The 63,321-nt window shown below is 40.5% G+C and overlaps 1 protein-coding gene across 1 annotated transcript; it reads left to right on the plus strand.

The window, feature by feature from the left end:
* Positions 1-4,309: 4,309 nt before the first annotated feature.
* LOC149288934 (protein mono-ADP-ribosyltransferase PARP4-like) lies at positions 4,310-52,724 on the plus strand. Its single transcript, XM_089491191.1, has 40 exons — positions 4,310-4,362; positions 7,060-7,192; positions 7,714-7,865; positions 10,073-10,151; positions 11,431-11,529; positions 11,913-12,062; positions 12,257-12,394; positions 13,012-13,185; positions 13,811-13,971; positions 14,677-14,814; positions 15,123-15,221; positions 15,403-15,586; positions 15,979-16,150; positions 16,917-17,041; positions 17,123-17,254; positions 17,328-17,414; positions 17,582-17,746; positions 18,847-18,893; positions 19,661-19,742; positions 20,382-20,519; positions 25,014-25,194; positions 25,380-25,447; positions 25,983-26,170; positions 26,538-26,637; positions 28,139-28,309; positions 29,774-29,854; positions 30,498-30,578; positions 31,425-31,520; positions 31,913-32,029; positions 33,395-33,415; positions 38,629-38,778; positions 42,471-42,710; positions 43,822-44,556; positions 44,743-45,275; positions 47,779-47,944; positions 48,565-48,801; positions 49,885-49,953; positions 51,376-51,478; positions 52,002-52,134; positions 52,550-52,724. Exons 1-40 carry the CDS (start codon positions 4,310-4,312, stop codon positions 52,722-52,724), a joined length of 6,153 nt encoding a protein of 2,050 aa, XP_089347317.1.
* Positions 52,725-63,321: the final 10,597 nt, after the last annotated feature.

Below are 63,321 nucleotides of genomic sequence, written 5' to 3' on the forward strand. Positions count from 1 at the left end.
GACTCCTCCCAGGGTCCTGAACATATTAGAGCCCATTGATGTAGAAATCTCTTCAGCCTGCCCCCTACCGCAATGCTTCTGGTATCATGTTTTCTTGGAGTCCCTGTTCTCCTATTTAGAGGAGGATGGTCTGCCTCTACCGTGGAAAGGCCGAAATCTGGAATATGAAGGTCTATCTCGGAATGGGGTCTGAAATCCTGACCTCTGGATGACTTAACTGGGTTTGGACAAAAACGTGGCAGTGGTTTGCATTTCGGCAAAAAGTACTGGTCACCAGTAACTTTTTCCAAGAGAACTTCTATTTCCTTCCCGGACAAATCTTTCACAGAGGAGGGGATCCCACACAAATGGTGCTTGGAATCTGAGTCTGCTGACCAGGATTTGAGCCATGGAGCTCTTGAGACCACCAACAAGGCAGAGGCCCTAGCAGCCATGCGGACGGATTCCATACGCGGGTTACAGCTCTTACGGACAAGGCAATCCCCCTTTACGCCAGAATGTTATCTTCTCCACCATATGCCTATCTCAATCTAATGGTATGCGTCGCCTACTTACTGCGGCGAAGCCATTGATTCCTTTGCACTGGGGCAAGCCGAACCCTCCCTGGTGGAACGGACATGGATCTTGGAGGAGTTGGTCCACTCGGCCAATAGACTGTCACCATAGAATTTGGTTCCACTGGCTGAAATTTCTCTCTGGCTCTCGATCTGAGCCCTTGTCGGAGTAGCAGTGGGTGGTAACTTTTTGGCCTACCCCGCTTTTTCCTTTGTTTTTTTTTCTCCTTTCACCCCTCCCTTTTTTTTTTGTGGGTGTGTGACCTGACACCATGCCTTACCCCTCCCTTTCGATTCCTCCACCCTCATGTCATTTTATCCCTATCCCATCCCTCTCCCTTCCTGGTATCGAGGATGGTTTTCTCCTCGTAACAGAGGCATGGTTTCTATTACTGCACTATAATGGTGCCGAATACTGCTGTGTTGGGCTTGCATTTCTGCTATGTCAGTTTTCATACCCCTCTGGGGTTATTATTATTATTATTATTATATTTTATGCTTTGAGGCTTATCACCTTCCTTTGTATTGTTTGATCATTTCCCCCCTGCTTTCTCTTTCTTCTGTATCCTGTTTATGAAAAAAATCAATAAATATTGATTCCCCCCCCCCCAAAAAAAAATTGGGAACTAGGGCCAGGAGGCCCGTAGATCACTGCAACACAAGTAGCAATTGGGGAGAAGAGACGGACAGTGTACTTTGAAAGAAGAGAAGGAATTTGTGGCAGACATTAAAAGGTGCAACAGGGGGAGAGGAGAATGCAAACACCCCCTCCCTGTCTCCCTCAATGTCTAGGGGTGTGGCTGGAGCAAAGACCACTGTAACAGCAAGAGAGGTAGTGGGTGCAAGGAGTGGTGGTTAGAGATGAAAAAGTCAACAGTGAGTATTGCAGAGGGTGCAGGAGAAAGGTGTGTTAGGGTCATTTGGGATTGCAGTAGTTTGTGTTATTATGGAAGGTGTCGTGGCGCATGTGGGTCCCGGGTTAGACTTAATGTCACCTGAGCACAGAAGGATACAGACAGAAATGGGTTTGTGATTTGTGGAGATGGGATGCCTTTACCTGTGAGTAGTTAGTGGTGGGGAGGGTATGAAGAAAAAAGAGAATGGTATTCCAGTGTAGTAAATCACTGCTCGTCTTTAATCTAATGTAGTGGTATTACTACATCAGCATGTGATCCAGGATTACAAATTTTAGAATGCTGTTTCGGTTCAGTGTGTTACGTTTTTGTGCCATTTTCTAAAATCATATTTCCAAGGGAAAAGGTAGAACCTGTAATGGCTGTAAATCTCCAAGTCGCCTATAGGTGGAGGCAAAACCTGTGTAATCCAGATGAAGATACACTATACAGTTTAACCATTGAAACTGCATATTAAATGTTCTGATTTTGTTTTCTGAATAAGAGGTTGTTTCCCTCCTCTTGCAAAAAGGTGGGCTCAGTTATGTATTAAATATATTTTGTGCTGCAATTCACCTATAAATGCAGCTTGGATTTTGTTACCTACATGAATTACAACATGTAATCAAGACATAACACAAGTTTACTCACTGAAGGGACAGTTAAGGAGAGAGGTATGTTTCAGCTTCACTGTACATTATGAAGGTCCAAACCCAGTGAGCGTCTGTTGCAGGAACATCTTGGGTGTCTCCTGTATAATGTATATTTAAATCAGAGAGACTCCTCACTCAACTGGATACTGCATTATACAGGGCCATCTCAGCCTTTCTTGCTGGAGAAACTTGGCGGTGTTTACCGTTTACATGAATTCTGATTCATGTCAAGTCCAAATTTACCTTATTGTAGTGCTACAATTAAAAGGTGTTTTTTCACTTTGCTTTTGAACACTTTGCTTTTGCAAAAGTGAATGAGCAACAAGAACTCACAGTTGTATAAAGTTCTGGAGCATAGAAACAGAAATCTAGTCTGCCCATTTTTCCTGATGTAAGGACTCAAACCCTAATTAAACCTTGGTCTGCTCCTATAGGATAGCTTTATCCCTATCCCATGCATGTTTAAATTACATAACTCTTTTTAACATTTAACAAACGCTTTATTGCATTGTCTATTTTTAATTCATTGGAAACAAATTTGAAATCCCTCTCCTCCATTGTTGCTTACAAAACAGTGCCTCCAATGCTATAGTCTACTGCTACACTGTCCATTCTACTAACTTAAATCGTTTGCCGTTTGACTTGTTCCACCCGAAAGCCCTACCCTGTTGCAGACCTTTATATCCAATGCAAAATGACATAAAATGTTGAAAAAAATAATGATTGATATTAATCCAATCTTGAACATATTATTGCTGTATACAGCTTTAAAAGCAAGGGAGGGTGTAGACTTTGTGCCTCCTCCTCTCCAGGAAGAAGTCTGCTGTAACCTACTACACATTAAGCCAGGGGCAGAGGGGCTCACAGCTACACGTTCGCTCTGGGCACCCTATACAGCTATCTGGACATTAAGTCAGCTGTGATCGGCTGGACAGAAGAAAGTTGAAAGGTGAGGAAAAAGCAATGCTCTGGTTTAAAAAGTACTTGGCACTGAAGGTGTTATGTATATGAAACAAACTATGAATGGCAGTCCCATAATTGATTACAGTACATAGGTCAAAAAACAGTTCCCTAAACTGTAAATAAACCGCACAAGATGTGACAATTGATTTCTGTTGAAAATAGAATATAATACGTCACACAGAAAAGGACAGATTTGCAGGCAAAGTGAAAACACCTTATGGTTTGAGGCAGACTAATGGCTCATATTCTGTTATTATTAGGATATCCTTGGTTTAATTTTGATACCACTAAGTGTAGAAGGATGCAATACTGAACATGATACACAAGGTTGTATGTCAATCACCTCTGCTTTGTTTCTCCAGGACTCTAAAACAAAAGAAATATGCTTTTCTTCAGCAATTAGACAAATCAGGGAGTGGCGTGAAGCATTTACAGAGCAGACAGCCTAGCGGGAGAGATTTCCTTGTGAACAGGGACACACAACATACTTCTTCCTAACTTTCTACCCATGTATAGCAATCTGAACTTTATAGGGCCTTAATGACCATACCTTTAATTAATATTAACAGTATAGAAATTAGCCTTACACTTAATGGTTTGATGCATAGTGTTAACAAAAGAAGTATTGAAACTCTTGTGAGACTATGGGCCCTCAAGAACCAAATTCAATAGTTCTGGGTGTGTGGTTGTTAAACAGCTTGTGGTTAAATGTTAAAAGAATTTGCTGGTAGACCCACCCTGTTCTTTGGAGGCATGTCCAGCCAATAGCTATCCTAACAGGTGCAATCTATTGACAGGAGGAAACTGGTGGCAAATTGAAGTACATTAACTATTTACGTTCACTGCATCAGTGTTAACTATTTATATTCTTTTGCCGTCTCATTCTGCCTTTTCTTCTGTGCTAGAATGTAGTAATGTACACTATTTTCAGTTTTGCATATTGTCCTTTATGTTATTGTTAATTTCCATTTTACAGAATCTGCTGGCGCTTTGTCAATAAATGTAACACTCTTTTTGTTCTCTCCAGGGGCATTCCTAGAGTATTTGGAACCCGGGGTGGGTTTTGTAGGTGCCCCCCACACACACACACTTTCAAATTGAAAGACAACCACCAAAAAAAATGTTGGCGAATATTTATTTTTAACACGTTTTGTAAACTGTATGTCAACTTAAAAAAAAAAAAAATTCTGAAAAAATAACCTTTATAATAAAATAAAGTTTAACCCCTTAACAACAATCCACGTACATGTACAGGTTCACGAAGCAATGTGTTAGTGACAATGCCCGTACACGTACATGGTAGTGTTGTTTGCGGTTTGGAAGCTATCCAAAAAATGTTTTTCTGACCTTCCGATTGCCATGAATCACCGCGATTGGCGGTTTAAACAGACCAGTGATGCAAATCACCCATTTGTTAAACACACCCACAAAGCCTGCAATGCCTCAGAGGGCGCTTCACAACCTCCTGATCGGTGGGTTAAACGACAGACCAGTGATTCAAATAGTAAAATAAATAAATATAAATATATTTGAAAAAAATATGGTAACATGTAAAAATAATTCTCCACTGTCACCAGAAAAGTGCAAATATATAGTTTTTAATGAGCAAGTCCTACAATTAGCACTATATCCACAAAAAGTCCTGCATGGAAAGAGTTAAAGTATTGGCATTATAAATGCCCATAGGGTGCGTAGTTTAAAAAAAAAAAAATTATGATTTGATGGGGTAAATTGAATTGGCCGGCTTCAAAGATGTCCCAAATATGGGATGTGGGAACAGACGGACCAGATGCCTAAATTGCAAAAAAAATACACACCTCATTTTGTGGTCTTTTACCTCCCAAATAACCCAACAAACCCATATGTGGGGTATCACTGCGCTCAGTGGTGTTTGGCCACTGAACGGGACTGAACATATACCAGGAACGGTAAATTTATACCTGGATTACAACGTGTGTGGAAAAAATACAACATTTTTTACTACCATAAAGTTTGACAAAGGCTGGTGGTAGAATAAGTGCATGGAAAAGGTTAAAATGCCAGCATTTGAAATACCTTGGGGTGTCTAGTTTTCAAAAATATATGGTTTGATGGGGTAAATTGCATTGGCTGGTTTCAGAGATAGCACATGAGGCAGAATCACCAAATTTGGGGAAAAATTGTTTTGAAATCGCAAAACGCTACTGGTACTTGCCCATAAGGCGCAGAAAAAAGCAAAAAAAAAACATTGGGCATTTCTGAACTCAGGACAAATAGTAAAATCTATTTAGCAGGTTTTTTCATTAGTTTTTGCAGATCAGTAAAAGATTTTTTATTTAAAAGTAAGTTGTTTTTTTTTTTTGTTTTTTTTTTTTAACAAAAAAATCACCATTGTTTATAGTAAATTAGATGATAAAAATATTGGTATCTAAAGAAAGCCCTGCTTGTCCTGAAAAAAACAATATACTGTATAATGTATGGGTGCACATTAAGAAGAAAATTAAAGCTACAGCAACACTGAAAAATGTTAAGAGCCTTTGTCCCAAAATGTACTATGAGAAAGAAACAGTCTTGTCATTAAGGGGTTAAAAAATAATATAATAAAGTTTAAATAAATAGCATTTCTTGAACATATATGCTACAACAAAACTCCTATCGCTAAATACTGAGTCAGACATTGATAGTGATACAACGTAACCCCCATCCTTATACACTGAGCCAGACACTGACAGTAGTGCAGCATAACCCCCATCGCTATATATTAAGCCAGACATTAACGGGGTAGGCCTCTGCCCCTGAAGCAGGCAGCCTGTACCCCCTCTGCCCCTGAAACAGGCAACCTCTGCCCCTGAAGCAGCCTGCCTGTGCCACCTATGTCCCTAAACGCTTTTTTAACATTCATTCATTCATTCACCTTAACTGCAGATTTCCCTGGTATAGGGGCCGGCCGTGCAGCCCTGGGGCCCCACAGATGTCTAGGTGGCCCAACGGCCACTTAACGCAGGCCCGCAGCTTACCACCATGGTGCCCAAACACTGTGTGAGAAAACTCTTTTCCTGTCCGTTCGTTTTCCTGATGAGTGGGACTCGGGGCTGACCCTTGAAAAGCCAGGGATGTTTTATGCTTCAGGACCAGAGAATTTTTTGTGTTTTTGCTATGCCATTCTTTGTTTATTTCTCTAATTTAATGAACCGACACAAATTCTTTTTTTTCAGGACAAGCAAGTCTTTGTTTTTTTTGTTTTTAACCATATTGATTTTTTGATATTTTATTTAAAAAAAACATTTATTGTTTATTCACAGTTTTACAGGGTATATAAATTATGCATAGCTAAATATGGGGGAAAAATACTGAAAATATATTAGTTAAGCTGCCTTAGTTTGGAAACCACCCTATGTGTCTATATTATTAATTTTCTATATATTTTTTAGAAAACCCCCTACCGAATCCAAACCCTAGCTGACTAATTCTGCAGTAACTAACCCTCCAAATACTAACTACAAAATATAAACCTAGACCCATATACCGTATTTGCTTGATTATAAGACAATGTTTTTTCCAGAGCAAATCCTCTGAAAAATACCCCTCGTCTTATAATCGGGGGTCGTCTTATAATCAGACCTCAAATAGGTCTGACTATGAGACTGAGATCCAGATCCCCCGCAGCGATGCAGGGGACCTGGATCCTCCTGTGTTATGCCGCCCCCCAATTTACCGGTGCTTCTGAGTCCCCGGTGCTTAGTCCGGGCAGCGTGTAGAGCTCTCCGCGATTCGCGTACACAACTTCCGCTGCAGTCGGGAGGAGGTGCGTTTAGCAGCGGGGGACCTTCCCCGGCTGTCAGAGATCAGAGTTCCCCGCACCGGGGCGGCCGGGGAACTCTGACAGTGAATAGTTAATGAGATCCTGATTTCTTCAGAAACATTGTATCTTGTTTGTGGCTTGTATCCAGTTTGTAACCATTAGTACCTATTTGCTCGATTATTAAAAATCTGATGCTTAATCTTTTTGAATTTTAGGATGACTGCAGGCATTTTTGCAGATTGTGTCTTCTTCATCAAAGTCAACCTCTCATCCTTTAAAGAAAAGAAAAGACTAAAAAACATAATCTCTTCAAATGGTGGGAGTTTTTCCTATGTGCTGAATGAGAAGGTAGGGTTGCATGTGTGTGTAGATAAATGCAAGTACCGCCATTTATTGAAATGGTAAAAGTAAATGTGCCCACACACCTTGCTTTCAAACAATTATAGTCTCTGTTTGGCTTTGAGTTACCTCTGTGGTCCTGTACATATATTAGTTTTTAAGACTGATGTCAGAGGTAAGAGTGAAATACGTCTTTTAAAAGTTGACGTAGACTGCACGGTTATATCCAACATTACCTAATTTATAAAGTTGATGTGAACGTGTGGCCCGTGGGTGAAACATAGAAAGTATTGCTCACATTATCAATGACTTTGTGAAGACATGATACAGAGTTATCTGCAACCTCATCTATTCTGATTCCTGCACCTTTGCCATTATGCTCTAAGGCACCTTATGGGAAGTCTTGCATCCCCGTGGTGGTCTAGGCTCTGTTTCGTCAAATTATTTTCCGTGGAACAAGATGAATTCTGGTAGCTGTGTCAATTAAATTTTGTTACTTTTCAATCTATTACATGTTTTGTTTATTATAGTGCACACACATCATTGCGTATAATGTCAGCGATCTGAGAGGTTCCCATTTGAAAAAGATTCAGAAACATCAGATTTCAGTTGTTGACCCTGATTTCATATGGAAATGCATAGAAGAGAAACAACTTATTGAGAAAGCTGATAACAAATCCGTGTATGTTGTTCCAGAAAAAAAAGTCAAAAACATACAAAGTAAGGTTATTTTTTATTTTTTTAGTCAGTTATTCATTTCGGTTGACCATATTTCAAACAAATATGGCCTTGGCCTTAGTATTAGATTTAAGAGCAGGAAAGTATACCTAAAAAAAAAACAAAAAAAACTTTGTTTTGTCAAGAAAGTTTGAATTTCTTGAGAGGGTGTTGGATAAACGGTACAACCTCTCATCAGTGGTGGTAGAGGCTAATATAGGGTTAGGCATAAAGTCTTGCATCAGGAAAAATGGGCAGACCAGATGGGTCAAATGGTTCTTATTTGTCATCAAATTCTGTTTCTATTATCTATGTAATTTTTTTTAATATGTATCTTTTTTGCCTTTTTTCTTAAGTGAAAAAAATAATTTTCTCTGAAGCAGCGGGGGGGCAGATGGGGGATCTGATTTGTCGAATGCCGCTGCAGAGTAAATTTGTTTTTCATGTAAATTAACTGTCTAGTTACAGTGGGGATTTTAGCTGACCTACTAAAAGTGCTGTAAAACCAAGGAAACACAAGATTATCTTCTTAAAATGCCTTTTCAAACAAGATAAGCCATTTTTTAAAAAATATTTAAAAATAGTTTTATATTGAAAGGTGCCTTCAGGTGTCTGATAAATAGAACTCTGGAGGAAAATAGATTGCCAGCTTTGCTACCAATTGATTAAGTCAGCAACCCAGGGATAACACTTTCATGCAGCTCAGGTAGAGTTATTTATATGTTTTAAGCAGCCTCCATTACTGCTATATCTCTTAGCTGTGTTCTATTGCATTCAGAATTTGGTGTAGAAGACGTGAACATTCAAAAATGTTTTAAAATGACTTGTGGTTGCATTAAGCTTGTGAACTACAAACAGAAGTTATGTTTATAAATTGAGGAAATTCTGTATTGAAAATCAGTTGTATTACATATTGTGTATATTATGTAATGTATATTGTTTTTTTTGTTTTTTTTTTAAATAAACAATTATTTTTAGCGGAACACTATAAAATCCTATCAATTTCTTGTGCTGCTTGCTACTAGCATCTACTACATTGTGAACACATTCAGCCTGCAATAGGAAGAGATATTGTCAGCATATGTTTCAACCAAAACCCCTAAGGTCCTTGTCAGTGTTTAAACCACAAGGCAAATAATTCAAATAAGCCTGTATTCTGTCTTTGTACTGTCCCATATGTGATTTATGCCCTAATGATATGTATTTCAGTCGAAACATACGCTTTTAATGCATTGGTCATCCAAATGTGCAATCCATGCCCATTTGTTCCTTTAATGGTCCACAGGCATGGTACTGTCCTCCAGGATTTTTAATGGCCCTTGAGTTTCTGGAAAAAGAATTGGTTATATTACCTTAGAACAGTAATTAAATGGTCTGACAAATTCAGACAATAGCCCAATACAACTCAGCTGTAGTAAGTTTCAATTTGTTCCAAGCAATCTCCTTGAAAAAAAAAAAATTCAATGAAGACCATATTGTGGGCTGTACCTGACATGAGACCCTTGTTGGTAAAATGCACACAGCATTGCATACACCACCTAAAACGTGTCGTCTTCACATCTAGGGAAGGCAGGGTGTAAGATGTACGTGATACGTAAAAAATCTTGACCAGGATATAGAAAATGTTCTTATCAATATTTTTATATGATTCCGGCAGATTATCAGAAAACTCAATCATATGCTAGAGATGAAGAAAAGAACAAGGAAGACATTCACGTCTGGTATTTATGTGCTTCGTTGACATCAGTCTCCTGAAATATAACCAGACTCTCTGGTGTGGCAAATTCAGAGCTTTGCTTCTTGATAAGATATAAAATATATTAAATGTGCATATCTTGGTTAACCAAGCCTATGTCACCAGTGGGTAGTGAGAACGTCGTATTACTGTTTGATCTATGCATTATGCAGCCTCAGCCCTTCTTCTAGAGAAAGCTGGTCAGGGTTGTCTGTTCAGATTTTGTAGTAAAGGGAGTGAGATGAAATGCTTAATTTACCATTCAAACTTTGGTTTTCTGTGTACACTTCTTTATGTCTGAATTATCTGTGATGCCCTGTATTGGGGCCAGACCTTTTTAACCTTTATATTACTTGGGAACATCTCAGAATCAGCATGATGATCTAATGATGATGCTTCATGACATATCAATAATATATTGTCATTTCTCACTGTAGGGATAACGGTGATCCTATGGAGGATAAATCCTGGTCTCCAAAAGATTTTGAAGTGGCAAAATACAGTTTTCTTCAAAAAGTGTGTGTCCTCTGTGAATGTTTTGGGGTTTTTTTTCTTAACTTTTGAAACATTTTATTTAGATATATACCTATATGTAATGATCTTTTAATGTGAGATTAGACAACTTGATATTGAATTTAGTAGCCAGGTTATTTTATGAATAAGACATTAGAAATAACATATATAATTAGTCTATTTCTGCCAACTCGTCCAACCATCGTTCTGAATATATAATAAAATCAAAAAAGGTACGACCTTAGCATGTGCTCTCCCAGCTCATTTCTGAAAATGTACACAAAATGCATGTGTCAATGGAACAACATATTTATTTGTTTTCACAAATGTCCACACAAAAATTGAAACAATTTAATTTACTTAATAACAATCTACCGTTTCCATGTAGTCCATGGGTGTGAGCTCCTGTACTTGGGTTGGCTTAATTTTTCCTGGTGATTGACAGTGAATTGACTGAAACCTTTTGCATTAAATCTACGTATGCCGTATATTACGGAGCCTATTTATATCACACTCCCTTTCAATGATGAGAACCAACATTTCTCTATCACAGCGTTCTACGTAGAAGTAGCAGCAATCTGATCCCTGTTTTAGCCCAAATGGTAAGGTAAGATATTTCCCATCGACCAGCAAACATCGCTTCATCTGTTTTGAATGGGAGATTCTTTTGTTCCCACTATTTGACCCCTTGCTTCCACAGGGAAGCCATACAGACTTCCCTGTCAGGATAAATCACCATTTTTGCTGGCATCCCCAGGACCAAAAAAATAATCAAGTTCTAAAATATCACATGTACTGAAGTTGCAATGACACATTTAAATGTTTGTAATTGAAAAGGCATTATCACTTGTCACTGCACATGAAGTGTGGCATGCTTTTAGAGGACACCGTAAAACAGGCAAGAATTCTCCCTTTTACTTTTGTCGTTTTTTGTTTTTTTCTTGCATGGTAGCTCCACAGAGATGACCCTGCTCCATATCCGTTGGCTCTTCCAAAAGATTATGGTGTTGCTTCGTTTTATCTTTGGTCAATATTGTTTTGGGGGTCACTTGCCACACAAGCTGATAACTGCTTCCAGTTGTAACATATTGAATGGGCAATAATAACTACCCGCATCAAAGTGGCACCAAAACTTCTGGTGGTAGAACGCCAAAGTTGGTAGAGCACATGCTAAAGTGGCACCTAAAAAATCCCAGTCAGCTTACTATTTCACAATGTACATATTCATATATTAGAGCGACTCAAAGCACAAGTAATTGTTTTCCCTCAATTGCTTATTTAGGACTCAGAAGTGGCAGTTGTGGAGCTACTCAGCCTTAAAGATGAATGCTTGCTTCCATATAAAATATCTACAAGGACTGGCCTTCTAAATGGATCTAAAGTAAGAACTATGGTATACCTGCAAAACTTTTTTTTTTAATGTATAAAAAATTTATAAAATTGTATTAACTCAGTAAGTATAACAGTGTATGTGAATTAAGGCACATATAGTTGTTGTTTAATGCTGCAAAGACTCAGGTGATTTCTTGGTAGTGCTCATTCTACCTACTACACTTTGTCGTTGTTCACCTGTACAACCGGATTGTAAAATACATGAAAAGAGTAATGAATGTGCATCCTCACAATTTTATCATGTTTATATATAAATGTATTTTTTTTTTAACACTTTTACAATTGAATAGTACGTAACTTGATTATTTACGTAGCCCGCTGTGTAATATAATTTATTTATTTTTCATTCACTGAATTTGTTGTTCTTTGCAGCAAGAATACACATATTTTCTGGCAGAAAACTCCATGAAGGCCTGTGAGAGATATGAGCTACGTGTCAAAGAACTGAAAAACAAAGGCTTCCTTCAAAAAGATATTATTCCCCCTGAGGCAATGATCTTTATGTCAGAGCCAGTGCAGGAGGTAATGTGTTTTTTTTATAATATGCTTTAATAAAGTTAAAACTACATTTATCCTTAGTGGATCCTTTGTGTTCCTTTTCAGAGGGCTGATTGTATGTAGGCAGTAACTATAGGTACACTTTGTTTTTTGAACAATGGGCATTTCTTAATTATGTAGCCTACAATGTAATACGTTTTCTTTGTTTACCTCAACAGGTGCTACTGAAAGAGGCTATAAACACTACTAAACTGTCCCGGGAGGTTGGCTGTTTTGTAGAATCCATCTGGTATGATGCCTTTGGTCATCTGTTTGATATACTGTCCTCGCACATAGAGAGCATCAGTCTCAATGATGTAAGTCAGTGAATAAACTAAATATTGGTTGACTTTTGTGTTGTTCTGCCACATTTCCCCTCTTATCTTCTTTTACGTGGGAAATGTCTTGACCTGGCAGAAGGTGGTGTGTTGTACACAGATGGTGGTGTCCTGCTTGGTGTTCCTGCTGTCGGACCCAAGACCAGATGCTGCATGCTTGGAAGAAGACCAGGCAGCCTACAATATTTAAAATATTTTCAAACGTCAACAAAAAATACTGTGATAGTCAGTGACCACATTCAAAAAATACTCCAGATTCAGTCACCACAGCCAAAAAGAATCCAAACATGGTCACCAGCCAAAGATTCACCAGATATGGAGGTTGATTTATTGGAGATACTTTGTGCAGGTAGTTTATCCAAAAACAAGGGAACCTGCAGTTTTTTTCTATATTGACCAGGACTGAAAACAGATTTAGTTATAAAATGTATGTGTCCTACAATTTTTTATTATCTTTGTCAAAATATGAGCATTTTACTCTTCTTGAAGCAAGTAATGTTATTGCTTATTAAATGTACCCGACACCAATCCGTTTCCTGGTTTGTATATACTGTGAATTCTTTAGTTATTCAGTTTGTTCTTCACTTGATTTAAAGGTAAGCAAAGCCGAGGGGATTTTGCTGCAACTGAAAGGTGGTCTAACCACAGCGGCCACGCCAGGAGAGTTGCAGAATTTAATGGCTGAGTTTTACCGGCTTATCCCTCATAATGTTAACTCATTTCAGCCGATTACAAAAAAAATGATATCGGAGAAGCAAGAATTGTGCCAGGTAAGTTTACATAAATATGACAGGGAAAAGATTGATTCTGTGTGATGTACTCGGGGTCCAAGGATGGGTAGGTTACTTAATTATGATGAAAAACAATGTGAACGTTCTGGAGAAATGCTTCCGGTAATTGATTATGTACCTGGGAGTCGTGGGTGGAATTTCCATGTTTTTTGGAGTCAGTAGCAAGTTAATCCATGTTGGGTGGGAGATGTATATTTGTGATAATGATGTATGAACAGCTTTGACTGGAATTTAGGGTCTCAGTTGTGGATATACTTTCATTCTTGTCTTCCTTAATCAAAATATCTAATGTTTTACCCTCCCCAAGCCTCAAAAATTAACATTAATCCTTGGCTGAAGATAGCGGAGTTAGTAATAGTAGGTGGAGAAATCCATGAGCTATGTCCTTTTGGAACCCATTAGCTGAAAATGTTGTGGTCAGCTAGATAAGTGCAATGAATCATGGTAAATACAGCTCTGGATCTTCTGTTAACTAATACTGTATACAGAAAATTATTATTTAGGTAAATATGTCTGTTCAGGTGTGTTCTGAAATGTAATTATATTACATGTATTGTAAATTGAAAAAGAGCCCATCGTTGTTTTTTCTTGTTATTATATTTAGCTTATTAGAGACTTTCTTAATACTTGTGAGACTACCAAAGCATGGCACATGTATAGTACTTTTGCTAAATACCAAGCTCTGAGATGCAAAATAGAATATGTGGATCCCAACACTGAAGAATTCCTTCAAGTGGCCAATCAAGTCTTGGAGAAGAACTACAGGTAAGACTCAGAGTATCATATCCACTAAATGTTCTCTCAGGACCCAGTTCTCCACTATCTTTTTTTGGACATGAAAAAACTGCAATACGGCACATTTACTGCAGTTTTACTGCATTTGTACTTCACTGTACTGCAGTATTACTGCACATTTACTGCAGTTTTTTTTTCATATTGCCAACCTACAGTTGTACTTCAATGTACGGCAGCTTTATTGCATTTGTACTTCCGTACAAAAATAACTGCAGTAAAACTGCAGTACAGTGAAGTACAAATGCAGTAAATGTGCAGTAATACTGCAGTAAAAGTGCAGTATCGCAGTTTTTTCATGTCCAAAAAACTGCAGTATTGCTTCAGAAAAACTGCAGTAATTTTTTCGTAAGGGTTATCCTTCCCACTCTTAAATGCCAGTTACAAAACTTATCAAAGAGAATCGTATTATATATGAATTTGTATACAGACAAAGCAGAAGAATTACTAAGTAATTATGTAACAGAATTATATTATCTTATAGATATATTGTATTTCAATGACACTTTTTTTGGTGAAATTTTGGTTATAGTCAGATCTTGTGGGTGGTTGGAGTCTCTGTTTTTTTTTTTTTTTACTGTACTAGACAGAGATATGATGAAGATCCAACGTGCTTTATGTATGATTATTATATAACATTATAATGAAATGCCATGTTATTTTATGTCGTCTACACAGTAATGAGTCCTTTGAGGTTTTAGAAGTATACAGAATTGGGAGACTGAGCGAAACCTCCAGTTTTCAGAGCAAGATGGGAAACATTAGGTCCTTACTCCATTCCTCCTCCGCAAGCAATTTTCTTGGAATCCTTTCTCGGTAAGATTGCGTAGAGGAGATTTGGATACTGTTTGTTATATAGGATAAATATCAAATGATGTAAATAATGTAAGAAGAACGGTCAAATACAAGTTTTACTATGCATATGAAATATGAAGGGTATGTCTGAATGATTTGTTGTATCACTTTCCCAACGCCATATCATCTTCATCCGTTCTCCCAGTTTTTGGTCGAATGTAGTACCATGTAACCTATTACAGTGGATTTGTGTGTTCAAGCGAATTAGGTCTTTCTTTCATTGTAAGCAATGCACACATCATATAAATTACTTTGACATTTTTATCTAGCGGGTTACTGTTGCCAAAGACGGTCGTGGAAGAATTTGGTTTGGAAAGGACAGATATTGGAAACCTTGGAAGTGGCATTTATTTCACTGATTCGATAAGGTGTGTATGTAATTACATTAATTGCCTACAACACCACACATTGTCCTTCCCTATTAAATCATTTTTTAAGTGCTGAGGAGTGAAAGATACATCATCACTTGCAAAGAATATTGTAACTTTATTTAGAATCCTTTGAGTTGAATGTATCGATTCAAGAGCATGTTTGCCTATTCCTTTGCAGTGCTTGCGTTAAGTACTCAAAACCCAGTGACACCAGTGGCGCAAGACTTTTGGTGCTTTGTGATGTGGCCCTAGGCAACCCACAAGACACCTACAGGATGGACTTCTCATTAACAGAGCCACCCGGTGGCTTACACAGTGTACATGGGGTACGGAGAACTGCAGGGGTAAATTCGGACTTTGAGGTAAGTGGCAACATGGGCATATGTGTAAACTTGGCACTTACTGCAGCAGGTGAAATTGCAATTTATGATGGTTTGCTTTATTTTAGCATGGGGTGTATTGATTTGTATAGCACCATAATGGCATTTACAATGATTGGCAGATCTTAAAAACTGCCTGTTTTTTATGTTAAAATGTTCATAATTATTTGGACTTTTTAGTAAAATGCTACACAACATATTTCAGCCACAAAACAATATCCATATATATCATCTGCATACGTTTGATTACATTCAACCTTGTACAGGGATATAAATATTCCTCCTGGTGTATTTTAGTACACTGCCGGATCAGGTATTTCTAATGTTTAATACAAAAACCCTGTTAAGCATCCGATCTACTTCTTTTTTGCCAGGATGATGAGTTTGTGGTATATAACAGGAACCAAGTAAAAATGAGGTATGCTGTACGGTTTAGTGTGAGTAATGACAAAGTGGATCTGAAACCTGAGTTTCTTTTCAATGAGAATGAGCTTGAGCTTGAGCAAACTCCGAAAGATGTCCTAATGGTGCCAACACAGTCAGAAGGTTAGAAACTTTAGTATGATGTTCATTCTCGTATGATGATTTGTACTTGCATGTATCCCCATGCCTCATCTGACATTTGTACGAATTTGAGAGAAACTAGTCCTAAATTCTAAAAAGCTGCCAATCCAACAGCAGTCTTCCTCTGTTATGCAACTCTTTAGGGTTTAACATTTAAAGAGAGAGTTGAGATTTTAACTACACGATTCAATATTTATTATGAAAAGCCAATCCCTTTGAGTTTCTGCTACAGGAAAAGCTTGACTGGCCCTGTGAAAGTCATAGGAAAATCAATGAGATTTTTTGCTCAAGGACCTAATACATTACAGGGCAGCATTGATCCTTCATAATAACTATTATGTGATGTTAAGGGAGTTGAAACCACAATTTTCCTGCCAATTCTCCCTTTACAGAATAAACCTCTTAGTTTTCCCAAAGTGACCTGATCTAGGGTGGGAGCTGTGGGCAAGCGATGAATCTTGTGCCGCTGTTCCTTTTGGATTATTTTACAGCTACAGCAACACTTGAATCAATTTTACTTTTTATATAAAATAAATAAGGGCCTAATAGTATGTGTCTAACTAACTTGCTCCCACTAATACTCTGTCTCCTATTAGTGAAAGTTAAATTATTTAAAGAAAAAAAGAGTATTTTATGATATTGATACCCTCTTTAGGACACCCAGAAGTGTTAAGCATTGACTTATCAACCTTTTGTGCATGGGGTTTCCCGTACAAAATATTGTTATTAAACTCCCTTACTTTAACAGATGCTGCCATAGATGAGCTTCCGCAATCTAAACCCATACATGGTGGTCTTCAGAGTGTTGACGGTAACCAAATGCCCTTGGAAACGATCCATGTGAAGGCTAAAGTGATGGACCTCATTGCGCAGGTGGGTTTCTAGATACTGTACCGTTAATTCAAAGACATAACCATCCTTTGTAGACTGTTAATATTTGGTGTCTTCTTTTAGGTCGTGATTTTTCAAACCTATAAAAACAAATCGCCCATGCCCATTGAAGCCAAATATGTTTTTCCACTGGACAGCTCGGCAGCTGTATGCGGTTTTGAAGCGTTTATCAATGGAAAGCACATTGTGGGAGAGGTACATTAAAGCATATATCATTATGGTTATTAAAACTTGTATGTAGATATTTGACTGTTTCATTTTTTTGCAGGTTAAGGAAAAGCAGCAAGCTCACCAGGAGTACAGAAGTGCAATTCAAGAAGGTCACGGTGCTTATCTAATGGATCAAGATGCACCTGTATGTTTTGATCCAATTAAACCCTATGTTAATTAAGAGTAATGAGTTAATCTGTTTTTTGGGGTATACTGTGTCAGTGGAAGCCGCACCCACAAGTCATGAGAATATTAACAAATTTAAAGTAAAGCTAAGGAGAAGGGTTCACGTGATACCTTCTATGTTTCTAGGATGTCTTCACTGTGAGTGTTGGAAACCTGCCACCAAATTCCACTGTAATTATAAAAATTACCTACATAACTGAGCTGGTGATGTCATGTTCTGAAGTCAATTTCCACATTCCGGGAACATTGGCTTCCTGGCAAAAGGATAAAGCACTCAATGAGAACATTCAGGTAATCTGTGTTTCATTTTTCATACCTAAAGAGAACTTGCCTGAAACTAATCCTACAGGCTGCTGTGGAGAAGTCACTGGACAGGCTGTAGTATCAGCATGTTGATGACATCAAAGCCAGGGCCATGTTTTTACACAAGAAAAGGGGTAGTTGACTGCACAGCCCCCAATTCTGCAGCTTATACCTGCTGGATGTAATGAGGAAATTAATTTGTGACTTATTCCACCCTAGAAATTCTGCAAGCACTTTGGTGCAGAAATGAGGAACCACTAGTTCAAAAGTTGTTTTGCATATTTCCCCAAAGCCAGCATCTATATAAATAAATCCCAATGGAACACATGCAGGAATCGGCAGCCATTGCTCACAGTGATCTGCGAGATCATCTGTCACTAGTATCTTCATACCCTGCATATATACACGTGTCCTCACAAAGTGCAGTGTTTAACCCAAAGCAGCACCACTGCTGGCCCCTCTGTGCCATAGACCTTAATGGTGAGGGCCAGGATATGACAGCATATACCGACTCACTGACTTTTAAAAATGTGCCATGTCAGGTGGAAGGAAGCTATGGAGGCTTATTGACCGGTGACACTATAGGGAGCCTGAAAGCCCAAAAGGGTGACTGGCTCGGTGTTATATAGCAAAGGGGCTAGGATGTACCCTAGGCCAGAATATACCACTGCTTTGGCAACCTGACACCTCAAAACATTCATGAGGTAGACATAGGACTTTCCAGAATAAAAGAGCAAAACCAAGGACCAAATAAGGCTTTTACAGCATGACAACAATGCTCAGGCTATATGGGCTGAATGGTTCTTATCTACCATTTAATTTGATGTTTGGCTTAGTCCTCTCCTTCAGTTTTGCCCAACCACCAAAGGACATCCAGGACATATGCAGGGAAAGATTCCAATGACTTTGCTATCCCTCTATTCATTGTCATGTTTCCAATGACCAGTTTGGCACTACATGCAAAATCTAATCGTGGTTCTTCATTTTGTGCCCCCCTTCTAAAATATCCCCAATTTTTCTTTTTTTTTATGATTAAAAATCCAATGTATTACACTTCTTTACATGTCTTTCACTGTTTTGTTCTGTAGGACACAGTGACAAAAGTGAAAATTGATGAAGGAGGTGCACCAAAAGGGTAAGTATTTCAGAGAACAGGGAGGCCGCTGGTGAAAAAACAAAATATGTTTGTCAACATAAGGTACCTTTACATACTACAACGTATAGACATAAATATTATACTTTAAGGTTTGGAGGTTTTTTCTTAATTTTATATTTAAAGAGGGACTGTTGCAAAGTGCTTTTTTCATTTTGTTTCTTGATGCTTTTGTAGGAATCTCTCTTGTAAACAGATTTATAACTCCTAATAATGTTAGGGAGACATCACTGTGTGTAATTTTTATTTTATTTTTAAGCATTTTTTCACACAGACATCCACTATGCACTGATCCTGCCAGGAGGTTCTGTGCAGACCATGCAGGGTCTCTGTTGCTGGGTTCAATGTTTCCATCTGTTCCAGCATTGACACCATTGAAGTTTGGGCATACAAGCGGTTAAGCAATGGCAGAGCATTCAGTTGTTTAAGGACCAGGGTGCCCCTAAGCAAACAATGCATTTGAATGTACTTTGTAATTTGGCCTCAAGTAGCCAATCAATGGCAGAAAAGCAGTCTTATTCCCTGAAAAAATCGTTAACAAGGTAAAATATTACATTATCAAATTATGTCCGGAAAGGGTTTAGGTATTTCACAATGATGTTTCTCATATTGCAAGGACTTGAAAGTTTAACACTGAAAGTGTTAAATTCAGCAAAGTAGGTAGGACAAACTCTTTAATGTATTAGTTTATAAGTTTTGTTGATTAGCCTAAATATTCAAGATATACTATTTTCCATTTTATTTTCCAGGTGTTTCTGTTTGGATATGTCCATTGAGATGCCATATAAAATTGAGAACATATCAAGTTATCAACACAGTCTAAAAATTAAAGTAAGCCAACATTCTTGTTCGTAAGTATAGAAACCCATAGAAGACAGAAGGGGCAGTAACTTCTTTCCCCAACAGAGGCTTGTAGCATTCACAGATAAAACACAGGGAATATCATCACTGATATAAAAAATATTTTCAGGTCTACCAACTCAGATAAGCCTTTTGCTAGAACACTATTTAGTTCAGGCAGCACTCAGTTGGCTGACTCTTAAGGCCGGGTAATAGGGTTTTTCCTAAACCGTTTAATGTCATGTATTAGCAGCGCCTGCAGCCTTAATCAAAAATTTGACTTTTTGAGGGGTTTTATAGGCTAAAAGATTGGTACACCACATAAGCACATATTTATACCTGTGATTGATTTGTACATCAGAGAAACGTCTCATATCATTATAGCTAGCAGCGAGTTGGATGTACAGATACATTATGGTCTCTTATCATAATTTACCCAGTCTAACCCTTAGACTACTGAACTCCAAAACCTAAAAAAAAATCATGCTTGGTGTTATGTCTCCTCCTCCCTTCTGAAGGATGAGAATTTATTGAATCCACACCTTTGACCATTTGTTGCTTCTATTCCAGTGCTAGAAAACTAAACTAACATTTAACCTGTTATAGTAAAAATATATTTTTCTTTTCTAGAAAACAGATTGCAAGGCTGTAGTCCAAACCAGAGAGAGAGCTTCTCTAGATGAAAATGGCTTTACATTGGTTATTTCAATGACAGATGCCTATCTTCCAAGAATGTGGGTAGAAAAACACCCAGATAAAAACAGCGAGGTATACAAAAATACAACTCTTTGGTTTAAATTTTTTTATGGTATGACATGATTGTAGGATAGTAGCTCTAGGGCAGGGGCGTCCAACATGCGGCCCGAGGTGCGGCCCGCGTGAGGTCGGCAGCCAGGGCAACCGATCATACGCGGGCTGCACTTCGAGCCCTGCTACTTACCTGTGGGAGGGTCTTCTGTACTGCATAGAGGAAGCGAAACCTAGCAGAGTTCACGTGACATCACATGACTCTGCTCCAGTCCTGCTTCCTCTGTGCAGTACCAGAGAACGCAGAGGGAGGCCGCGGCATCGAGAAGCTGCAGTGCAGGTGAGGGGGTGGGGAGGGTGTTTGAGTATGCGTGATTGAGGGAATTATTCTGTGAATGAATGAGTATATGAATGAATGAGTGTGTGTGAGATAGCATGGATGTGTAAGTGCTGGAACCTAGGCATGATGGGACTTTGATTGCTGTAAGCAATCAGACTCCTATCATGCCAAGTCAGCCAGTACATGCTGAAACCTAGCTAGCTGCCCTCCTTGTGTATTGATGCTGCCAGCAGTATGGGGTCTACACATCACTTACAGCCACCCTGTACCAGCATGTACTGGCTGACTTGGCATGATAGGAGTGTGATTGCTAACAGCAAGCACAGTCCCATCATGCCTAGGTACCAGCATTTACTGGTTGCCCGGGTATGATAGGAGTGTGATTGCTGTTAGCAATCACACTCCTATCATGCCAAGTCATATTGCTATTTTTTTGTCCAATTGTGGTGTGTTACCTACTTTTATTAAAAATGTGAGTTTTTATTATTATTTATAAAGGGGGGGGTCATTTTTGGTTTTGGCTAAGTGAACTGTGAATGTTTTGGTCCAGAATTTTCATTTTGGTGCATCCCTAGAATAAATACAAGTATTTCATTTTTAATTATCCTGAATTTCTAGTCACAAACCTTTCTAGGCCCAGAAATCAGTGAGAGGAAAAGTAAAGGTTTTGTCATTTACTTTATTTTAACCCCTTCAGGACCGGGATTTTGATACTAACGTGTCGCTAAAGGACCGGAGCCGTTTTTGTGTTTTTGCCATGTCTTTCTTCAACTGTAATTTCTCTCTTATCAATTGGTGCACCCACACAAATCATATATTGTTTTTTTCAGCACAAGTAGGGCTTTCATTTGAAACCATATTAAGCTGGGTAGTACATTGTTTTGTTTGAAATAAACTGGAAAAAGTGGGGGGAAAATGAAAAAAACGCATTTTTTTACAGTTTTGTATACATACAAATTGTACACACATTGAACCAATGGGAAAAAATTATCCCAAATATATTCATTAAGTTGTCCTGATTTGGAAACCACCCAACATGGCCAGGATTTTTATCTATTTTGACCAGTATAGGGCAAATATTGCAAGGCATGCATTACGTTTTTTCAAATTTGGCATGGTAGTCTAATAACTGCAAAAGTTGTCACAGATACTGATTATCCCCCCAAAATTATATGTTTATGAAAAGTAGATAAGTCAAGGTGTACAACTAGGGTCATTTTGACACTTTTCAAACAGGGATTTTATCGCCAATTGCTGCCAAATTTTGAGGTATTTTTATATTTTTTTGTTTTTTTTGCATATGTTGCAATGTTGCTTTAGATTTATTATATTTTGTATAGAATATGTGCAACTGCAGAAAAAAACACCAAATTGTGTTCACCAACATCCCCCGGTTCCAACAAGGCCTCACATGCATGGTTCATGCATTTTTTGAGGAAGCTATGAGGGCAAAACTGGAACATGCGCACTTTCGTTTTCACATTTGGAATTTTCAGAAATTGGTTTCCTGGGCCCATATCCCATTTGGGACATTTTGGAAGCCCCCCACTGTAAATTACCCCATGAAAGTATATATTTGTGAACAGTAGACAAGTCAAGGTGTTCAACTAGGGTAGTTTTGACAGTTTTCAGCTAGCCATTTCTTCACTGATGTCTGCCAAACTTCACAGGGAAATTATTTTACTGCTTTTTTAACGCGTACATTTCAATGTTGCACTGAATTTGTTGCACACCATAAGTGCAACAGTGGAAGAAAACACATTTTGTTCACCAAGATCCCCTGATTCCAACAAGACCTCACATGCATAGTTCATGCATTTTTTGAGGAAGCTATGAGGGCAAAACTGGAACATGCGCATTTACATTTTTTTAATATTTTTTTTCATCAGATTACTTGTAAGTGACAGGTTTAGGCCGCTGACATCAATCAGGGAGACCGATCAATAATCAGCGACTTAAAATGTCACCGACAAGTGATCAGGTAATAATTATGATTATTTCATTTATTAATAATTTGTGTTTTTTCATAATTACTCCAGATGACCCCTCTCTCTTTGTAGAGCAGGGTCATACGTGGGCTGCCATAATGATCCGATCACTCCTATTGGCCAGGAGCGATCTGATCAGCCCAGCCCAGCATTTGACCTGGAAGCACCCTGGACTTTCAGGTCAGTGCTGTTATTTTTTTTTTATTATTATTATTATTTTATTTTTTTTACATTTATTTATTTTTATTATTTTTTAAATTTTTTTTTTAACTCTTTCAGTGCTGATGCTCCATTGAAGCACAGCATTGCTGATATTTAGTCCCCACAAGCTTGTTGCAATGGGGGTCATACACAATCGCAGCATTGAAGGGGTTAATTGAGGAAGAGGGGGGGTAGGGGTTAACTGAGGAAGGGTGGGGGGGGGGGTCTGGTCTCCACACTCATGTGGAGACCAAAGAACCCTGTCTCCCTGTCCCTGAAGCTGCCTCTGGCAGCTGGGACACAATCTCCAATAGACTGGAGATTGTAGGGGAGGAGTCTCTCTGATCAGTCCTACAGGACTGATCAGAGGACTTCTGGAGGGTCGTTTTTCCAGGCAGACCACCAGCAGCAGAGCGAGCCCCCTACAAAACGGGAATTAACCCCTTCAATGCCGCGATCGCGGCATTGAAGGGGTAAATGCTGCACTGACGCTCTCATGGAGCGATCAGGCAGCAGGGGGGTGTTGGATCAGGTCCCCACACTTGTGTGGGGACCCATTCAACACCCCCCCCCTTCCCTGAAGCTGCCTGTGGCAGCTGAAACTGCGCTGTTTCTGCCTACAAAATCACTCCGTGGGAGTGATTGTAGGCTTGGGGGCGGGCTTAGAGAGGCTGTGCTGTCTGCCCAGGAGTCCTGGGCAGACAGCAGCAGCAGCGCCCCCACGATCACCGAAAATTGTGGTGATGTGGGGGCGTTTTTTGGAGGAGACGTACCTGGTACGTCCCGGTCTACCGGTGACTGTTAACCAGGAAGTACCAGGTATGTCCCGGTACTGAAGGGGTTAATCTGCATATTTTATTAAAGGCCATTTTTTCACAGTGAAAAATGAGTGCGGCCCTCGCACGTATACAATTCTGATGAAGTGGCCCACTGCAGAAAAAACTTGGACACCCCTGCTCTAGGGCTTACCGTGAACAACTACAATGTATCAAAAAAGGCTTGTCTTTTTTTTCTTTATAGCACCATCAGTGTTGTAGAATGGGGTTAAATGTTTACCCTTATATTTATACCAACTATTAGGTTACTTCTAAGAATGTGAGACCTCTCCTATGTAGCAACTTTTTGTTACTATAGCAATTTATCCAGTTAGGTTGGGATTACATGATTTACTGATACAGCTGCTTAGCAGGATATTTAAACATTCAGAGGCAGTGTAGCCTTTGTAAAGTCTCTAGTCTGTGTACTTGTATTAGCGTAGGCCTTGCTTTTGACTCCTGTTGTGATTAAATCTTGATTATTCTGGCCTCTGGTATCCTGATCCAGGGTTTGTACTACTGACCTGCTCTCTGGTAACGGCTGCATCTTCTGAGTGAAAATCAGTACGTCATGTTATCCCAACCTAACTGGATAAATTGCTATAGAATAAGTCGCTACATAGGTAAGGTCTTGCATTCTTAGAGGTAACCTAATAGTTGGTATGAATATGAGGTAAATTGCTAAACCCAGTTTGGCCAAGGTGGGGCAAGGGGTTTTGGTGGTGTCTCAAGTATGAAATGGAAGCACCCAAGGTATTTTACGGAAGTGGAAGTAGGAGGGCTTACTGTGTGATTGAATATGAGGAATGAAGTAAAGAACATAATACAAGGTAACATATTTCAGATATTGTAAAGAGGGTTGACTTATTGAAAACTAGAGGTATGGAAAGACATCCAAAAGGAGACAATAGAAAGACAGCTGGTGTCACAAGCCAAGAGAGCAGGTTTAGTTTCAAGGCAACATTGGAATCATTGGTAAACGTAGAAGAATGAGTGCATGAATGAATGAATTAGGTTTCCCAGAGAGGAAGCATAGAGAAAAAACCGAAGGCCTAAGATTCTGGGAAATGCATCTTTTGAATAAGCTTGGTGTCTGCATTGACCAGGGCCTTGTATTGTGAAAAATTTATTTTATTGCATTTTTAGTAAAACGTTGATCCCACTCCCACAGGCGTGCATGCTGGTATTTCACCCTGAATTTGAGTCCGAATATCAACCAGCAGATGTAACCATTTGTCTAGATTGCTCTAATTCCATGGAGCCATGTTTCCAAAATGCTAAACTACTTGCTCTGCACATTCTTCGATCGGTGCATCTAGCCTACCATCTTAACCTAATCCTCTTTGGTACAAGTAAGTCTCTACACAATTTTAAAACACGGTGTCAAATTGTCCTAAACATTATTCTTTCACAATTATCTTGAAATTAGGAAATAGCTCAGATATTGTTTCCTAAATAATTTGGATAAGGAAACTTCCTAACATAAATTCAAGTACATGCATGTTATTGTCATCTAAGTGTCTCTTTTTTGTTTTAGCTTACAAAGAGTTTGACATTTGTCCAAAAAGACGAGATAATTTACAGGACCTGGAGAAGTTTATTAAAGTAAGCAAGACTGCTACATGGGGATGTCATTTTTTCGAAAAAATAATCGGGGAACCTTTCTGGTAGTGTTTGGAGGAGGAGAACTTGTTCTTTATTATAATCCAAATATGCAATAACCAATTTAATAAAAATTATATATATATATATATATATATATATATATATATATATGTATTCATCATGAATTTATACATAGATATATAACTTTTTTTATTTAAATGGTACGGTAATTGCAAGCTTTGATTAAATATAACATTTTTGTGATGCTTTTGCATCCGGATAAAGTAAGTGGTCTCCTTTTCACTTTTTTTTTTTTTATATAGGCTACATTCTGTATAATATTTCTAGGTTTAATGCAGGCATGTTAGCCCCTGACAATGCTAGGCATCTTCTGATGAGGATATGCCTAATAAACTGTTATTAAATCCGATCTACTGTAAGGCCTCAAATCTTACTTTTTCCGATGCTAGGTTACATTGTGCCCTCTGGGCTTTTGTATGACCTCATCTTGCAATTACTTTTGTTTATCTTCTAGATGGCCAAACCAGACATGGGCAATACAGAATTCTGGAAGCCCCTGAACTCGATGTGTTTGCTTCCACCATCCACAGGAATACATAAAATCCTCCTAATATCTGATGGACAAATTCAAAATGAGTACCCTATCTTCCAGATTCTGAAAAGAAATGTGGGGAAAGTCAGGTTATTCACCTGTGGTGTTGGGTAAGTGACATTTCATTATTGTGTAGCATGTTCCAAAGATAAGGCCGCATGATGTGAAATGGTTGTAATAATTCATTTTTACTCGTATGGCTCTTTTGCTTAGAGAGGAATAATGATTTTCTAGCACCTTCTCTTCCAGATTGGGTGCTTATTTCTCTGTCTTTTATACATGGACCTGGCTGAAGTTTAGATTTCCATATCAGGGACTTGGCCTTAAAACTACTTAAAATCCATAAATGGCCTGTTGCTGACCTTTGAAACCTAATATTACTCCCTGCTATCTAGAACTGAACTTTTAGGTATATTGAAGTGCTCCGCATATTCTCTGTACTGTATTTCAACATATGTACCATGGATATTTTCCCAGTGCAACAGCAAACCGCCATATGCTGAAGAGTTTGTCACAGCAAAGTGGGGGAGCCTTTGAGTTTTTTGAAGACAAATCTAAGAGCAGTTGGGACAGCAAGGTAAGGACATAAATTGAGGTAGCATCACAAAGGCTTGTGGATATTAGAAATCATGTTAATCCATAGATGAATAAGACGTTCAATCCTTGTGAAGGTTTATTGTAATGTCATAGTGGATACAGCAGTGTACTTTGAATTCCATAGAGAAGAACAACAATTGGTGGCAAAACAAACAAAAGCTTCTAATTTACCTAGAATGAGAGCCTCTAAGTAACTAGGGATGGATCCTTCTGCCCGATCCACAGTCATACTGTATTTCAAATGCCTTTTATTTATTTTTGTAATTAAATATGAGAGTTTAGTCTTTTGTACTGGAGTCTAGGATAAAAATCATGCTAAGATTAAAAAAAGACAGTAACATGGCTTCTACAAAACGAAAGCAATACTTCATTTTATGCCATCAAACATTCAGATTATTAGCATTTAGGTGTGTGTATGTATATATATATATTTTTTTTTTTATTTTTTTTTTAAACAAACATCAATAAGTGTTGTCATATTTTAGGTTCTTGATGTCAAATGTGTTGTATAATTGTAAAATACAAATATATAGTAAGTGTCACGCACAGCGTACAAATAGAACCTGTAATCAGGTAGAACAGTACGGGCAAGTCCGATAGACAGAATAGCAGGTGTCCAGTGCAGAATGGTCGAGGAGCAAGCCAAGGTCAGGAAGCCAGAAGTCAAGATCGTTGCAGGGTAAGCCGAGGTCAGGAAGCCAGAAGTCAGAATCGTCGTGGAGGAAGCCAGAGTCAAACGCCAGGGAAACAGGAACAGGAACAAGCCGAGTCGGTAACAGGAAATCAAACAGGAACGCTTACTGAGGAATAGACACTATCAAGATAGGTACGACCATCAGAAGGCAAAGCTGGAAGGTTTTTGAGTCCCTTAAGTAGGCAGAGGAAGTAAGGCATCAATTAGAGTTTTCCCGCCAAATTTTCAAGGTGCTGTTACGTCACTTCCGGTCAGCGGCCATCTTGGGATTGGCGAGACGGAGCAGTAGTACCGGCTAGTGCCACTAGGTGGCGTGCAGAGGAACGTGTGCACGCGGCAGGTCCGGACCTGACTCCAGTAGGCGGCGGCTGCCGTGTGGAGTTGCGGGGTCTTCCCCGTCCTCGCAGCGGCGGGAGGTCTCCTCTGCGGCGGTTAAGGCTGCTGTGTCGAGGCGGGGGGTCTTCCCCTTCTCCGCGGCGGCTGTTGCGGCAAGGCAGGGGGGTCTCCCCCTTCTCCATGGCGGCTGTGGCTGTTGCGGCAAGGCGGGGGGGTTTCCCCCTTCTCCTTGGCGGTTGAGGTTGCTGCGGCAAGGCGGGGGGTCTCCCCCTTCTCTGTGGCGGCTGCCGTTCCGCGGACCCGGAGGGACCAGCAGCCAGGTACGTGACAGTAAGTTAGCATTTGAAATTTTATATAAAAGTGAGATTTCATGCCGAGCAGCTTGATGCTGAAATTAAATATGAAAGGGAATTTTCACTTTTTCTTACTGGAAATATGTTTGTTACTATAGGTACAAAGGCAGATTTCCAGACTGTATTCTCCCAACTGTAGCGCTGTGTCTGTCAAATGGAGACAATTTGATCATAATGCCCCAGATCCACTCCAAGCACCATCTCAGATACAGGCGTTATTCTCTCAAGATTCCCTGCTTGTCTATGGGTTCATTCACCATTGCACTCAGGTATGTTGTATTTGACATGATCCAATGCTTACATGAGAGACACTGAAAAATATTTGAGTATAAACATCATGTTGTTTGCATGTACCGGCAAGTGACACTGGGTAAGTTGCTGTCAGCCTTGTGTCATCAAGTGTAGCAGTAAACCAGGGGTCGGCCATGGGATCTCTGGCTGTCACTGTCACCTACCTCATAGTAAGTGCCTGCTACAGGTGGGTAGTGATGACACGGCACACAAGTCAGGATGCAAAAAAACAAAACAGTTTATTGTGGTTATTTTTAAGATTCAGGACAAAGTTTGGGTAAAAATACAGGACACAAATCCATTCATTTGTTGTTACCTATGGCCCAAGAGGCGTTGAATTTGATGGGCGAGTTTCCCCTTAAAGCGGACAAATGGTTTTGCACCAAGGAAAGGTGAGACGAGGGGACCAACTAGAAAGGTGCCTACGATTTTATTGAGGAAATGTGTATATTGTTGCATTGGGGGACTCACAAGAGTATGGAGGATGGTTATAGGGGTTAGTTGGCACAACTACAAATATCAAAATAAAAACCACATTTACAATAACAAAAATATCACAACTGTAAGAACATATTAACAGGACTGGGTCCTGCATAAAGGGCAAGCTAAATGTGAGCCATGTGTTGGTTGCCTTTGTTGAGAAGCCTAGATAGTGAACAAAAAAATTTAAAGGTATGCTTTTCTGGCTTGGTTGGGTTGATGTTGTCTGTCATAGTGTTAGCTCAGCTCTGGCTCTGAAAGCTTGCCTGCACCTACCTGCAGCAGAATCCTAGCACATAAGTTAGAAAAATTGCAGTATACAGGAGTACTAGAATTGTAAAAAAAACAACCCAAAAAACTCCTTTACCTCCAGACCTGATAATATCGGTGGCTGAAACGTATCGTCCAAAAAATGGCATTATCGTCAAAATGGCAAAAATAATAATAATAAAAAAAAAAGTTAAAATAGTCATCTGCAGGGGCCCTACTTCTTAACCTGTCTCTTGTTCCGCCCAGGGGCAGCTGGAACCCAGTGGAGTCTTGTGAATTTACGTCACATGGCTTTGCTCCGTTCATGGTTCCCCTGGCTGGTACAAGGGAAGTTATTCGCACAGTGTGCGAGCAACGCAGAGGGAAGCAGCGGCTCCTGCGGAAGTCTGTGAGCGGCACAGATCTGCAGTTCATGTAAGGGGGTGGAATGAGTGAGTATATGAATGAGTGAATGAATGTTTGTGAATGAGGGAATGAATTAATTTAAAATGTAAAGGGACTATACAGCTATCTTTTGCATTAATGTACATGTAATGGCTGGAGTGTCTCTTTAACTTACGTACCAGTTACTTGGATGAATGGCAAACTGTGACTGTTCTGTTATTGAATATTTAAGTTCTGAAAATGCTTCTATAAGTTCGATGAATAAAATGTCACAATATAAATATTAGTCTATTTTATTTTCCTTTTAGGCCACCCTGAAGGGTTTAATTGGCGATAAAGAGTTGGATACCATGGTATCAACAACAGAATTACAGAAGACAACAGGAACGGTACATTTTGATTTAAACTTGTTAGGATAGTACAAAAGTAGCAGTTACAACAAACCATTAACTAATTTGTGTACGCAGTTCAAATTACTACATGTATTGTATCTATTGACAAATATTATCTATATGCTTAAGATAACAGTTGATCTATCAAATCAGCAGTTCTAATATCATTACCATTTATATTCACAATTGTAGTTGTTGAGACTGTCTGGCCCCATGTAACATAGTTACGGTTTAACTATACATGATGCACAGCCAGTTCTGGCTTATCATGATGCATTGTGATACCAGACCGCTTAATTGTTTAGTTTTCTTGCAAACCACCTGCTTATTGAATTGCACCTTTTATAATTAGTGTCAAGAGATCAGAGTCAGAGAACCCATCCATGAATATATTGGCAGGTAGATGAAGGGTGTTTGCAGTCTAGGTTTCTAGACTGATTTATGGTGGAATTGGTTGTTGAGATGCATCCCCTAACTAGAACATAGGGCTCAAATCACAGCAGATAAATGTAGCCAATCTGGCTGTTGGCCTTGGAGGGTAAGTTATTGGTTTCACAGGAATATTTTATTATTTGGCATTCTGCCTTCTATATAGATACACACTGCATTTCATTTTTACTTCATATCTCATTACATCTAGATGTTGCACAAGCTGACAGCTAGAGCTCTCATTCGAGATTATGAAGATGGAATTCTAGGTGAAGAAGAAGATGAACATGAGGTTAGTATGATGGGACATCTCTTTAGCAATTGGGTACAGTTCAACACATTAAGCACACTTGCTAAGTAGTTTAATACCTATTTCCTACAACATTAAAAAAAAAAAAAAAAAAAAAAAGATTTACCTTAGGCGGAAGCTGCACAGAAGCTCTACAGCTGTAGCTCCCTGCCTTCACCATGGTCCAACAATTGTCACCTTTGATTTACTCCTTGAAGGATTGGGCTGATGCCAGGCAGAGGGCAGATGCCCTTTTGGGTGATCAGTATCCCCTTTGTTCTGCTGCTCAGTGGGCTGGTTACAAGGGAGGGCTTTTGATCTCCCCATTGGGCTCATTTACATTATGGAGGATTGTGTTGAGCTTGCACAGCCTCCATCAGACGTTATTCCCAGGTGCAGTGCGTATTTTTTTGGTGGAAAGCTGAGATATGATACCTTATCTTGTTGCTTAGCATTAAGGATAGCAGCTTTTGAGTAAGTCCCAGGTCAGAACCCATGATAAATATGTTGCTACATGTGATGGCTGGAATGTACCTTTAACATTTAACCCTTCTTCTTGTTCATTCTCTGACATCATTATATCTATTCTATATGAAACAGTGAAAACACAAAACCCGTCACAGAGGAATTTCAACATTGTTTTTTTTAAACCACTGATAGCAGAAACAAAGATTCCTGTAGATCAACTTTATTAAAGGCCAGGGACCGGACAGTATCAAATCCATACCAATGCAAAAAAAGTTTAAACATCAAGGGAGCGATCCAAAAACAAGTCTTTGCTATATAAGTTGCTTGTCTACGTGTCAATTATTCTAATCAATGGATATCATACTCCATTATTTTCTACAGCTGAATAAAAGACTAAAGAAGATGTTAATTGTCGAGCTCAGTAAAGAATATTCCCTTGTAACTCAGTTTACGAGCTTCATCGCAGTAGAAAAACGAGTAAGTTTCATTTTCTGTAACAAAGTCACTGGGGGTGATGCCAAAGCTACGTGCCGTAGGTGTAATGCCAAATCTTGCACTTGCTGCAATAGACCGGCTGAATGTTTTTTCGTTCTTTTGTATTATATATGTATTGAATTATAGAACCTGCAGAAATATGATTTAACTACAGTGGATGCGTATAGATCTTTCTAGTGTTTTTTGTTGAGTAGAGGAAAACTGGAAAAAAATGTTTAGTAGGAAGTGGATACACAGATTTACATATAGCAGAAAATACCGTAATAGGTAATTACGGCAAAAAATAAAGCATGGAATTACATTTCTCAGTGTCTGGTGATGGGTCTGTGCTTGTTTGCAAAGGCAAACTGGAAACAACTGCGTTATTCTTTTAGGAAGCAGATGAAAGCCAACTGGACATTGAACCGAACATTCAGGCAATTATTGCATCCGAAGATGTGGATTTCTTGCCATACATGGATTGGGACCCTACTGACCCTACTGACCTCCAAGTAAGTGCAAATATCATTTATTTTAAATACTTCTGCTAATCTGACTTCAAATAGGCTTAGATTTTTAACATGATCACTGGCATCAAATCTGCAACAACCACCAATATATGATGTGAATCTCTAGTTAGGGTGCAGTAAATTAATTAGATCTTTTGACTGCAGGGCCTAGTATGACCCAGATGAAAGTCAACATGGTCTGGATTAAAATTGCAAGGGTTTTGTTTCCCATAGGGAATACGTTTTTGGTGCATTTAGATCAGGGATATTTACCAGGTTTAGCGACGGATTGCTGGTGCCTCGGGCATCCTTTTATGCCGCTGAAGGCTTTACGACATTCCAGTCCATCATGAAATAGGTGGTCTTTAAATCTTATGTTTTCCAGTGCAAAGGACCGCCATGCAACAGAGGCAGTCCATGGGAACCACTAAGCACCCACCTACGTCATGTGGTCACTCTGCCAAATCAAACCATGTGGCTCTTTAGCTGCATCCTGACTTCAAAAAACAGTTTCAACACTAGTGATAGATTGATAAGTCTTGTGCTGTGCAGGTTATTTTTTATTAAACTGGGAGGAGTTGGAGGTAGATGAACATTATTGCTTGGTATGCAGGTCAAAAAAGAAAAACATGCATAAAATATATTTTCGGTATAATAGCAGCTGAAGAACCCACTTACCCTGTACTTCTGAAACCCCTAGAATGTTGCTAGACTCTGCAGCATGTATTTTCTGACCAGGATTCTACACACCGCCTCAAAAAATATCACTGCAGAAAGCTGGGGGTAGTAGGTCCTACTGCCTATTTTGCCTTCTGAGTCTCAACATAGGCAGCTGTTTGAAAGACTACTATATTCCACTATATTCAGGAATGTGATTCCCCATGCTACCACATTGACTGATCACAATGTAAACGAAGGCATGTGATTCCCCTACCAAAATGTTACAACGTTTTAACCATGCCAAGCCTAGTTTGGATACACGTTCTCCCCGGAACCTCATATTTGTCTACATCATGAATACATAATGGATTCACAGCATTTCTTCTCCTGATGTGTTGTCTGTGCTTTCATGCCATCATGATGGTAGGTTAGGTAATAATTACTTATGTCCTTTTAACTTAAATAGACAATAGGAGCTTGAATATACCTATATATGGCTGCCTCGGTTCAATCCAGGCTGTCAATAACAGGATATATTAGCTCTGGTATGTTACTTACCAGAAATAAGTCCATGCATCACGTATACATTTCTTTTCATTTGAAGATATACATGGCTAAACTAAAACAAAAACCTTACAATTATCAAATGGAATTGTGAATGTGTTCTGTGGGGTTTAACCACCATCTTCTGCATTTTTCTTCTTACAGATGGATTTTGACAGTGAAGAGGTACTGTTGCTTATGGTCATTACAGTCATGTTAAATAAAACAAAAAGCCCCAATTGTAATCCTACATTTACAGTAGCAGCGGTGATATACTTTAATTGTAGCTTAGCTGCAGGTTTTGCACACCACGTAAAAAGTACAGATCTCTTGGAAAGGAGGTCGTATTTTTAAATGGGCCTGTCAAGTGAGCCAAAAATGTCTGTTTCAGAGTCTTAATGTATCCGTACCAATGTATGATTAACCCCTTGATGACAATTGCCGGTCCGGGCACGTCACGGAAAATCAAGTCGTTAACGACAATTGACGTGCCAGGACCGGCACGTCTTTAAACGGGTGCAGAAAGCGATCTATTTTCGCTTTCTGCACCTAAACGGCGTTGCTGTAATGCCTCGACCTCGAGGCATTCAGCAACGCCATGATCGGCACAAAGGGGCCATCTCTGGCCCCTCCCCGGGGCGTCAACATCCGCCATACTTTGTATGGCGGCGGACGCCCGTTTTAAAAGCGTTTAGGAGGCGATCAATGATCGCCTCCTAAACTTAAATGGTGTTAAGGAATGCCTCGATCAGGAGGCATCCAGCAAGACCAAACACTTACCTTGGGATGGACTGTGACCGCTCCGGAGAGCAGCTGCCGGTGATCTTCGCCATCAGCAAGATGGCGGCGGCCCGGAAAAAAAAACCAATAAAGACGAAAAAGTTCGCTAGATGGTACTGCATTCAACCATGCAAGTCAATGGAGCCCAGCTTTCTAATCACAGTGTAATTAGTAAAAAAAATAAAATTAAATTAATAATAATTAGAAAAAAATTGTAAAAAAACAGTAAAATGTAAAAATAATTTCCCTCTGATGTCACTATCAGGGGAACCTTCAAGTTAAAAAAAATGTTTTAATTTATTTTTAAAAAAAGGCAAAAAATAAAATAAAATATATATAGAAAAAATATATTTTTATAAAATTAGCATATTAGCTTAAAACAATTCTCGCATTGGAAAGAGTTAAAATACTGGCATATGGGGTGTCTACTTTTAAAAAATTTATGATTTGATGGGGTAAATTGAATTGGCCTGGTTCAACAATGTCCCAAATAACACGGGGGGGAAGGATGGCCACACATCTAATTTCCAATTAGAAAAATGCACACGTACCAAATGTGGCCTTTTAGTAAAAGTAAAATCAGCCTTTGTCATGAAGGGGTTAAATTGCACTAAAATAAAATGTGGAATGTAAACATTTGTAGCACATTTAAAGATTATTTTGATAATTCTAACGTGATGTCACTATCAGGGGAACCTTCAAGTTAAAAAAATGTTTTCATTTATTTTTAAAAAAAGGCAAAAAATAAAATAAAATATATATAGAAAAAATATATTTTTATAAAATTAGCATATTAGCTTAAAACAATTCTCGCATTGGAAAGAGTTAAAATACTGGCATATGGGGTGTCTACTTTTAAAAAATTTATGATTTGATGGGGTAAATTGAATTGGCCTGGTTCAACAATGTCCCAAATAACACGGGGGGAAGGATGGCCACACATCTAATTTCCAATTAGAAAAATGCACACGTACCAAATGTGGCCTTTTAGTAAAAGTAAAATCAGCCTTTGTCACGAAGGGGTTAAATTGCACTAAAATAAAATGTGGAATGTAAACATTTGTAGCACATTTAAAGATTATTTTGATAATTCTAACGTGATCTTACGGCTGTTAGCTACTGGATGGGGTACATGCACAGAACCCACTCAGTCAGTCAGAAAAGAAAGCTCAAGGTCATCATGACTTTTTAACCCCTTCGTGACAAAGGCTGATTTTACTTTTTGTACCCTTCGTGACAATGGCCTTTTTAACATTTCTGCGCTGCTCGTGTTTAGCTGTAATTTTCTTCTTTCCCGTTTACTGAACCCACACACATTAGATATTGGTTTTTTTCAGGACAAGAAGGGCTTTCTTTAGATGACATTGTTTTGATTGTATCATATTATTTACTATTAAAAAAAGTATAAAATATGGTGAAAAATTTAGTTGAAAAATCTTTTACTCATCTATAAAAGGTAATGAAAAAACCTGCTAAATAGATTCTACTATTTGTCCTGAGTTTAGAAATACCCAATGTTTTTATGTTTTTTTTGCTTTTTTTTTTTTACACATTATGGGGCAATAAGTACAGGTAGCGTTTTGCTATTTCAAAGCCATTTTTTCCAAATCTGGTAATTCTTCCCCCCATGTGCCATTTCGGGTATTTTTGAAGCCGGCCAATGCAATTTACCCCATCAAGTCATATATTTTTGAAAACTAGACAGCCCAGGGTATTCCAAATGCTGGTATTTTAACCCTTTCCAAGCACTAATTCTACCATCAGCCTTTGTCAAACATTATGGTAGTAATTTTTTTTGCATTTGTTTTTCCACACACATTTTACTTCAGGTATGAATAAACAGGTTCTGGTATATGTCACTATCACAATATCACACAATATGTGTTCAGCAACATCTCCTGAGTACAGAGATACCTCACATGAATGATTTTGCCTGGCTGGGGGCAAAAGAGCCACATTTGGGGCATGCGCATTTTTCAATGTTGAACTTTGGCATTAGGGCATGGGCAGTGGATCCCCAATTTGGTACATCTTTGAGCCGGGCCATTTCAGTGTGCCCAACAAAACCATATATTTTTGAAAACTAGACACCCCAGGGTATTTTAAATGCTGGTATTTTAACTCTTTGCATGCACACATTTTGTGTGAGTACAGTGATACCCCACATGCATGGGTTTGTCATTTTTTGGGGGGAACTAAAAGGCCACATTTGGTACGTGTGCATTTTTCTAATTGGAAATTAGATGTGTGGCCATCCTTCCCCCCATGTTATTTGGGACATTGTTGAACCCGGCCAATTCAATTTACCCCATCAAATCATGCATTTTTTAAAAGTAGACACCCCATGGGCATTTAATATGCCAGTATTTTAACTCTTTCCATGCGAGAATTGTTTTAAGCTAATATGCCAATTTTAGGACTTGCTCACAAAAATATATTTTTTATATATATATTTTATTTTATTTTTGCCTTTTTTTAAAAAAAAAAAAATTTTCAACTTTAAGGTTCCCCTGATAGTGACATCAGTGGGAAATTATTTTTACATTTTGCTGGTTTTTTACTATTTTTTTCTAATTATTATAAATTTTATTTTTTTATTTATTTTTACTAATCACACTGTGATTAGAAAGCTGGGCTCCATTGACTTGCATGGTGAATGCAGTACCTGTATTCAACCTGCAAGTGGAGCCAGAGTTCTCTAGATGGTCTGGAGACCGTCTAGCGAACTTTTTCACCGTTATTGTTTTTTTTCCCGGGCCGCCGCCATCTTGCAGATGGCGAAGATCACCGGCAGCTGCGGCTGTGACCGCTCTCTGGAGCGGTCACAGCCCATCGAGAGGTAAGTGTTTGGTGTCGTTGATCGCCTCCTAAACGCTTTTAAAACGGGTGTCCGCCGCCATACAAAGTATGGTGGATGTTGACGCCCCGGGGAGGGGCCAGAGATGGCCCATTTGTGCCGATCATGGCGTTGCTGAATGCCTCGAGGTCGAGGCATTACAGCAACGCCGTTTCGGTGCAGAAAGCGAAAATAGATCGCTTTCTGCACCCGTTTAAAGACGTGCCGGTCCTGGCACGTCATTTGTCGTTAAGGCCTTGATTTTCCGCGACGTGCCCGGACCGGCAATTGTCATCAAGGGGTTAAAAGTGGTTAGTATTCTCAATGATGTACAGCTGCTCATTGATTAGCAGGGTTCATCAAGTCAAACTATGAAGCAGGGCCGCCCTTAATGATCGGACCCTGGGCGAGCATTTGCTTCCCCCCATGCTCCCTAGCAGTATGGATGGATGGACTAGGCTTGCTAGTCCTAGATTAGGAGGAGACTGTCAGTCAGTGCAGTATTTTATCTGACCCTAGAGTGACTTGACATCCTCACACCACACGTGCTGGTAGGAGCAAAGAATGTGGGTCCAGCAAGTGACTGTTCCTACAGACTTCTGTTTCAGTGCTCCATCACAGTGCTTCATCGCAGTGCTCGCGGCTTCAGTGCTCATCATCAATAGCCCGCACATTTTGTGAGGGTGCAGTGAAACAGAGGTCTGTATGAACAGATCTTCCTTTATTATGGGACGGTTAGAGAGAGACATCACAAACTTTGGTGGTGGACACCCGTCTCCATGTATGGGCACCTTGAAGACCCCTGATTGCCACCCTTGTCAAAGTGGTTCCTGGGTCCCATGGACCCACCGGGACCAATGTAAGGGCCGGCTCTGTTTGGGCCCCCAGGAATGACTGGACCCAGTGCAGCTGCCTCTTTCGCCCCATGTAAAAGATAGCCCTGCTATGATGTCAGGAAATGGGGCAGGGGAAGCAGTTCCTTTAAATTTCTCAGTGCAGTGCTGTGCGGTGTTTTGGAGGAGGAACACATTACCCAAGTTTCTTTATTAAAATAGCAACAACTAGTTCTTGTTTGTATCTGCTCCTCGGGGCTTACATATGTTTGTGTAAAATTTTTATTTTTTATGTCTTAAAGAATGCAATTTCTGTTGGCTACTATAGGTTAATTTCCAAAATGTACGTTTTGACCATCAGGGGGTACAACCTTATTATGTCACAAACCCAATATTAGGCTTCATGCTTATCATGCGCTTGCAGAAGGTTTAGAAATAAGTAGCTTTCGGGTGTAAAGTATTACAAAAATGTGCCTTCACATCTAGATAAATGGAACAGCCTTCCATCAGAAGTGGTAGAGACCAATGCAGTAAAGGAATTTAAACACTGAATTGGCATTCAGCTATCCTGAATCTAAGACAAGATCAAGGGCTGATTAAGGTTTGAGTGTCTACATCAGGAAAAATGAAACTTAATTCATAACCAATTAAATGTATCACTGCTGTCGTTTTCTGCCAATTCTCAAGACAGTTGCATATTAAAGTTTAATATTTTAGTGAGATTAAATATTTCATGTCACCTATTTTCCATTCTTTAGTAAATAAGCCTCAGTGAAATATGCTGTTCTTGTTGACACTGTTTTGTTGTATTGGGGTTTATTTTTTTGTTGAGGCACTTGTTTATTATGCTTATGTTAGTAATAGAATCAAACTCATTCATTAATTCTCTGTAATCTCAAGTTAGACAAAATGTTAGTCTAATTACTAATTTACTGCTATTTTCATTTCAGAGTGAATTCAATGAAGAACCAAGGTTACATTTAGACGTTGTGGAATGCTTAGCAGAAGAAGTTTATGAAGGGGATTTTGAGTCTGCCCAATATGCACTAGCCTCAGCATTTCCACTACCTTGTGTTGAGAGGAATCTGTCACTAGCTGAGGTAACTAAATAGTGAGTTTAGAAACATAAAATAAGCTTTTTCTGCATTTCCTGACCTAATTATATATCCCAAGGCCCAATGAAGTGTGCACTAAGCCTGTTTCCATGCACATTTGATCCTTCTCTTTTAACTCTTTGAGTGTTAGGGTCGCTATACAGAAATTCGAGTGATGTCATGTTTTTTGCTAATCATCCGTTAAAAGTTCTTATTTATTTTTTATGGCAACTTTCTTTGCTAATGTCCTGTCTACTTTTTCATTAAGATATTATATTCAGAAGTACATTTTGTTAGGAATAGCCTGGATTATGGGGAATTAACCCCTTCAGGACCGGGATTTTGATACTAAGGTGTCGCTAAAGGACCGGAGCCGTTTTTGTGTTTTTGCCATGTCTTTCTTCAACTGTAATTTCTCTCTTATCAATTGGTGCACCCACACAAATCATATATTGTTTTTTTCAGCACAAGTAGGGCTTTCATTTGAAACCATAGTAAGCTGGGTAGTACATTGTTTTGTTTGAAAAAAAGTGGGGAAAAAATGAAAAAACGCATTTTTTTTACAGTTTTGTATACATACAAATTGTACACACATTAAACCAATGGGAAAAAATTATCCCAAATATATTCATTAACTTGTCCTGATTTGGAAACCACCCAACATGGCCAGGATTTTTATCTATTTTGACCAGTATAGGGCAAATATTGCAAGGCATGCATCACGTTTTTGAAATGTAATTTTTTTCAAATTTGGCATGGCAGTCTAATAACTGCAATAGTTGTCACAGATACTGATTACCCCCCCAAAATGATATGTTTATGAACAGTAGATAAGTCAAGGTGTACAACTAGGGTCATTTTGACACTTTTTTCAAACAGGGATTTTATCGCCAATTGCTGCCAAATTTTGAGGTATTTTTATATTTTTTTGTTTTTTTTGCATATGTTGAAATGTTGCTTTAGATTTTATATTATATTTTGTATAGAATATGTGCAACTGCAGAACAAAACACCAAATTGTGTTCACCAACATCCCCCGGTTCCAACAAGGCCTCACATGCATGGTTCATGCATTTTTTGAGGAAGCTATGAGGGCAAAACTGGAACATGCGCATTTTCGTTTTCACATTTGGAATTTTCAGAAATTGGTTTCCTGGGCCCATATCCCATTTGGGACATTTTGGAAGCCCCCTGCTGTAAATTACCCCATAAAAGTATATATTTATGAAGAGTAGACAAGTCAAGGTGTTCAACTAGGGTAGTTTTGACAGTTTTCAGCTAGCCTTTTCTTCACTGATGTCTGCCAAAGTTCACGGAAAATTTATTTTATTGCGTTTTTAACAAATACATTTCAATGTTAAAATGTATTTCTTGCACAGCATATGTGCAACAGTGGAAGAAAGCACCACATTTTGTTCACCAACACCCCCCGGTTCCAACAAGGCCTCACATGCATGGTTCATGTATTTTTTGAGGAAGCTATGAGGGCAAAACTGGAACATGTGCATTTACATTTTTTTAAATATTTTTTTTCATCAGATTACTTGTAAGTGACAGGTTTAGGCCGCTGACATCAATCAGGGAGACCGATCAATAATCAGCGACTTAAAATGTCACCGACAAGTGATCAGGTAATAATTATGATTTTTTCATTTTATTAATAATTTGTGTTTTTTCATAATTACCCTAGATGACCCCTCTCTCTTTGTAGAGCAGGGTCATCCGTGGGCTGCCATAATGATCCGATCACTCCTATTGGCCAGAGGCGATCTGATCAGCCCAGCATTTGACCTGGAAGCACCCTGGACTTTTTTTTTTATTATTATTATTTTTTACATTATTTTTTTTAACTCTTTCAATGCTGATGCTCCATTGAAGCACAGCATTGATTGATATTTAGTCCCCACAAGCTTGTGGGGACTAATATTAACCCCTGCAATGCTGCGATGGGGGTCATACACAATCGCAGCATTGAAGAGGTTAATTGAGGAAGAGGGGGGTAGGGGTTAACTGAGGAAGGGTGGGGGTGGGGGGGTCTGGTCTCCACACTCATGTGGAGACCAAAGAACCCTGTCTCCCTGTCCCTGAAGCTGCCTCTGGCAGCTGGGACACAATCTCCAACAGACTGGAGATTGTAGGGGAGGAGTCTCTCTGATCAGTCCTACAGGACTGATCAGAGGACTTCTGGGGGCTCGTTTTTGCTGTTGCTGGTCTGCCTGGGCTTCCAGGCAGACCACCAGCAGCAGAACCCCCTAAAAAACGGGAATTAACCCCTTCAATGCCGCGATCGTGGCATTGAATGCCGCGATCGCGGCATTGAAGGGGTTAACGCTGCACTGACGCTCTCATGGAGCGATCAGGCAGCAGGGGGGTGTTGGATCAGGTCCCCACACTTGTGTGGGGACCCATTCAATACCCCCCCCTTCCCTGAAGCTGCCTGTGGCAGCTGAAACAGCGATTGCAGATTTTTCTGCAATCGCTGTTTCTGCCTACAAAATCACTCCGTGGGAGTGATCGTGGGCTTGGGGGCGGGCTTAGACAGGCTGTGCTGTCTGCCCAGGAGTCCTGGGCAGACAGTAGCAGCAGCGCCCCCACGATCACCGCGATTGTGGTGATGTGGGGGCGTTTTTTGGAGGAGACGTACCTGGTACGTCCCGGTCTACCGGTGACTGTTAACCAGGAAGTACCAGGTACGTCCCGGTACTGAAGGGGTTAAAGGAATTCTGGATGCTGTTTGTAAACACCGTTGTTTACAAACAAAGGCGAAGATGCATATTTTATTAGTAAAGGGTTTATTTCTGAGGGTCAACCTGTGCAGGGCTAAACACAACCAGGGTTACATAGGATAGTTACAGAGTAGAAATTACAGAGATAGAAATGTAGCTGAAGTGTAGCTAAAATGTAACCATGAATTATGGAGAGACTGTCTGTAGTGGCATCACATTTACAAAAAAACCAAAAACACTTATTTCACACCAGTTGTTTCTATGTTTATCTATACAATATAGCTGCACAATTACACTTTGATACAGGATTTAAACAAGATCATTTTTTAAAAAAAATTTCATTATCTACCCCTCCAAATTCTTCTCACACGGCTAAACTAATTTACCTTAAAGTGCTGTGACCTGATCTTATTGGTCTCTATCCGTCACCTTAACCCCGGTTCTGCCCCCCGGTTCTGCCCCCCTGTTCTGCCCCCCTGTTCTGCCCCCCTGTTCTGCCCCCCTGTTCTGCCCCCCTGTTCTGCCCCCCTGTTCTGCCCACGTTGCACTTAGATGCTTTGTGGTTAGTATTGCTTTTCACTTGACAAAGGGAGGTTGATTTTCCCAAAAGCTTGTCCTCAAAATGTAATGCTACTTCAATAACAATATATTATTCTATGTGATTTACTAATGTATAATGTGTATATATAACTCCTTTTATATTCCACAGCTCTGTGCAATGGGTAAACAAGTGCATCACACAACAATTTGAACTACATGTGAGCAGGGCCTAAAGAAACAAGCTCATGTTTTTACCTATAATAATAATAATAATAATAATTAATAATAATACCACTGCAGCCCACAAAGGCAAACAGTGTCTCCGTTATCCTTAAAATTCAAAATTTTTGGAAATATAATAGTTTAAGGAAATGTCTGGGGTTGCTGCCTAGTATTAGACTATTCACACCATCTTGATAATTTGCTTTTCAGATTGGAGCCCAAGCAAGTTTATTTTCAAGCGCTCCACAGCCACAAGCATTGTCATTCGATGCCCAGCCGTATCCACCACCTCCCCCGTTGTTTGGCAGCCCTTTCCCTCATGCACAACCGGATTCTCTCCACCCTGCGCCTCAAAGAAAGATGGAATCCAAAGGAATTATGCAGCGCAGAAAAATCCTGGGGTGGAAGATGGATATGGACATGGAAATGCCTCCGTGTGGTTTTTCAAAAGTACGTATCATGTGTTTGAAATTTTCATTGAGGATGGTATTGTGTTAAATTTGTGTTAACAAAGAGGAAAGAAAGCATGTTTCAGATACGCTTATCTTTGATTGCAGAGAATGCTTGATACAATTTCCCAACATTATTTTAGGGTAATATTAGTTATCTATTAAACGTTGCTCTTGAAGTAGCATACTCACAATTTACACAATTTTATTTTTGTAAACATGTTACTCCAGCTTGTGTGCAAAATCTGTTTTCTTTTTTACTTTCATAGAATTGTTGTGGTCTTTATAACTAGACACTTCTATAATATAAACTCTCTGTTTATGGTACGCGGTAATAGTTTTTTTCCTGTCATATAGTGTCATTACCACGGGGTGTCGCTCTTCCTAGGGACAAGGACCTAGAATTGAAGCGGTTAAGATTACCTCCTAACCCCTCCTACTCCTCCCTATAAGAGCCCCGGCAGCCCCTATACCTCCAGTTCTTCCTTGTCAGGGACGGACCTTTTCTTTTTTTCGTTGGTGGGACACACGGGTTGTGTCCGGGGGTTCCCTCCGATTGCTCCCCGGGTGGTGAGCAGAGTGAGGCATACCGTCCGCATCGGCGGACGTTACGGAGCTGTTTAGACGCCAGGCTCTTATGCCGGCAATATTGGAGCATGCGCACAGCGGTGGAACGCACGCCAGAGGGCGCTGCGTTCCACCAAAGAGTACTGGCACGCTACTGAGCATGCGTGACACAGTTTCTCTTGTTCAGGGCGCGAAAACGAAATTGTTTTTGCATATATAAGGCTGTGCTACCCAGAGGAGCTTGTCAGCACTGGTATTTCCGTGTCACCAGCCCCCCCACACGGATTGAGGAGTTGTAAGGTAGGATTTTTTTTTTTTTCTTTCTTCTTATTAGATGTCTGGTCCGGTTTCACCAGATAAGCCGGATAAGGAGAACTCTATTACACCTGCTCCAAAAAAGGCTGTTAAGACTAAACATTTATCGTGCACTGAATGTGCCACTCCTTTGCCGGATGGTTGTAAAAAGAAATTTTGCAATGCCTGCTCCGCTGAGAGTTTGGCAAAAGAGAAACAAAGACATGCAGTCTTTCTTAGGTTGGTTCCAGGACAACCTGGCACAAACGTTTGAAACGTTTAAGGCAGCAGCAGTTAAGCCTGTGGAACCCGTAAGGATTAAATCCCACAAGCGTAAAAGGGCATCAGCTTCCTCTCATTCTGATTTGTCCTCTGGAGAGGTCTCTAGCTCATCCTATATGGCTTCATCTAGCGAAGAGTCAGAGGATGAGACCAATTTTTCTCCACAGGAACTGCGTAAATTTGTTAAGGAAGTCTCACGGCTTTTTCAAGATTCAGACCTGTCGGTGCACCCTAAAGGGTTGCCTATGTTACCTAACATGCAGAATCTCATATATAGAGAATGGAATAATCCAGGCAAAAGAGCCTTTATCTCTAAGCACTTTAAGCAGCTTTTTCACCTTCAGGGTGATGAGAAATGGGAAGATATCCCTAAAGTAGACGTCCAAATAGCCCAGCTTTCCAAGCGTACTACCATTCCCATTAGTGAAGTGGCTGGTTTGAAGGACCCTATGGATATGAGGGCAGAAACGTCCTGTAGACGGGTGTTCCAGTCATCTGGGTTCCAGTGCAAGGTGGCGTTATCTAGCGCATCTGTGGCTAAAGCTCAAGGTTTCTGGTTGCAGTCCTTAGAGGGTAGTCTGTCAGACTCTATGGATGAAGGTTTGTCTAAGCTATTTAAAAACCTTAGGCTGGCTAATAGCTTCCTGGTGGAAGCTGCAGAAGAGAGCCTTAAGCTATCAGCCCGTAACATGGGTTTGTCTTCCGTGGCTAGAAGAGCCATATGGCTACGCTCTTAGGCAGCAGATACTGCTTCCAAATCTACACTATGCGATTTACCCTTTGAAAAAACCAAACTATTCGGTTCTCCCTTGGAGGAATTGATCAGAACCAGATGGGTCCTTCCGTCCAATTTTGGATCTAAATGCCTGCATTCCTTACCGTCACTTCAGAATGGAATCCATTCTCACGGTTACCCACCTGTTGAGACAAGGGGACTTTATGGTTACACTAGACCTAAAAGATGCTTATCTCCATGTGCCAATCGCCACAGCTTCCAGGAAGTATCTCAGGTTTGCCATAAGAGTCGGGACAAGAGTTCGTCATTTTCAGTTCACTTCTCTCTCTTTTGGCCTGTTGTCAGCTCCTCGGATTTTCACAAAAGTTCTAACCCCTATTGCAGCAGCTTTGCGGAAAAAGGGAGTCACAGTCGTCCCTTATCTGGACGATTGGCTTCTGAAAGCAAGTTCGTCTCAGGAGCTCCTGGCACATCTCAGGTTTACGACCCGATGCTTGGAGGATCACGGCTGGATCATAAACCACAAAAAATCCAACCTTATTCCAACCACGAAGATCCAGTTTCTGGGGCTCATAGTGGATTCCGTCTCATCGAGACTATATCTACCACGTTCAAAGATCAAAAGAATAAGGAAACGGGTTTCTTTTTTACAACAGAATCCAACCCTTCCCTTCAGGATGGCTATGAGTATCCTGGGCAGTCTTACAGCTTGTATTCCGGCAGTAAGCTGGTCCAAGACACAGTTGAGACCCCTTCAATGGGACATCCTGCAACAGTGGTCCAGAAGACTGGAGGATCTGGACGTCGCCTTCACGGTGTCCAAGCACGTTTTACTCTGGCTGAATTGGTGGAAAGCGAAGGGGTGCCAAGGGCAATCTTTTCTACCATGTCATTGGGTCACTCACCACGGATGCCTCCAAGGTAGGCTGGGGAGATCATTTGAACAGCCTCAGTCAGGGCAGCTGGTCCTTAATCGATCAGACCCAATCATCAAACTTTCGGGAACTGAAAGCTGTGTTTCTGGCGCTCAAGACATTCGGTCAAAGATTACGGAGGAAAGCTGTGAGAATTCAGTCCGACAATGCCACCACAGTCTCATATATAAACAGGCAGGGTGGCACCCGAATTCCAAGGCTCCAGGACCTGTCAGACGATCTCATGCTCTGGGCCCAAAGGAATCTAGAGGATTTAGCAGCGACACATATCAGAGGAGTGGACAACGGTCTGGCAGATGATCTCAGCAGATCTCGTTGCTCCCAAGCAAACTGGTCCCTGGACAAGAGCATCTTCTCTCTCCTGGTTCAAAAATTCGGCCTGCCAGATATAGACCTTATGGCGACTAGACAAAACAGCAAATTGCCAATTTTCGCCTCCCTTTACAGGCAGGACAATCCTCCCCTGCTAGACGGAATGTCGGTGGTTTGGTCTTTCAAGATGGCTTATGTGTTTCCTCCAGTGGCCATGATTCCTCGGATCCTACTCAAGATTCGGGTAGACAAAGCCAGGGTTTTAGCTATTCTCCCTTATTGGCCGAATCGAAGTTGGTTTTCGGAGCTGCTCAGCATGGCGATTTCAGTGTGGGAACTGCCAATCTCCTCCCGTCTTCTGGAAAACAAGAAACTTTCCAGGGATGTTCTTCTACGATTCAGATTGACGGCCTGGCTGCTGCAAGGATGATCCTCCAGGGCAGAGGCATTTCCAATTCTATGACAGAGGTTCTCCTGAGTTCAGTACGAAGATCTACGTCTACTATTTATCTTCGAGTCTGGAATTAATTTCTTCACTGGTGTGTTACAAAAGGTTTGGATTTTTCTTCTCCCTCAACAAGTTCCATTCTGGACTTTTTACAGGAAGGTTTTTCAGCGGGTCTCACTGTTTCTACCCTTAAGGGACAGGTTTCAGCCCTGAGTCATTTTCTCCTGTCTGAATTGGCTTCACAAGTTCTCGTCAGGCGTTTCTTTAAGGCAGTCACCATTCAACGGCCACCCAGTCGTTCGCATTTTCCTTCCTGGGATTTGACATTGGTCCTTCAAGCACTCTGCTCCGAACCGTTGGAACCTTGGTAGCCATTACCTCGGCAAGGAGGGTCAGTGAGCTTCAGGCTCTTTCCGCGGCTCCAGAATTTACGATTTTTCACCAAGATAAAGTCGTTTTGTACGTTAAGCCTTCTTTTTTGCCTAAGGTCATCTCTGAATTTAATGTCAATCAGCCGTTGATTTTACCCTCCTTCTTCCCGTCACCTGCTACTCCGGAAGAAACGCTCTGGCACACTCTAGATGTCCGCAGAGCTCTACGGATTTATATAGACCGCACTGCTCCTTTCCGCTCTATGGATCAATTGTTTGGTTAATTATTTTGGTAGATCTACAGGCCATGCGGCCTCCAAGCACACGATATCTCGATAGCTTTCCGACACTATTCGCTTAACCTACACTCTCAGCGGTCAGGTTCTTTCATCTCACGTTACTGCTCACTCCACCAGAGCTATGGCTACGTCCTGGGCTGAAAGGTCTTCTGCATCCCCGGAAGAAATATGCAAGGCACCCACTTGGTCTTCTTTTCACACGTTTGTCAAGCATTACCGGCTAGACATCTTCTCCTCCTCTGATGCTGATTTCGGGCATAAGGTGCTCCAGGCGGTTACCTCGTGACTATATTCCCCACCCAAAGGGGGCATCTTGCTATATCCCCGTGGTACTGACACTATATGACAGGAAAAATAGTAATTTTACTTACCGTAAATTCTTTTTTCCTTAGTATAGTGTCAGTACATATATCCCTCCCTGTACGTTTTTGTATTAAAATTATTTTTTGCAAGCTATCTTGTGTTCTTGGTACTTTCTGGAGGTATAGGGGCTGCCGGGGCTCTTATAGGGAGGGGTTAGGAGGTAATCTTAACCGCTTCAATTCTAGGTCCTTGTCCCTAGGAAGAGCGACACCCCGTGGTACTGACACTATACTAAGGAAAAAATAATTTACGGTAAGTAAAATTACTATTTTTTCTTTTATATTTGGGAGCCCCTGTTCTTTTATTACTTAACTGAAAGCTTAACTTTACAGTTTGCTGTCACTAAATTAATTTAATAAACCATTATCAGGGTACCCAGGTACCACAGCGTGAGGGAGGAGGAGGTCTGTATAAACTTTAGTACAACCTAATTAATTACCATGTTGATAATTTGCTTTCCAGATTGGACCCCAAACAAGTTTATTTTCAAGCGCCCAGCAATATCCATCACCACCACCTCCCCCGTTGTTTGGCAGCCCTTTCCCTCATGCACAACCGGATTCTCTCCACCCTGCGCCTCAAAGAAAGATGGCATTCGAAGGAATTACGTTGGGCAGTGCTGCAGGTTGTGAGACGGAGGTGACCATGAAAATGCGTCCGTGTGGTTTTTCCAAAGTACGTATCATGTGTTTGAAATTTTCATTGAGGATGGTATTGTGTTAAATTTGTGTTAACAAAGAGGAAAGAATGCATGTTTCAGATACGGTTATCTTTGATATTTCACACCATTTAAGAAAGCTGAAAGTTGAATTTAATTGCAGAGAATGCTTGATACAATTTCCCAACATTACTTTAGGGTAATATATAATATTGGTTATCTATTAAACGTTGCTCTTGAAGTAGCATGTTCACAATTTACACACAGAGCAAAATACTATTTTATTTTTGTAAACATGTTACTCCAGCTTGTGTACAAAATCTGTTTTCTTTTTTACTTTCATAGAATTGTTGTGGTCTTTATAACTAGACACTTCTATAATATAAACTCTCTGTTTATATTATTATTTTTTTTCTTTTATATTTGGGAGCCCCTGTTCTTTTATTACTTAACTGAAAGTTTAACTTTACAGTTTGCTGTCACTAAATTCATTTAATAAACCATCATCAGGGCACCCAGGAGGGAGGAGAAGGTCTGGACAAACTTTAGTACAACCTAATTAATTACCATGTTGATAATTTGCTTTCCAGATTGGACCCCAAACAAGTTTATTTTCAAGCGCTCCACAGCCACAAGCATTGGCATTCGGTGCCCAGCCGTATCCATCACCTCCACCTCCCCCGTTGTTGTTCAGGAGGGAAAGGGCTGTCAAACCGGATTCTCGCCACCCTGCACCTCAAAGAAACATGGAATCCGAAGGAATTACGTTGGGCAGTGCTGAATATTGTAAGGTGGATGTAGACATGGAAATCCGTGCTTTTTTAAAAGTACGTATCATGTGTTTGAAATGTTCATTGAAAATGGTATTGTGTTAAATTTGTGTTAAAAAAGAGGAAAGAATGCATGTTTCAGATACGGTTATCTTTGATTTTTCATACCATTTAAGAAAGCTGAAAATTAAATTACGAATACTTGATACAGTTTCCCAACGTTACTTTGAGGGTACTTTCTAATATTAGTTAAACATTGCTCTTGAAGTAGCATGTTCACAAATTACACACAGAGCAAATTTATAACCCCGCAAATAAATGCTAAATGTATCTACGGAGGGCACAAATTTAATTACCCCCTTGTAATCTCCTCCCAAAATGCACAATCTAATAATAAAAAATATAATACTTCCCAACCACAGTCTTCAACTACCTTGCCTATGGGTAGGGCCAGCACTGTATAATAGAATAAAGAAAGAGAGACACAACTCTCCCCTAGTGAATAAACCTAAACATGAGGCACTGATGGTATCCAATGCATGAACTTGCCTACATACCATACAAGTTCCCCAATATCTTCCACGTGTACTTACAGTGAACATATTTATGTATATATGTGTATATATATATATGTGCATGTACATACATATGCCCAGTTAATCAGTATTCAAGAAAAGTGTTGGCATTGATTGCAGATGGACTTGCTAGAACTAATAGAACTAAAGGAAAATGGTGATCATTTATTGTTGTGATTTAAATTTAAATATATTGAACATTATACATGAAGGCCCTGTCATTTTGCAAGAAACCTACCTGTCCGCTGTACGTATGTACACACACACACACGCGCACACACACACACACACACACACACACGTTCATAACTGACTTATTAGAGTGACCACTGCTTCTTATGAAGTCAGTGCTTTGACAAATCAAGTTCTGTGGGGGTGGGGAAGAGGATATTGACTTTATTAATTTAGGTACTGAACAAGTGAAAAGTAACTGATCCAATAGCCTTTTCTCCTCTTACTGTATAATAGCAATCGCTTAACACATTTTGTTTTGTGCCAATTGAAAATAAGACATTCTGTGTAACCAATACTTATACATTGTGTTTATTCATTTATCTTTTTATAGCGCGCTAAATGTAAACGTCCACTAATAAAAAGTCCTACTTGGTCATCCCTTTCTGCACTACAACAGGAGGTAATGTGTTTTGACCTTATATCACATTTATCCACTAGTGGGGGGCCCTGTAAGTGTTTTGGCTGTCAGTTTGCTGAATTTATCAGACTTGCTTTACTATATTAAGCTCTTCCTAATTTTTTGTGTTATAGAAAAGTACACTATACAAAAATATTGGGACTTAATTATTGAATTCAGGTGTTTCAATAAGCCCCATTGCCAGAGGTGTATAACATCAAGCACCTAGCCATGCAGTCTGCATTTACAGATTGTTCTGAAGAATTGAAGCATGGTACTGTGACAGGAGGCCACCTTTGCAATATTCAGTTTGTGAAGTTTCGTCCCTGCCAAATATTTCACATCAACTGTAAGGGGTATTTTTGGAAAGTGGAAGCATTTAGGAACAGCAGCAACTCAGCCATGAAGCAGAAGACGAGGTAAAGTCACAGAGTGGGGTCGCTGAGGCGCATGGCGCGTAAAAGTCATCAATGCTCTGCTGATTCCATAGCTGAAGAGTTACAGCTTTCCACAGGCATTACTATCAGCACAAAAACTGTGCAGCAGGAGCTTCATGAGATGGGTTTCCATGGCCAAGCAGCTGACGCAAGCCTCACATTGCCAAGTGTCAGATCGAGTGGTGTAAAGCACGCCGCCACTGGACTGGAGCAGTGGAAACGCGTTCTGTGGAATGACAAATCTCTTCTCTTCTCTGTTCAGCAATCTGGTGGCAGGTCTGGGTTTGGCAGGTGTCAGGAAAATGTTACCTTCCTGACTGCATTGTGCCAACTGTAAAGTTTGGTGGACAATACATTGGTGGATATTGGTCTGGGGCTGTTTTTTAGGATTCCACCCCTTACTTCCAGTGAGGGGAAATCTTAATGCTTCAGCATACCAAGACATGAAAATGCTATGCTTCCAACTTTGTTGGAACGGTTTGGGGAAGGCCCTTTTCTATTCCAGCATGACTGTGCCCCAGTTTACAAAGCAAGGTCCATAAAGAAATGGTTGGATGATCTTGGTGTGTGGAAGAACTCAACCCCTTTGAACACCTTCGGGATGAAGTGGAACGGAGATTGCAAGCCAGGCCTTCTCGTCCAACATCAGTGCCTGACCTCACAAATGCTCTACTGGATGAATATGGACAAATCCCTACAGAAAAACTCCTAAACTCCCAGAAGAGGGGAAGCTGTTATAGTTGCAAAGGGGGGGGGACCTACTACATGTTAATTTCTATGTATTTAGAATGTGATGTTATAAAAGGCCCTGTTTGGTGTAATGGTCAGATGTCCCAATACTTTTGTCCATATAGTGTAAATATAATATAGTATATGATACCACTCTAGGGTGAGCCTTGTAGTGGATAACTGCAAGGATCCTGTTAGTAGGCACTCTAATAAGTGTATTGACAACTATATATCATTTGTTATATTTCTATGCTCATAGGAGGGATTCTGGTTGTTGACACCTGCTCTTGGCAAACTTCTACATATTGATGTACCTTTCTTGACTGATGTTTTCCTATACAAAAAAGGCATCTGCTCTCTTGGTAAGTTTTCGTGTATAGATAACATAGAATTTGTTGGTACATAAACATGTTTGTCCCATCTAGTTGACACATTTTCTGCCTGTTGCAACACATCAAACCTTACTTGAGCCATGATTATTATTATTTAATTTTATTTATAGAGTCCTTAATGTTGTTATGATAACGAGGAGAAGGCCCTTTTCTTGTAAGCTTATCGTGTGTTAGGATGTACAGGGGAAATGAGGCAGAACATGATGAACTGCTTGGGTGAAGATTAATTAGGTGCAGTGTAGGTCATATGAGGATAGATCGTATGTTTCTGGCCACGTTGATTTTTAGCAAGCATTTGGAAATAGAAATTAATGTGTGACAGAACAACGTAGGGAAATCCAGAGAATATGTTCAGCAATGGGGATGATGTCATAACGATTTAGGAGAGATTCTGTCTAGAGTCTTGTTTTGAAAAACCTGACGTGTATGATTGTTTTATTACTATTACTATAACTAATGTTTTGACATTTTTCTTGACATATTTCTCTCGAAGGGATCAAAGGAAAAGACGAGGTTCAAAAACTAATTGCTACTCTTCTGGTGCTGCAAGCAATACGCATCTACGGATTGATAAACTCGGTCACGTTTAAGTCATTGATGAAAATGGATGACTCCTCCACTACAAGGTACGCTATTCATCTGAATTTTACTTAACCTGATATGAATACTTTTTTGTGTAGTTTAACAGTTCTGTTCAATCTTGACAACGACTAAAATGTGTCCTCTGTTTTTTCAGGACAATAGGGGCTTTCTTTAAATACCATTATTTTGAGCATATCTAATTTACTGTAAAAAAAAAAAAAATAATAAAAAAAAAAAATATATATATATAATGAAACCAGCCAATTCAATTTAAACTAATCAAACCATATATTTTTGAAAACTAGACACCCTAGGGTATTTCAAATGCTGCTATTTTAACTCTTTCCATGTTATGATTTTGCATTTATGTGCAATCTATGTTATTCCTAATATAATAAATTGTGACTGTGCAATTGCATTATTATGTAAGTGTTCTCTTTTGTTTCGCTTTTTACATAGTGAATTCTACCCAAATATCAACAAAGCCATCAAATGGGCAAGGAAAGCAGAGCAACAATATCCAGGCATTTGCCCACGACTTGGCCTGGGGAAAGACTGGGATTCTGCAACAAAACTGTTACTGAGGATTGAACCTATAGATCTGTCTTCTGACCTTTACCCAGCAGTAATGTAAGAGGTTTTGTAAGAGACAAATCTGCTATATACAATTTGCCTACAGCTAGCATAGTCTTTAAAAAAAAAAATGCCCTTTACTTTGAGCAAAGATCTTAACTTGCTCTCTCATAGATCCTTAGTGTGCTCCTGTTTTTAATTTGGAAGCTTATTTTAGCAGAATGGGCCACCCAAGGCAGCACATCACAAAGATATGATTCAGAAAAGGCACAAAAAGATTGGGGAGCAAATATCATTAGGTTGCACCATCACCCCCTTGAGCCCCCCTCAGTAACATACATACTGGCACACATTTTACACACTAATACACATACATACACGCTTGTGCTACAAACAGACTATATGTACACAAACACACTCAATAATTCATTTACTGCCCCTCCCACAATCATTATCCCCCCCAAACACCAAAATGTTCATCACCTACCATCATCACCCTGTATTGTATCACATTCTTCCCAGTCCATCTTCATGACCTCTAACATAACTTATCATCTCCAGCCTTATTTACCCATCATCATACCCTTACCTTAACTCACCTCCACATTCATAAAAACACACACACACACACACACACATATATTGAACACATGGCTATTATGGGACAAAGATGCACATTACTTTTTTCAAAGTTGTCATGCTGTAATAGTCACCCATCTCAAAACCACCCCCTTAATCAAAATGTTGATGAAAAGAAAAAATACACCAGTATGCAATATTTCCTCTAATTTTTAGTTGTTGGTGTTTGTAGAAATCGAATGTTGTGCACTTTTTGTTCCTGTTAAAAAAAGTATTTGTGCACTGAATGCTTCTGCAAATGTAAACCTGAAATTGTTTCAAGATAATTTTGGCATAGCCTCTTTCTCTCTCATGGCTAATAAAATTGTATCGCCATGTTTTACTATATTACAAGTATGAGTGCAATCTATGAAGTTATGTATTTAGTCAATATTTAATTCTATACATTGACATTTGAAGTACTTTGGACTAATTTTTTAATCAGTTTTAACATTTGTGGGTGCTCGTGTTTAGCTTTAATTTTCCTCTCTCCAGGGGGGGCCCCTAGAAGCCTCAGGACCCCGGTGTGAGAATCAAAATTATATATTGAATCATATCTGTTAACTTTTTCAACTTACTTTATCTTAAACAATGCAGCATTCGGGATAGGAAAAAGTCACACGTCGCAGCCATTGATGGTGTGGTTCTGCAAATATAAAGGACAAGCATTAATTAACATTGTTTATTAAGCATCCCTCCCTTTAATAAAAAAAAAAATATGATTTATAAACAACTATTTTTGGGGGTTAGCTATAAATAACACTCAATTCATCCACATATTAATTCATTAATTCTCTCTCTTTATTTCAATATGCTTACTACCCCCCTTTCTTACTTTTTATCCCCCCTTTGCCCCTCTTCTCACACTATCTACCCCCTCTCCCTCCCTTCTCAATATCTACCCTCTCCCTACCCCCCTTCTCACTATCTACCCTCTCCCTACCACCCTTCTCACCATCTACACTGCCCCCCTTCTCACCATCTACCCTCTCCCTACCATCCTTCTCACCATCTACACTGCCCCCCTTCTCACTATCTACCCTCTCTATACCCCCTTCTCACTATCTACCCCCTCCCTACCCCCCTTTGCAGTTTACTTACTGTGTTGAAGTCCTGTGGTGGGAGCGCGAGACACAAGTTAAATATTGGGGGGTTTTTTTTCCCCAGAATATATATTATAAAAAAAATAATAAAATATGGTGAAAATTTGGAAAAAAAAAAAAACCTTTTCTGACTTTTATTTGAAAAATATTTTACCCATATATAAAAGCTAATGAAAAAAATCTACTAAATAGATTCCACAATTTGTCCTGCGTTTAGAAATACCCAATGTTTTTGTTTTTTTTCTTAGTTTTTGCAAGTTATAGGGAAATACATATAACATGTATAACTGGTATTCCTGTCCCCATGTCCCATCTTTAAACAAGGCCAATTCAATTTACCCCATCAAACCATATATATTTTTTAAACTAGACACCCAAGGGTATTTCATATGGTGGTATTTAAACTCTTTCCATTAATTCTACCACCAGCCTTTGTCTGAGTTTGTGGTAGTCATTTTATGTTGGGTTTTTTTCCACACACATACTTATTTCGCTTTAGGTATGAATTTACAGCCCTACAGGTATATGTCACTGACAAACGACACCCGAATATCTGTTCAGCAACATCTCTTGAGTACAGGGTTCCATCCATGTATTGGTTGTCGGGTTGTTTGGGTTAGTCTGTGCCCATGTCCTAATTGGGACATTTTGAACCCGGCCAATTCAATTTTCCCCTTATTAAACCATATATTTTTTAAAGCGAAACACCCCATGGGTATTTAAAATGCTAGTACTTATTACATGCCAGGACTTTGGGAAGATACAGCGCTATTTTTAGCACTTGCTCATAAAAATAAACTTTATTTTATTTTTAAATGTTATCACTTTTTTAACCTTTATTTTTTCCTATTTTTCACTAATCACATTGTGATTAGAAATCTGGGCTTTATTGACTTGCATGGTTGAATGCAGAGCCTAGAGCTCTCGGGAGTTTCTGGAGACACCCTCTTGGAAACGTATTTATTTTTTAAAGGGCACCGCCATCTTGCAGTGGTGCTTGTGATCCCTCTCCGGAGCAGTCACAGTGAGCCCTGGGGTGGGTTTTCGCTATCGAGGCATTTCAGCGACACCGTTTAAGCTTAGGAGGCAAACGTTAATGTCCTCCTAAGCAAATTTTTGTCCTTGTATCACAATTACATTCATCAATATGAAGCTGGCACGTACTTGTTAAAATGTCTTTTTTCCCCCCTAAATTGTATTTCTGTAGTATAATATGGCTTTTGTCCCAAGAGATGTGTGTTATGTAGTGGGACAGGCTCGGACTGGCCATTGATCGCAGTGTTAAATGCCCAGTGGGTCGGTGCCCAACAGCCCCTGCACGCAGTTGAAGACAAGCAGCCTACAGCCCTCAATGTGGCCAGTGTGGGAGATCATGGGATGTCCCTTAACCACCCCACTTAAATGCCCAGCAGACATGTTAATCCACGGGAGGTACAGCTTGGCTGTATTAGAAGTTATCTTCTGATACAACCTTACTGATCCACTAGGCCACTGTGGAAAGCTGCACCACCTGGTGGTAAAAGGTAGGCAAGTGGCGGGGGTATTATAGAGGCTATTTGGGCCATGCCAGGGCTTTTGGGAGAACAACAGGGCTGACGGGGATATGGGGGGCTGGTGATACAATACAGGGGCTGGTACGGAGCTTACAAGCAGGGAGTTTGTGTAAATAGATATTTAATATTACTACATGTCATTTTTTTCTGCTCTATGGACAAGCAGCATAATGAATTAAGAACACGCACCCTAGGGTGTTTGCAAACATTTGGTCCTGCCTGTTGTCAGAAAGGAATTGCAGCAGCTGTAAAGGAGTCTATAGTAAGATGATGTAAGACTGGTGTAAGTGATGTAGTAAAGGGTAGATGATACAGTATGTAGGTATCTGTAGGTGATCTAGTAGAAATGGTGATAAATTACAGGCACATTGTTATTCCAACTTGGCTATTTTGACATCAAGTTTGCAATTCTTCACTTAATGAATGGTTCTCACAACATTTTCAAGTTTGCCAAGTAAAAAATATTTATTTGCAAATTTTTTTAACCAAATTTATTTTCCCCCATGTTTTCATAATTGCGTTACTGCGATAATAATTGGGGTGTCCCTGAGGACTTAACTCACTAGTTCTGCCACTGCACAGATCCATATGTTCCAGTATCCGGCAGGAGGCGGCACGTAATCTCTATAAAAAATATAGCTTACTGCGTGTGGCTGCTTAATGGATGCAGTGCTTGCATGATCCCGTGTTACAGTGGATCGTGCAGCCATACAATGTCTACACTTATGTTGGAGTCCACATGCAGGCTGAGCAATCGGTTACATAAGTAATGGCTAAACCTAAGATAAGCCTGATCTAGTCTCAATAATCAAGCTTTGCAGTTGTGTGTAAAATGACAAGGCTAGATCTCAGCTCAGTCCTATAGTTACCAGGCTAATATTGCTTACGTTTTGGTGTCACAACACCCCCCTAGGGGTTTTGTTCCAATCGGCTTCCTCAGGGGCCATGTCAATGGCACAATAACATAAAAAAGCTGTAACTCTCTCTCTATGTATCCCTTAACACCCCCATTCAACACCGTCCGAGTCCTGGTTAGAGCATGGTGGCGCTCGTAATCCGTAACAGCCTTGCATTCGCTCATATTACAGGATGATTGCTGAAAGTGTTCTGTGACCCAATAACCAACTCGCCTTTTTTGTTCTTATTTATGTCCATTTTGTGTATAAAAAAAGAGATTTAAAACAAAATGGACAAAAATGAGAAACCATGTAAAGTGTACTGCCTTTTTTCTAGGTATAGTGCACCCAGACAAATTATGCATAGATGGATAGTATAATATATATATATACGATGTAAAAAAACAGCATTGCAGAGTATGCGGTGATACCTTTTTACTGGACTAACATAATATTCAAAAGACAAGCTTTCGAGAGTTACCCTCTCTTTTTCCCAAATCTCCGTTTATTAAAAGGTAATAAAGTACAAATAGGCATGTGAGTACAATCCGACAGCGATAACAATAATAATTAAAAAAAAAAAAAAAAAGTCAGAGCATAGATAATAAGAATAGAAATGAAAATAGGCTACAGAGCGCATACAATGCGAAAAATGACAATGACAAGGTAGTACATCGTAAGTACCCATAGAGTGTCACATATACTCGCAGCGTAAAAGCGGTACAACACAATCTACATGAAATAGTATGCATACTTCAAAACTAGACCGGTACAAAAAGTATCGACCGCAAACTTGAATTCGATGTACAGAGATCGCATAGGAAAACAAAATAACAATCAGAACCAAACCGAAGCCTCGAAAGGCAAGGAAAACTGTCCAGTGGGTAGTTTTAGTGACTGAGCAGAGTGAAAAATACACAAAGAAAATAAAAGAAAATAAGGAGTTGTCTACCAAAAGAAACAAAGGTTGCGCGACCAATACTTGGCAAGGTTGAACGATGCAGCCATCACAAACAGAGAGACCCAGAATGGATGGGCATTAGTCACCGACGCAGTTCCGTATTAGTGTGGAGAATTGGGGGGACACAAGAAAGGACTGCCACGGTAGCCACCTCAAGGCGTTTTTGTGCGTAGAGCCCCTGGAGGAAGCGACAAGCTCCTCCAATTGGCTGAGTAAGGTGACCTGTCTCAACCAAGCCGAGACCGGCGGTGTAACGGGTTGCCTCCAAAAACGAGGTATAACCACCTTAGCGGCATTAAGGAGGTGAATGGTAAGGGACCGCTTGTATGAACCTATGGAGGAACCATTAAGGTGTAAAAGCACACTAGAAGGCTCAAGGACAAAGCCCGGGTCAGCAACAAATCGGATAATACGAAGGACGACCTCCCAGTAAGGGACGATCAGAGGGCATTCCCACCAGAGATGAAGGTAAGTGCCAGTAGAGGAACCGCATCTTCAGCATAAGGGAGATACACTTGGCAGGAATCTGTGCAAGTCAAACGGAACTCTGTACCAGCGCGTGAGAAGCTTGAAGGCGGACTCCTGGAGCCTACTAGAGATAGAACAGCAATGGGTAAGAACAAGAGCCTTCCCCCATTCCCCAGGTTCAAGAGTGACACCCAGATCCTTTTCCCAGAGGCTTAAGTAAAAGGGTTTAGGAGAGGTGACACTATCTATATAGAGTTTATAGAGTCGTGATAGCAAATGTGAGGTGGCTGCAGGGTCATCACACATGGACTCGAAGGGTGTCAAGGGCCTATCGAAAGCGACCATAGAGGGAAAAGTAGACAGATAATGTTTGACCTGATATAGGAGGAACTGATGGAGAAAGGATGGTGAACGTCCCTGAAGTAAAGCAGAGAGCGGAGTAAACTCCCCGCCGCAGCGCAGTCTAGAAACACGAAGGACCTCATCCCCTGGCAGTAAAAAGGGGCGTAGAGCATCCCCACCTCTCCCTATAGGGAAGTCTGGGTTGTGCGAGATCGGTAACAGGGGGCTAGGGAAGCTGGTAAGGCTATATTTAAGGTGCGCTCTCCGCAAAATTTTCAGGGTAGGACCAATAGTGGGGTGTGCCTTCACACAAACAGCACAGCGTCGGTCAGCCAACCACGGCAACACTGAAAGAGGAGTCGGGCAGAGGGAGTTTTCAATATAGACCCACTGTGCAGGCGCAACATGTGTCCATTCCACCACTCTCCGAAGGTGAGACGCCACCCAATAACCCTCAATGTCCGGAAGCCCCATGCCACCGGTGGCCTTAAAACTAGTCAAGTATGAGAAGGCTAATCTGGGGGATCGGCCAAACCAGATGTACCTGGCGAAGATCCTGCGACAAGTACGAAAAAAAGTTTTGGGGATAAAAATAGGGAGCGTTTGTATTAAGTAAAGGAGACGAGGCAGAACGTTCATTTTAAGAACGCCCAGTCTACCAAACCACGAGATGTGCGGATAAGACCACCCCTTAAGGTCAGTTGCAATCTTGGCGAGCAACAGCGGGAAATTCAAAGCGTATAAATCAGAAGTGGCCTCAGAAATATTGATGCCCAAGTAGGTAATATGTGAATCCGTCCATCTAAAGGGATGGGTACGCAAAATGCACGACCTCACAGAAGGGGATATGTTGAGACCAAGTATTTCCGATTTTTGGAGATTGATTTTGTAATTCGAAAACTTACGAAACAGTGAGAGCTCTGAAACAATATGGGATAGAGAGAGGTCAGGGTCAGTGACGGAACAAAGCATGTCATCAGCGTAAATGGCAAGCTTATGCTCCCTGTCCCCAGCCACAATCCCCTTAATATGTGGATTACTGCGGAGAGCGTTCGCCAGGGGTTCCAACATAAGGATAAACAAAAGCGGAGAGAGAGGGCATCCCTGCCGCGTACCGTTAGAGATATGAATCCTGTCAGAGAGTGTATCATTAACCCTGACACGCGCCGAGGAGTTCGCGTAGAGGGCTCGAACTTGTTGGACAAAGCCATGACCTAAACCGAGACTCGCAAGCAATTTAAATAAGAAAGGCCACGCCACCCTATCGAAAGCCTTTTCGGCATCCATGGAAACTAATAACAACGGGGACCTGCGGCTTTGAGCTATGGCGAGAAGGTTAATGATTTTAATTACGTTATCCCGCGCCTCTCTCCCAGGGACAAAGCCCACCTGATCACTATGGACCAGACGGGGGATAAGAGGCTTAAGTCTTGTAGCCAGGACCCTCGCCACAATCTTTAAATCGGTGTTAATGAGTGAAATCGGCCTATAGCTCCCACACACCTCAGCGTCCTTTCCCGGCTTAGGGATCACTGTGATATGGGCTACATTGGACTGGGGGTCCAAGAGGGAACCCCTAGCTAACGCATTAAACAAAGAGATCATGTAAGGGCCCAAAACATGTGAAAAATTTTGGTAGTAGAGGGGGGTAAAGCCGTCCGGCCCAGGGCACTTGCCCCGAGGTAGCGATTTAATAGCACAGGTAAGTTCCTCCAGCGTGATCGGAGAGTCTAACGTCAACCGTTCAGCGGAGGTCAATTTGCGGTGTAAGTGCTTAGCCAAATAGGCAGCCGAGAGCTCCTCAATGGGGAGATTCGGAACTGGGCCCGCGGATAAATTGTATAAATTACTGTAAAAGTCATGAAAGCAGGCGGCAATCTTAGACGTTTCATGATGTAGAACGCCCCGAGAATCTCGTATCTTAGGGATGAACGTGGCGGCGCGTTTAGCGCGCAAGGCCCTGGCCAGCAGCCTCCCAGGTTTGTCGCCCAGCTGGTAAAAGAGACCCCTAGTGAGTAAATAATTCCGCTTTACGCGAGAATCAAGGAGGTTAGAGAGGCGAAGCCTAAGAGCCGTCAATTGCTCCATAATCTCTGGGGCCAAGGAAAATTTATGTTGGAGTTCTAGTTCCGCAATCCGCCGATTGAGTGAAACTATGGTCAGTTGATCAGCCCGTTTCAATTTTGCCCCAAGGTGAATAAAATGGCCCCGTATGACAGCTTTATGGGCTTCCCAAAGCGTCTGGATTGGAACATTGCCCAGATCATTTTCAACAAAATAATGTTTTAAGTGAGAAGAAAAGTCATCTATATACACAGGATTAGCAAGAAGGTTCTCATTCAACCGCCAACACCATTGTTTCCCAGGGGAGAAAGGCAAGCAAAGAGTCATATGGACAGGCGCATGGTCGCTAAGCGTCTGAGAGCCAATAGACGAGGAGGAGAGATAGGAAAGGTGGTGATGCGACACAAAAAGGGCATCTATTCGCGTGTAACGATTATGTAACGCTGAGAAAAAGGTATAGTCCCGTGTAGTGGGATGTTGAGATCTCCAGGAGTCCGCCAACTGATTCACCAAAAGCATACGTTTAACCCTCTTAATTCTGGTATAAGGCATATGGGAACGACCCGCAGAGCAATCCAATTTGGGATCAAGCACCATGTTCAGGTCCCCCCCAAAAATAGTTAGGCCCTCCTGGAAGCTAGCCAGTCTAGAGAGAGCGGCAGCTAAGAAGGAGGCTTGGTCTTTATTAGGAGCGTATACGTTAGCCAGAGTAACCTTGTGCAGACCAATATACCCTTTCAAAAAGAGGATCCTACCCTCCTGGTCTCTCCAGACATCGGAACATTGAAACGGAGTGGACTTGTGTATTAATATCGCAACACCTTTCGTCTTAGACGCGGAAGAACTAGCAAAGTAAGCGGTCTGAAAAAATGTATTAGTCATTTTAAATTGTTTCGAACTAAGGAAATGAGTCTCCTGTATAAATGCAATGTTAGTCTTAAAAGATTGTAAGGTAAACAACAATTTGGAGCGTTGTTGGGGTTTGTTGAGTCCCCTTACATTCAGGGACGTGACCTTAACACTATCAAGGGCCATAATAAAGGACAATCCGAGATTGTTGCATAGAAATGAGAATGGAGTAGATACCCATCTGGACCTAAGATCATATAACATAAAGGAAAAGCAACACAACTAAACACAACAAAAGAAAACAAAACCGGGCAAAGGAATCGCCCGATGCCATGGCATCCGGTAGTGAGCCATTGAACCAAACAAGTGGTTGATAACCCAATTCCTAACCCAGTAGGGATAGGTGGGTAGACTCTGATGGGGGTGAGTGGGCTGGAAGAGAGGAGACACTGGGCATGAGAAAGCAACATGAGCGTGTGCAAGGACAGAACCTGTCCCACAGCCTCTCCGCTAAAACATAAAGCAAAACAGCAAAAATAGAATACGACTTAGTAGTAGGGACATACATGATGGGAAGTGCGGTAAAAACACAATAGGACACCCATTAATGCTAGGCATCAGCGCCCATAGCGTAATGTGGTCAGTGCAACAAAACCATACAGGACTATGAACGTAATAGACAGCATGTACAGAGCAATAGACCTGATGCAACATGTGTAAGAGGGAGGACCAAGCATGCGTGAGAGCGGTAAGCGAGGGGCAGGACCCCATGGGCAACAGGGGGCAAGTAGGCACCCCTATGAAATGTGTGAGACGAAAATATGGCACGTGTGAATGTGCGTAAAAAGGTGATAAAAAACATAGACAAGAAGCAATGTAAAAATAACACATAATATGATCACCACTGAGGTTGAGAGGGTCTGAAAGAAATGTACAATAGCCAACCCGAAGGGCACGCCTTACGTAACAAGAGCTGCCGTGTGGTCTAGAAGAAGTCCACCAAGAGTGTCTCTCGGGGGATGGCAGCCGAAGACCCGGGTGATCCCGAAAATGAGAAGTCCAGCGAAGCAAGGCATAGCAGCGAGATGCGTCCATCCAGGGGAGCGAGGAAACGAAGACAATAGTGTCAAAGGGCGCAGGCACACAGGGTCGCAGGGTGTAGCCGGGCCCCTTCAAATCAGGAGGTGCAGGGTCGCAACGAGGAAAGAAGGAGCTCCGGCAGGAGGCATCTGCTGACGCTTGCGGCGGCGAGAAGAGGTGATCCACTCCGAGGACGAGTCCCTGAGAGGAGCCGGTGCAAGGAAAGATGCTTCCCAATCCGGAACATGCATCCGTGGCAGGCCCAGAGCTTCCAGGAACGTCGGGGCATCCGATGCTTGGCATAGGACGTAGGTCTTAGAGTTCTTGCGAGCAATCAGGGCAAAGGGGAAGCCCCATTGATAGGATATTGAAGCTTCCCGCAGCACCGTCGTCAAGGGCTTCAGCGCCCGTCGCGTCTGTAGCGTTATAGGCGACAAGTCAGGAAATAAAGATATGTCCGACTCTTGCCACTTAATGGACGAGCTGGAGCGACAGCCACGGAGGATCTGCTCCTTCACCGGGTAGTCGTGTAGACGGCATATAACGTCCCTCGGCAGACCGTCCGGATTTCCCCGCGGTCTTAAGGCTCGGTGAGCTCTATCAAACTTGATGCATGTGTCAGGGGCCCTCTGAAGTATAGTGTTAAAAATGTGTTGTAGAGTAGAGTGTAAGTCTTCAGGCAGGACCGATTCCGGAATGCCGCGGACTCGCAGGTTATTCCTGC

Source organism: Sceloporus occidentalis, unplaced genomic scaffold, assembly GCF_023333645.1.
Source record: "Sceloporus occidentalis isolate IW3139 unplaced genomic scaffold, rSceOcc1.0.p SCAF_49, whole genome shotgun sequence".
NCBI lineage: Eukaryota > Metazoa > Chordata > Lepidosauria > Squamata > Phrynosomatidae > Sceloporus > Sceloporus occidentalis.

Excerpts from the sequence above, each read along its gene's own strand:
- LOC149288934 (XM_089491191.1), top strand. The coding sequence starts at position 4,310 with ATGTACAGGTTCACGAAGCAATGTGTTAGTGACAATGCCCGTACACGT. Across the intron at positions 26,171-26,537 it reads TTATTCACCTGTGGTGTTGG|TGCAACAGCAAACCGCCATA; the intron begins GTAAGTGACATT and ends ATATTTTCCCAG. Across the intron at positions 49,954-51,375 it reads TTTCTGCACTACAACAGGAG|GAGGGATTCTGGTTGTTGAC; the intron begins GTAATGTGTTTT and ends CTATGCTCATAG.